At 37.2% G+C, this 72,089-nt stretch overlaps 1 protein-coding gene across 1 annotated transcript; it reads left to right on the top strand.

Moving 5' to 3' along the window:
- Window positions 1–30,757: 30,757 nt before the first annotated feature.
- LOC150079749 (uncharacterized) lies at window positions 30,758–54,654 on the top strand. The gene is made up of 5 exons (XM_090383214.1): window positions 30,758–31,048; window positions 36,363–37,719; window positions 46,913–47,268; window positions 47,478–47,811; window positions 53,603–54,654. Exons 2-5 carry the CDS (start codon window positions 36,648–36,650, stop codon window positions 54,652–54,654), a joined length of 2,814 nt encoding a protein of 937 aa, XP_090239340.1. The 5' UTR covers window positions 30,758–31,048; window positions 36,363–36,647.
- The last annotated feature ends 17,435 nt before the right edge of the window (window positions 54,655–72,089 follow it).

Below are 72,089 nucleotides of genomic sequence, written 5' to 3'. Positions count from 1 at the left end.
GCTTATTTTCTTTGCTGCCTCCTTTAATATAACTGGATAGTTCACATCCACTCCAGGTGCCTTTCTTATGTTTAACTTCAACATAAGAAAGGCATCTGGGGTGGATGGGATCTATCCAGTTATGTGAACGGAGGCAGCAAAGGAAGTAATTTGTCATATATGCATACATCTGATATATTGTTGGTAATGATTTTGCGATTAAACTTATTGTTGAGTCCTTATGGATAAAGGGTTTTTTATTTAAGCATGAAAAATTCTTCCTCTCTATTGCTACAGCAGGGGTCAGGTGCATGTTCTAGGATAGAAGTGTAGAGGTTGGTAAAGCAATGTGACTGGAAATGCTTGTATTCAGTTTTTTGCTCAGAGTTGCTGCAATTATTGATATCAGATCTATGGAGGTTGAGTCTAAGGTGCAATTTATTGCTTGTTTGGTCCACTTATTTCATGTTGCACGTAAGGCATGTAATGAGGTAAACCACATTGCTGCTTTTGCAGAATGTAGGTATATTAGTATTGTTAGTGCCATACTGAGGGTGCATGTAGGGACATGGAGGACAAAGTTTGTTGATGCATTTATTAAATTTTAAGAAGGAATGGAGATGGTTGAATAGGAGGCTGTTACCTCAATATTACTCAGGCTGGAAGCATTAGATGTTAGTTTGCTCTCTGTGGTTTCTGCTAAATGTGAATGTTCTGAATTTGAAGAATGTATCGAGGAGCTGTACAGAGCATAAGGCCCCGTGGTCAAATGTACACTACTCTGCCCATGAAGTATGTTACTTGAAGTTGACAATCCATAAAAAGCAACTAAACATAAAAAAAGAATAATAAATGAAATATGAAGCAGAAAACATAATAAATACAAATAATGTAAATAAATTCTAATTGAATTAAAATAAAGTAATAATAATAATGATAAAATGCAAAAAATGTAAATAATTAGCAAAGCCGACCAACATTAGATGATAATAAGACTAAAAGCAGAAGAGAATTATGAGCAGAGTATTATACAGTGGGGTATGCTAGAACGAACGTAATTGGTTCTATAACCTCATTCATTATAGCATCTGTTTGTTCTAGCATACATTGAAATATATGTATTTAGGGGTAATCCATTCCAGGCCCATAGTCTAGAGCAAAGTTACCATCCAATACAATGATTCAAAGGGCAGCGCTTCTGTAGCCAGGTGGGCAGGAGCAGCAGTGCGTAGCACACGCTTCTTGATTAGACCGGGTTTCGAGCCCATGACCACCAAATACGGAGGATGCAGAAAGGTCAGGGAATGACCACTGCATATCCCCAGAGCAATGTGGCCTTAGTTGCTAATGCTCCTAAAAACTAAATAAAACAAACAACAATTCGACCAGGAAAAATATAAGTGTAAATGTAATATACAATTAATTTATTTAAATTTTTTATACACTGAACATAAAATTTGAAAAGCATAAACAATATTCCCCCAGTTGTTGGGTGTTTGTCCACCTTTTTGAAGAATGAATCCAGACTTGACTGCTTTATCCTGGATTTTTGGACCCTCCAAAAGTGGGCCATCAAGGTGTCATTAAAATGATTACCGCCCATTTCCACAGCGACAGTATCTGGGTGATAATCTTTTATAAGTTTGGATCAGCAAGAGAACACCTCTTTAAGGTCCTGAGCTGGAATGCTATGACTTTTTTCCTTGTCCTCATCCTTCTCGTCCCCGAAAGTTTTCCTCTTCTTCAGCGCCTCTGCCTTTTCATTGTGAAGGTCTGCTAGCTCCTCAAATGATAACTCCTTCCTGTGGTCCTCCACGTCCTCCTCATTGATCTCCGGGCCCATGGAACTGTCCAGACAATTTCCTGCACAACAGAATCTTCCTCCAACTGTTGAACACTTTCAAATTCCCTTGGAGCCACAGTGTCAGGTCACAATGGCCTCCAAGCCAAATTCAAGCACCTAACAGAAACCTCTTTCCAAGCAACCACAATTAGGAAAACAGCATCTGCTATATTGAAGTGACTCTTCCAAAAGTCCTTCAGAGTCACATCACTGGAAGAAGTGGCCTCAAAACATTTCCTGAACAGTGCCTTAGTGTAGAATTTTTTTAAAATTTGTGATCACCTGCTGGTCCATAGGCTGGAGGAGAGGTGTCATATTAGGAGGCAAGAAATGAACCTTGATAAAACTGAACTCATCTGGTAATTAAAATTTAAAAGTTTTAAATTTTCTGTTTACTCCAGCACGACAACCAAGTCAGTAGAGGTTACAATAAATTGTCAATACAAATATTTATCGTATTTAGTAGTCACAGGCTTGAACCCCGGTCCATTCAAGAAACGTGTGCTATGCACTCTTGCTCCTGACCATCCGGCTAAGAGGGTGGGCTGGAGCATTGTCCATGACCAAAAGAACCTTCTCCCTAAGATAGTCACGGACAGTGGGACCAAACACCTCAGTCACCCATTCGGAGAAAAGACTCCTGGTCATTCAAGCCTTGTGGTTGGAATGCTACACAACTCCAAGCCGGTTTTTTCTGATGTATTTAAAAGCTCTGGGGTTCTCCGAATGGTACACAAGCAGTGGGTTGATCTTGCAGTCACATGAAGCATTGGCACAAAAGAGCAATGCAAGCCGGTCTTTCATTGGCTTGTGGCCAGGTATATGTGGTCCTTCGTGGTATATGTTCTGCGTGGAATTCTCTTCCAGAAAAGGCCAGTTTCATCGCAGTTAAACACCTGCTGTGAAAGAAAGCCTCCATCCTTATTTTCTTAAATTTCTCACAATGTTGCTCAGCAGCATCCCTATCTACACTGGCATCCTCACCATGCCTCACAACACTAATCCAGTCCTTTTCCTAAATCTGGTAAACCAGCATTGTGCCAAAAAACTCCTTCACAGAACCAGTACTTGTACTAGGAGCCTTAGCACCAAGTTCCTCAAACAATTGTTTGCCCTTTTCACAAATAATCGCCTCACTGACACTATCACCTGCCATTTGTTTTTCATTAATCCACACTAATAGAAGAGTTTTCATCTTTTCCGTGATATTACACCGTGAACTAAGTAACCTAGAGATTCCCTTCACGACCTGTGCGCTTTTTATTTCTTCCTTGTTTTTTTTTAAATTGTACTGATTGTTGATTTAGCCATACTGTATTCAGCACTTAGATCTCCTACACTTTTTCCACTTTCTCGCTTGGAAATTATTTCTTTCTTAATGTCTAAGTTAATTAGCTTTCTCACTCTATTTTGCTGGCTCATGGGCAAAATTATATAGCAGAATAATTAAAAAATATATTTTTACTGCTATAGGACAGATAACTGAACTAAAATAATAACTGGCGCTGTAGTCAAAGCGGGAAATTACAACGGGAAGCGCTCTGATCAATATGTTATGCACACGCACGTGATAAGTTGGCCGATAGTATTCTTTCGCATTCATTGTAGCATCTGTTCGTTGTAGCATACCCGACTATATATATACACATACACACAGTGTAAGGAACTCCCCAACTTATGTAATACTCGACTTACGCAAATTCAACTTTACGTAAGTTTTTGCCGGCCAGTGCAAACTTAACAAAATCATGGAAACGTATTTTGCATCCCGTAGAAATAAATAAATATCGTGAAAACATCGTAATGTGAACCCAATAACACTTTTTTTTTTTTTTTTTTTTTTGTAATTCGTTCCAAGTCCTTGGAAGTTAAAATTTTCGCTATATAACTAAACTATTTGTCTCTCTGAAAGGTCATTTTTATAATGGAAATTGCACTACTCTTTCATTGTTATCATATGTTCCCCGTTATGTGAATCAATTTTGAATGCCTTTATAATATTTTTCTTAAACACATTTCTGGACGTCACTACCATAAATAAAACAATTTGCACTTTCCAGTTTACTGGGCTTTTCTGTTAGCACAATCTATTATAAATGGGTAGTAAACTCAATCTTATTGCATTTGCAATAATCCCGCTAACTGGAATTGTGTGGGTTTTTAAGTTATGGTGAAATGTGTTCCCTTTCACTGAAATCTTCAATCATATAAAAAACATAAATACATTTTCAGAATCTTCTCTTCATTCCTATTTACTTATTACAACGATGAAGGGAAAGCAGCCAACGGAAAGTGCAAGTGCTGGCAGTGCTACGAAACGAAACAAAATTGATTTAGAAATGAAGATGAAAAATGATTAAGTACAGTCAGTCCTCGTATAGCACGATAGTTGTGTTCCTAGAAACCCTCATGCAATATAAACAACAGGCCCTATGGGAAAAATAGGATTAGGTGCCGACCACCCAAGATTGAACACACATTTATAACCAAAACATTACCAAACACAATAAATTATCGTAATAAAATACATAAGTATTTTATTATGACTATTACATAATAAAATATTGCTAATGCTTTCGCTTCTATCGTAAGCAGACTTGTTTTTTGTGTGATTTTCTATCCAAACAGATGACAGCCGTTCCATCTCTTCCAGTTCTTTGTGTCTTAATCTAATGGATTTTAATTACACTTTGAGTTGTTCCTGCTATGAAAGTTTTTATTTTCTCTGCATTCTTTGTAATTCTTGGCATTGCTTCATTTAAGCCTGTAGCATGTGCAATATCAAATGGTCTTTTATTTCGCTCAAAGCTTTTCACAATTTCATATTTTTTTTCTCTATCGACAGAGGTGGATTAGCCATTAACCTTACCGGAGGCCGGTGTAATTTTGGCCATAAACGCTAGTATGAGGCCACTACAAATTTTCCTGGGAAGAATTTTTGACCCATCCCGCCTCTATTTATCGATATTGCTTTTCTTTTTCTCTCTAAATCTGTAGTGTCTTCATCAGGATGCTTCCTTTTCACACCTTTTAAGTATTTTACTCATTTTTAGGGAATAAAGCACAATTACAAAATGAGGAGGCACGCTTGATACACAAACAAAGCTGCGCACGTCTAGCAACTGAATAAACAACACCGTAAAGGCAGAGACACACTATGAACACCTCACTGGCTCACATTTTACTAAAGCACATTTCTGGGGGTTACTGCCATTAAACAATAAAAACAATTTCCAGCTGTGTTTCTGTTAGTGGAATCTTACAAACTGGTAGTAAACTCTAATTGCATTTGCGATAATACCAATAGCTGAAATAGTGTGGGTTTTTACATTATTATGGTGAAATGTGTTTCCCCTTCACTGGTATAAAAACAAATACATTTTCTGAATCTTCTCTTCATTTCTATCGTGTTGCATTCAGTTGGGCTGATTCCGTGTTTGACTGCCATTTCTTCTAAACACAAAGGCGAATTGTGCATAAGCGAATTCGGTTCGTGTTATATACGATATCGTTCCCCTATTTATAAATCGTGTATGATCGAATTCGTGTAGTGTAAACACGTGTTATACGAGGACTGACTGTACAAAGCAGGACAAAGTTTGTCATCTGTTGCATGGAATTAGGTCTTGCTGAATACTATTTTAAGGACAGTGCGCGTATAAAAGAATATGTTCACGGGTCAACGTATTTCACACTGGGGGCCAGTCCACCCCAACAGTGATCACAAAACAACGTTCAGGTGCTATATCGAAGATGGAAAAGCTATTTAATAATATGGATGGAAATCAGATTCAGAAGAAAGTGCCCCTGAATCTAACGGCCATTCAAGCAAGAAGTATTTGTGAAGATAACGATAAGTACAGCAAACCCCAAGCCAAGTTCGTGGCAAGCAACGGGTGATTTAATAGGTTCAAGCATCGTGCTGGTTTCCAAAACATTAAAGTATGCAATGAAGATGCCAATTCTGCAGCTGCAGAGAAATTTTGTGATGCGTTGGTTAAAAACCCTTCTAAATCTCCACAGCCCTCAACTTCCGCAATGGCATGTTTATCAGCTGGACAGTTAATTCAGCAACGATGCTTCAAAGGTAAAACTTGCTGACGTTATGCCTGTCTCCTCTCTTTTTGTAATTTTATAATTTTGAAATTTTTGTAATTTTTCCTATGCATGAGAAAAAAATTTAATAATTCTATTTGCATGTTTGTCAAACATTCATTTTTTGCTTCTATCAAATTCAGCGCGCATAGTTGCAAGTGCGGAATTTCCCTAAATGCTTATTTAGGGAAACTCCAACTTAGCATTCTGCAGAATGCAACCCTTACGTAAGTCGGGGAGTTCGTGTATATGTATATGAGGTTGTTATTTGGTTTTTAGGATCATTAGCAACTAAGGCCATATTGCTCCAGGGATATGCAATGGTCATTCTCTGACCTTTCCGCACCCTCTGTATTTGGTTGTCACGGGCTCGAACCTCAGTCTAATCAAGAAGCATGTGCTACGCACTGCTGTACCTGGCTATGGAGGTGCCTATATATGAGGTAAAAGTAATAGATCTATTAAAAAGTATAAAGATGGAGGCACAAATTTACACAAATGCCAAACTAATAGAAGGATAGAAGAAATTGGAGATATTGAAGGCATGAGAGAGAAAAAGAATGTGAATATCTTATATGATATAATGAATTGAACAAAATTATATGCCACAAATATATAATGGAGTTAATATATGTATTATCTGTTTTTTTTTTTTTTTTTATTAATATTTGTATATTAATACAAATATATAATGGACCACAGCAATGTGATCCATTGCTGTGGCAATATACAGGGTGTCTCAAAAATATTGGTACAAACGTTTAGGGGAGGTAGGTAACATCTAAAGGAATGTGAATCGCATAGAAACCCATAACTGGAAACGTCACGGGAAAGTAGTAGCAGAGGCACAAGAAGCAGAAATGACACAAGACAGTAATTAGTGGCAAACATTTATTTGACATAATATTAACAATGGAGTACAAGATGGATGCATTTCATGATGTTACAACAGATGCTCGAAGGTTCCACCATGAGACGCAGTGCATGCGTGACACCGAGACAGCATGGATTGGCGGACACGGTCGAACACACGTGGAGTTTCTTTGACAGTAGCAGCATGGCAGACGAGTTTCACCACGAGACTCATTTCCATCTCCACAGGCGATTCATACACTATAGATTTGAGGGCCCCCACGCAGAAAGAAATCGAGGCTCGATAAATCAGGTGAGCGTGGGGGGCCAGGCAACGAGTCCACCACGGCCAATCCATCGACGCCCAAAATGCCTGTTTAAATGGTCACGAACACACCTTCCATAAAGAGCAGGTGCTGTCATGTTGAAACCAAATGTTGCATCTCACATTTGCTGGAACATCGTCAATTAACCCTGGTAGAACTTGTTCAAGAACGATCCGATATTTAGCAGAGTTCATGCGGGATGGTAACAGATATGGGCCGACTAAGCAGTCCCCGACCATACCTGCCCACACATTTATTGCAAAGCGATGTTGTGCCGCATGGGGGCGCACACCGTGTGGGTTGTCGTGAGCCCGCACATGAGCATTGTGCTGATTGAATAAGCCTTCCCGAGTGAAATAAGCCTCATCCATGAACAAAACATAGACTGGAAAGTTCAAGTCTTGAGCACTTTCTTGGAGAAACCACTGCGCAAAAGCCACATGTACAGGATGATCTTGAGAGAGCAGTAACTGAACCCTGTGGAGAGAAAGGGGTGTAAGGAATCGTCGTGCCAGACACGCTGTACACTGCAACGAGACACTCCTAAGGCAGAGGCAGCGGCACGTGTGCTGGTAGTAGGATTATTCTGGACGGCATTCAACACACTTTCTTCCATGGCGGGATTTTGCATCGAACGTGGTCTGCCTGCACTACTCCTGTTACCTCTAAATGACCCATAATTGCACAAATTTTGATGCACACGTGCAAACAAACAGTGGTACGGTACACGTCTGTCTGGGAAGCGTTCTCCATAAATTTGTTGAGCGGCTCGTCCATTGCCCTCTGCTAATCCATACACTAGGTGCATGTCTGCCAGTTCACAGTTCATATATTGATGCATGCTCTTTGTGTGGCAACTACTGCTTGAATGAGTAAACCAGAAATTTTCCCTCTCGCGAACTGATGAACAGTGCCGTCTACTGACTTACGGTGACGTTTCCAGTTATGGGTTCCTATGCAATTCACATTCCTTTAGATGTTACCTACCTCCCCTAAACGTTTGTACCAATATTTTTGAGACACCCTGTACAACTCAACCACAATGTAATATATAATATTAATTGTTATCATGTACATATCATATGGTGAAGATTAATCATAAAAAAAATTGCACAAAAAATGGCAATATCGTTTCTTTGTGTAATTCTGCTGGATGACACTTGAAGACACATCACCGTTGTTTGATATGCGACAGTATTCTTATGTATATATTTCTATCTTACATTTAAAATATATTATTTCTTATCTTTTATTATTATGTGTTTTACTTTTTCAATTTGTAACTATAATACCTTCTTTCATCTTTCCATTTTCTTTTCTTTTCCCTTCTCAACTTTTATCAATACGTAATATATATATATATAGAAGATATGATTGCTGGGAGAGTCTCAGTGCCCAACATTTGGGACGTGTGATGGCAGATCCCCCAACCAGCAGTGGAGTTCTCCGCTCCACTCCCAAGCTTCTTGCCCTTTCTTCAAAGCTACAGTTCAATCCCTGGATGCTGACTTGTGTAAAATCATAGATGACAAAAGTATAGACGGCTCATCCTAGATCTGCACGTGATCTCCACAACTATCAACTGATTTGAGATCATTATGGCTGGGCAATAATCTAACAGAAAGCGGAACTCAAGGAAACTATCTTTTGTTATCTTAATTTTGTGTTATTTTTTATTATTTATTGTTTTATGTTCATTTTCCTTCCAAGTGAATATTATGTGTTATGTTGTTTTTTATATATATATATGTATATACATAATTTGCCTGTAATTTAATCTTTGTTTCTGGCGAGGTAGTATCTCTGCCGCTTGTTAACCCCTGGCATGGTGCCATGAAGAATTTTCTTAAGTCATGGTACCTGCGTGTACCTGTGGACCTTACAATAAAGATTTTATTTATTTATGGCTTCTGAACACTTTGCCACTAATTTTTTTTTTTTTCTTTGATAAATTTAATGCACATTTCATTGAAATGTCCTGTGATGGGAATTAGTAAACCACCCACTCTCACTCTTTCCTCCATAATTGTTTATTTCTTGAAAAGTTTTCACGTGAAAATTACTGGACGTCTGCTTACTTGCAGGTGGGGTTGATCGGCAACTTGATGGTCAATTTTAGGATACCAGTTTATGTTTTATGGACCCCCACCTTTACCCTAATCTTCATTGGGGTAAGCTGTTATTGTGTGACCTGTGTGAATTTACTTCGACAGAGAGGTGAGAAAGCTACTATGGTTAACTGGAAGCAGACCGAGACACTAGTAACATTAGGGCAAGAAGAATTTTACTTCAATAAGACCTGAACACAAGAGACTGCTTTGATACAGAGAAAATTACTACTATTTTGTTTCATCTTTTTTGTTTTTATTGAGACAATCTTGGTAGTCAACCACCCCATATATTTAACGAGTGCAAGATATAAGAAGAATGCACCTCTGAAGAAAGGCATGCAGCAGAAAATCCAAGTTTGGAAGCCTATAGATTAATGTATTATTTTAAAAGATAAAAAAATGAATTTTTAAAACACGTCAGGTAATGTCATTCTTACATAGGCCTCGGTAACCGTTTTTTTTTTTTTTTTATTAATTACATTTGTTAATATTTGGTCCTGCGTAAAGAATGTCGATTTGTCAGCAGAGTACTGGAAAATGAGGACCAAACATTTTGCATTCTCACTCAACTCAGATTTCACCAAAACACTATATCTGATGTTACAGTTACCTCGAATGTTCTTGTCCAGCCTGGACAATGAAGATTTAAATTATAAAATCGAAAAGATGTAGATAAGAGTAATAAAATTCTCTTTAAGTCAAGATAGTATCTATAAGTCAAATAGTTCACTTTTTTATAAATATTTCTTCTATATATATATATATATTTTTTAATAGATTACCTCATAGCTCCAAAGGATGTCTTCTACTCTATACTCTCCATATATGACTGACTAAAAATTGGTTAATAACAACTTAAAATAAATTTTAATGTATTCCCTTTAGTGGACAGTTTTTTGACTCATCTTGTTCACAGGTTGCAAAAGTGATGCAAGGTGTGCATGCACTACAATACTAATAGGACATTACACTTGTTATTGCGCATGCGTGCAAACGAGGAAAGTAGTAGTAGCAGTGGCATGTGATGCAAGAAAGCAAGTGTATGAGCTTATGCAGCATCAGCCAAAAAAAAAATCACACCATTCCCTCCAAATGCCTGTCCAGTTCCTCCTTAAATTTATTCAACCTATCAACTTCCACAACGACAGATGGAAGTTTGTTCCAGCAATTAACCACCCGCTGGCTAAAGGCAAATTTCCGCACATCTATTCTACATCTGTCTTTTCTTAATTTGAATTTATGCCCCCTTAGGTTCGTAATCTGAACAAGTGGAAGGATCCCATCAGAATTCAGCGTGCTCAACCCATTCAAGGCCTTATATACCTCAATCAGATCACCGCGCAGGTGCTTAGTCTCCAGCCACTGCAATTTGCAGAACTTAGCCTCTCTTGGTAAGAGGATCCCTTCATTCCCCTCATCAATCTTGTTGCCCTTCTCTGTACACGCTCAAGTAAATCTACATCCTTCCTGAAATGAGGCCTCCAGACCTCATTTTAGGAAGGATGTAGATTTACTTGAGCGTGTACAGAGAAGGGCAAAGGACTTAACTTCTTTTCATGCGAATAATATGAGTACAGAAGACCAGAACGCCAACCAAAATTATATTCGCTCTCTGTCCACAATCGAAGTGCAACATGAACCGTTCTTCATATTTGTTATCAGAGCATCAAGTTTCTCTCTTAGAGAAGGGCTTCAATTATGATTTACCTCCACGCATATTTGAAATTTTGCCTTAGGAACATCCCGCAAAATATATTTATTGATTCAACATGTAACCGAGTTATAAACAGCTCAAACACTCGGGATTAAATAAAAATGAAACTGTAGCTTTACAGGAACTATGTGAGAACAATGATATCGTCACACAGGACTGATATGGGGGGTATGGTTGTTCCCCCCCCCCCCCCCAAGATAGGCTATATTAGTAAATTGGGTAACATTATATTGGACAGCTCTACGTACCAAGAGGTTGGTGCTACCACATTTAATAATTTAGTTAATACAATAAATCTCTTACCTGATATCGAAAAAGGGATTATATCTTGTGGTCCAATTGAAAATAAGAATTATGATCCCTTATTCGCTAATCTAAAAGATCGCAAGATCAAGCAAGACAAACTGTTTTCATTAGAAGATACTTCGTTATATACAAACATTAACGTAGAATACGCGTTAGATATAATTTGGGATCTATTGAATGATGACACAATAGTGTCATCATTCAATAGATCCTGAGCTTTTGTTAATTATTAATTTCAGGCATTAAACAGACCAGTTTACTAAAAAAAAAAAAGAAATTTCTGATTTAGTTAAGCTTTTGACCGAAGTGAATTACATTTTCTTTTAGGACAGAATTTGCAGGCCAATTTTCAGTTTGCCAATGGGTTTAAGCCTAAGTGGTGCAATAGCAGAGATTTATTTCGACAAAATTGAGCATGCACATTTAACATAATTTCTCCCCCGAATTACGTATTATGGGGGGATACCTAAATGATATACTTATCACAGATGATAATACTTTAAATGACATTTTACAGACATCTAGCATCCATAGGAGATTGGAATTCACACTGGAAAGTGAAAATTTAACGACTAAGGGCTATTAATTTCTTCAATTTTGCACTCATAAGGGGGGGATACAATTCAATATTTATTGCAAACCAACCAACCCCAGAATTTTCCTCCACCATATATGTTACAATCTGTTTTTTGCACTCATAAGGGTGCAAAATCTGTTTGTGTGTAAGAGATCCATTCTATTTAATCACTTTCTTAATGCCTAGAAATATTCCACTACACAGCCCGCCTTACAAACAGAAATCGATGAAGTTATATATAATACAGTATATAATAATTTTATTCTTTATATAGAGGTACTAAGTAAACATCAATTATAAATCACAAAATTAAAAAGATACTGTACACCGTTTTATAATGAAATAAACTAAACAAATAAAAAAATAAATGTTTAAGTAACTTAAATCCAAATTACGTGGCACCCCTGGAACGTTATTTCCGCACACTAAGGTGCCGCAGCACCTCGGTTGAAAACCACTGCGCTAGATTTTTGAGTAGAAGATACCCTATTACAAATATCAACCAAATCAAATTACAGGCTAAAGGCAGGGCAAATATCACTTGACATATAACAGAATTAAAAAATACTTTATTACAGTTTGTGCACAGAACATTGGTATTAGCAACTTAACAGTCTTCTCAGAGATGCTGAATTTAAAATAGTTACAAAACCACACAAAAATTTTATTCTGTATTAATTAAATCGCTTTGTTTTTTCTTTTCCAGCACAAACACATGACTTGGTATATAACATTTGTGTGGCGATTGTGACTCCACTTTTGTAGAGTCGACCAGGTGTAATTTGGACCTGAGATTAAAGCAACAAGCTGTGTCGGTCCATGCTATGGCATCTTAATTGGCTTTCTGTGCTATAAATGAAAGTCACACATTCCTAAGTCAAGATTTTAAACATCCAGCACAATTACACTAAATTGTTAATTGCTGAAAACTTGGAAATGAAATTACGTAGTAATTCTATCAACTTTCTTCTTCCGATTCATGGTCGTAGTAGTAGTAGTAGTAGTAGTAGTAGTGGCACATGATGCAAGAAAGCAAGTGTAGGAGCTTATGCAGCATCAGCCAAAAAAAAAAAAAAAAAAAAAAAAAATCATCACGCCATTCCCTCCAAATGCCTGTCCAGTTCCTCCTTAAATTTATTTAACCTATCAACTTCCACAACGACAGATGGAAGTTTGTTCCAGCAATTAACCACCCGCTGGCTAAAGGCAAATTTCCGCACATCTATTCTACATCTGTCCTTTCTTAATTTGAACTTATGTCCCCGTAGGTTCGTAATCTGAACAAGTGGAAGGATCCCATCAGAATTCAGCGCGCTCAACCCATTCAAGGCCTTATAGACCTCAATCAGATCACCGCGCAGGTGCCTAGTCTCCAGCCACTGCAATTTGCAGAACTTAAGCCTCTCTTGGTAAGAGAATCCCTTCATTCCCCTCACCAATCGTGTTGCTCTTCTCTGTACACGCTCAAGCAAATCTACATCCTTCCTAAAATGAGGCCTCCAGACCTGTACGCAGTACTCAAGGCGTGGCCTGACCATTGCCTTATACAGAGGGACAATCACCTCCTTTTCCCTGCTAGCAAAATTCCTATATATCATTGACAAAACCCCATGACCTGCCCTAGCAGCCTGTCTGCATTGCTCAGAAAACTTCATATCTGACTGCACAATTACTCCCAGGTCTTTTTCATTTTCTACCACCTTAAGTGTAGTACCACACAGTTGGTACGTTTCTCTGGGGTTACTTCTACCCATATGCAGTACTTTGCATTTGTCAAGGTTGAACTTCAGTTGCCACTTCTTAGCCCATCTGCCCAAATTATCTAGATCCTGTTGCAGTAGCACACTGCCATTACTGTCATTAACAACCCTGCCAACCTTTGTGTCATCTGCAAACTTCGACATTAAGCCTGATATACCTTCATCAATATCATTGATAAATACACAAAACAACAGTGGACCCAACACCGAACCCTGTGGGACTCCACTAATAACATTAGTCCATGAAGAGCAGCACCCATTGATTACCACCCTCTGTCTTCTCCCACTTAACCATCCTTTTATCCATTGTAGCAACTTACCCTTAATACCATTCTGCTCCAATTTGTACAGTAGTCTTCCATGCGCAACAGTGTCAAAAGCTTTCCTGAAATCCAAGTATATGATATCAAAATTATTTTTCGCATCCAGTTCCTATGTGACCACATCATAATAACCAATCAAATTTGTCAGACAAGACTTTCCCTTAACAAACCCATGCTGTGTTTGAATTATTGCTGCAGTCTTGTCTAGATGATCCTGCAATGCATCTTTAACCAGTGACTCCATTATTTTACCCGGAACAGAAGTTAAACTAACTGGTCTGTAATTACTCGTGTCACCCTTCGATCCACCTTTGTGAATTGGGGACACATTTGCACATCTCCAGTCCGTGGGAACCTCCCCTGAGTCCAAGGATGCTCTCATAATTATGGCTAAGGGTTTGCTTAGTTGCTTTGCCGCCTCCTTTAAAATAACTGGATAGATCCCATCCACCCCAGGTGCCTTTCTTATGTTTAACTTCAACAATTTCTCCTCCACTTTGCTCTCAGTTATTACAAAATCATTAAGCACACTGCTACAATTTGATAACCTTCTTCCATTTTCAAACTAATAATTCCTCACGTGTGAATGTAGATGCAAAATACTCATTCAGTTTGTTTGCTATCTGAGCAGGATCATCAACAGTCGAACCATCGATGTCAAGTGGACCAATCATATTCATCCCCTTCCTTTTAGAGTTTATATAAGTAAAGAAATCCTTGCTGTTTTTCTTAGCATCCTTTGCCAAAGATTTCTCGTAATCCGCCTTCGCCTGCCGAACCTCCTTTGTGACCTGATTACAGACTAGCTTATATCTGCCACAGGCTTCTGCGTCACCTGATAATTTATATGCATCCCATGCATTTTTCTTCTCTGTCACGAGTCTCATTAGTTCATTTGATAACCATTTAGGCCTAAACCTTGAACGATATTTCTTAATCGGTATATAAAGTCTAGTAGCTTCCACGATTAATTCCTTGAATGCTTCCCACTTAGAATTTACTGTTGGTAACATCGTCAGTTGATCCCACTGTACAGAATTTAAAAACTGTCTGAGACCACTGTACTCCCCTTTACGGAAGCAAAAACCCTTTCCTTTACCCCTGACGGTAGTTACCTCTTTGAGTAAATCCCACTTCAGCACACTGTGATCACTGCCACCTAGTGGTTCCTTTATCTGCAAATTCTTAATACACGAATGATCACTGCTGATAACCAGATCAAGAGTGTTACTTTCTCTGGTTGCCTCTCGAACATGCTGCTGCAGAAAACAATCATCCAATAAATCCACAAAAGTCTGACTGGTGTGTGAGTGACCAACCCACAAGTTCCAGTCAATATCTGGGAAGTTAAAATCCCCCATTATAAGACATTCAGATTTACTGGCCCACTCTATTTCTCTGTACAATTGTTCATTGTACTCATTCAAGTCATTAGGCCTATAACACACTCCTACCCTTATTTGTTTGCATAAACGCATAATAACAATCTCCTATTAGTATCATAGCACACATACCTCGTGTCAGTTTTCCAACCTGTGAACAAGACAATAGTCGAAAAGCCTAGTCCACTTAAGGGAGGAAATATCAGAAGTGACCGAAGACATTGTCTTCAGTCACTTCTAGTTTTGCGGAGGATCTGGTTAGGCCTTCAGCTGCAATCCCCAGGATGTTGGATCATTCATGAGCAGTTATATACTACAAAGTGTACTACTATATTGTGATGTTATTTTTTTATTTTGAATTGTAATTGTTTTTATCATAAATTTTTATATAATCTGTATAAATATTTAATCATATACAAATTCTTTTTTTGTTAGTATGCATTTGCATGTAAAAGGCACTCTAATTTTTCAAAGATATAAAATAAAAAGTGTTACTCATGTTTTTTTTACAAATATCATTATCCCTTAATAATTGTTTCTAATATTTCAAATCTTCAGCAATTAAGTTACCGCATTCGAAGCCGTGTTGACGTTTGGTTGAATATTTTCGAATAATGTACCCAGTTTTGCTATGAACAACGGAATTTAAGTTGTTAGCAAAGCCAGAAAATAAGGCGCTTCCGTAGCCAGGTGGGAAGGAGCAGCAGTGCGTAGTACACGCTTCTTGATTAGACCGGGGTTCGAGCCCGTCACCACCAAATACGGAGGATGCGAAAAGGTCAGGGAATGACCACCGCATATCCTGGAGAAATATGGCCTTAGTTGCTAATGCTCCCAAAAAACAAAAACAGCCAGAAAATAAGAGTCTTTGTGTGTGAATTGAGAATAAAAAACAAAATTTAAGTTGAAACATTTATGAAACAATGTTCTACCGTAGCACAATAATACATTGGATTCCGGTTATTTGGGACACATAGTGTGCATAGTGTTAGGGTCGGGCGCCACCTGTGGTTTCCCACATCTGCGCCATATGTACACTGTGAAGAAATACAGAACACTGTAAATGTTCTGTATTTCAGAACAAAATATATATATATATATTTTATTTTATTTATAAAAAATATTCACATACAAAATATAAATTAAAAACATGTACTTCTTGAACTAAACTTATAAAATGAAATATCACACTTCTTAAAAAAAAAAAAGGGAAATATAGCCTATATTTAGTGTTTTCTTCTCTTTTTTTTTTCACATATATTTGTTTTATTTCACAGAAATAAAACAAATATATGTGAAATATGACTGTATATAGATATTTCTGTGAAATAATAATAGTACATACTTCTTTTAACAATGAAAACAATAGAAATTAAATAATATAATTAAATATATTTTTCGCGGAGTGAATTTTTCTTAATACAGTAATTCTTCATTGCTATTTCTTCGTAAAATTCTTCACAAAAATTAGTAAAACTGTAGTATCGATTTCAGCGTTTCTACAATTAAAATTATGCAAAAACTGCAGCCAATAAACGATTAATCTAACCTTCTAATTTCAAACTTCAATCACAAATGACAGATATAAGATGACTTTATGTGGTCAGCCAGCGCCATTTATGAGACAAAAGTTGTCGCAAGGATGCAGAATAAATTGAAAAATGCAAAATCGTGATTCATGATATAAGTATGTGGGCTGCATGTCCAATCCGGCACATTTTCGGAGACAGTTTGCAATGCGGGACAAACGACTTAAATCCGGGACTGTCCCGCATAATGAGGGACATCTGGTCGCTTTAGTCAGACCTATGAGTCAATTGAAGCCTTCCTGGAAATTCACAAATGCTGTACTGTATATCTTTTATGATTATTTTATTTATTTATTTCTTCATTAAACAGCCCGCATTACTAGTACACCGATAGCACTGCACCTACACTGGTGTTCAAAGAAAGTGCATCACCTGAAAATGTCACATTTCTAACCCTTTTTCGCGATGGTATGTTACATTAATGATTAGCATCACAAACAGAAATATAAACAAAAGATATTTATTAATAGTCAAAGCAAAGCTAGTAATATTTGACAAGTGCTCTCAAAATATTCCAAAGTGAGCATTTGCAACCTTTATACAACAGTTTTGGTAAACACGACAATTATGGCTGAAATGTTATCAGCAGCCCTCAGTTTGCTTCAGTTTATCATTGTAAATGGAAAACAAAATGAAAACTTCACTAGGTGCAAACTAATATTTAGTTGAACCGCCTCTGATGACAGCAGCACACCGTCGAGGCATTGCCAAGATCAATTTCTGAAGATAATCAACTGATAGTTGGTGCTTCCAAACACGAATTATGGCTTCCTCAAGTTCTCGAAGGGCCTTTGGTTCCTTTCAGGAAACTGCAGTTTCCACACGATGTCAACAGTTCTCTATAGGATTCAGGTCCGACCGTGCTGTTTCCTGGCCAGCTAACAGTTGTAATGGACCGTTCTTCCAACCATTTTTTCACCTGTAACAAATGTAAACACATTACTGTCGAACCTCTGATGCAGAAATGAAGCTAAAGTAACTACAGAAGTGCCCACTTACACTTTTCGCCCGATGACAAGGAGCAGGGTGGTCCTGAAAGATGCAGTTACTTGGTAGGTTGAAATAATCTCTAATGGTTGGTAGCAATTTGCCTTCCAATATAGCCAGGTATCCATTGGCATTTACAGAACCTTTTATAAACTGCAGGTGATACGAAATGCAACCCCATATCATTAGCTGGGAGGGAATTTCACTGTAGACACCATACAGTCTGGGTGGCATTCTTCACCACGTCTACGGCGTTATCGTTTATCTTCCATCAGAGCCATGCAGGTTGAATTTCTTCTCATCTGAGAAAACAACTGACTTTCACTGCTCGGGGTCCATTTGACATGCTCCTAACACCAAATTAATCGGGCAAATTTCATATTTTGTGTGAGGAGGGGCTTCTTCTTAGCGCTACAAGTCCATTTTTGAAGAGGTGTCTTATGACTGTTATTGCGCTTGATACCATTCCTGTATGTTCTCCCATTCTCTTTTCAGATCAGACGAAGAAGCTTTACAGTTTTTAAGGCATAAGAGCTTCAAAACGCCGTCCTGTTTTGGCGTAGAGACTCGTTTGCGTCCGGTTCCTTTTTTCCTATCAGCAGAACCAGTATTCTTGAGTTTGGAAAGAAATCTACTCACTGTCGACTGATTACAAGACACTCTATAAGCAATATGACGGGAAGAACATCCTTCCTCAATTAAAACAACAAATGCACTCTTTCTTCGTGGCGTCAACTGCATGTAACTCGCCATCCTGACACAAGCAAGGAATGACTGCAACTCTTGCAAAGCTTGCTTATATAGCTGAAAGTAACATCTGATGCAATATCACTTCATCACCTACGCTTGTCAATCTTATCTGATGCAATCTCTGAGAAATATTGCCATATACTTACGTTATTCGGACGAAAATTGCAATTTTAAGGGGCGATGCACTTTCTTTGAACACCAGTGTATATATTCGTAAGCAGTTTTTTTACGATTAATTTCATAAAACTGTTTTTGAGATTGCTCTTGTGTTACTGCTTAAAAAATAAACCACATTTTTGAATAGGCTATGTTCTGTGTGCAGGCTGCCAACTTTTAGATAATCGGATCGGCAGGACCTATCTATTTCTAAGAAAGTATATTCAAATCTAAACATATCTGTGACAGGCGCCTTTTGTCCAGAAGCTACAACATTGCAATTTGTACCCTGTTTTAGAAAATATATTTTATTTTAAAATTTTATGAGGAACACGTGCGCTCGTAGTTATGCTACTGGATATTTTCGATTTCTGCTGTGTACCTTGCGATTTACAGGCCCCTCAAACTGCGGGCCCTAGGCATAAGATAGTAATTAATATATAGGCCCTGCAGATCACTTGTCTCACAGAAAAAAAAATTTGGACACCGAAGAATATTTACAATTATTTTTGTTTTGAGAATTTCAATTTCAGAAGGCAATTGTAAACAAGAAAACTTTGGATCCCTTCGGACAGATATGCCAGAGGGATGTATCTTCCCCTAGACTTTTTACTCTATCAATGGGTCTCGGCAAAGGAAATCACAAGGGTGGGATAAGAGGCATTTCTCATGGGCCACAAGTATAATGGAAAACTGCAATTAGTTGTGTATATTCCCTCAATAATTAGTGCGTTTGTCCTGAAAAAGCTAGGGGAAAAAAACATTCAAATTTTGCCTGAAATTTTTTGTACTCTGTTTTAGAAAAGAGTGTGGTCCTGTTGCAGAAAAATAGCTCTCTCCTCGGGCTTAATTTTATTTTCCTACATAATAATTTTTTGTACAGTTGATGACATATAGAGTGCACATTCTTTATAAGAAAAACAGCCATGAGTAATAAATTGGTTTCATTTCGACATACTTCAAAAAGGTAATACATTTTAGATTGAACAAGTCATATGACCTCTTGCACGATGTGTTTGAGCTGGTCCTGGTAATGAATCAATTGGGTCATTACATGAAATTGGATCATTACATGAACATCGAGATGTTGTTAGAAGCCCGGAAGATGTATCTGATAAGCGCGCGTATCTTGAAGGAAAATGGAAAAGCATAATTAAGAAATTAGAAAATGTTCGGACTCCGAAAGTGCACCGATGATACTCCAGCCAGCGAAGGCAGACCAACTCTGAAGAACCTTTCCCATAAATAGATGATCCATAAAGTCCCGATATAAAGATTTCAAACTTCGCAACGGAACTGGACAGTTTATATTTAATTTGAAATTACTGGAGAGAGGATGTTAAATGTCTAAGTTAAGGGAAATAATAATGGACACGATTAATGGGATTAGGGTAATTATGAATGTTAATATACAAAATGAAGAAAAATAAAACTGAACATTAGAATGTGTAAGTAAAGCAACAAGGAATTAAATGAAGTAAGAAATAACTGCACTAGAATTGGTGATTAGATGTCATAGGAAGCTCTAATTTAAATAGTTAAATTGGATTGCTTTGAATTGTGTGTGGAAAAGGGAAATTTTAATTGTTAGTATCAGTTAATGTGCTATAAGAGTATTATAAATAAGTAATTAATAGAAGTTGCCCCGAGAATGGGTATGATTGATGTATATTAAAAAAAAGCTGAGTTGCAGTGTAATGTAAATAAGAGAAGTATTTGTGGAAAAAAAGGTGCATGCATTATAAAAAGGAGAATATTTTAATGTAGGATGAAATTGATAATTTAATTGTAATGAATAACAGTCGTGTTGGGTCCGGACAAGCTTCCCCCCCCCCCGACAAAACCCCTCAATTAAAGTGCAAAATAGGACAAAACCCCCTCAGTTAAAACATGACAAAAGTCCCCTTTTTTTCGGTATTCAGACCTAATTTAAATTTTATATGTATTGTGTCTACTGTACGTAACTGTACATATACGAGGCGTACAGTACTTCAAGTGTAATTAATCTTAATCTTAAACGATTCATCCTTTAATTCCTTGGTGAATGGAAAACTACAGGGGCTCCAGAAATACCAGAATTTCCTCATTTTTGACAATGGACCTGAGTCGACAGAGAGAATAATAGTGTTTGCAACCAATCAGGCACTTGAACATTTAGCCCTCAGTACCACATAGTTTATGGATGGGACTTTTGCAACAGCTCCAAGACTGTTCCAGAAATTATACATCATTGCAGCTCTTCTTGGACTGTCTGCTGTAACATGTGTATATGGTTTTCTGTCTCAATTAACCAATGAAGGATTCCTCCAGACAATCTTGGATATTTATGATCATCTGGAATTCAGTCTAGATTCCACCACTGGGATTAACCGATTTTGAACATGCAATGGTAAATGCTATTTCTACAGTCCTAGGACCACATGTGTCATCTCGTGGCTGTTTCTATCATCTGACCCAAAGTACACGGAGAAAGGTGCAAAGTTAGGACTGACTGCTGCATACAGGAGTGATGATGAGTGAAACATTTTTGTGGAATGTTGGAAGGACTAGCTCTTTTTCTACCTATTGACGAAGTGGCCAATGGGATGGATTATCTGTTGGAGAATATACCTGATGTTGAAGGACTGGAAGGCTGAGTGGACTATTTTTAGTAGCACCTATGTGTTCGGCACTTGTCATCGCGTCCAGCCACCAGCTCTTCCTGGCGAAATATGTCGTCCAGTACGCATGAGAATGATTCTTCCCCTGTTTCCACCACAGTTATGGAATGTCCATCAGGAACCATTGATGAGGCGGATCGCATCAACAACCTATGCGAGAGTTGGAATCTTGCTTTCCATGAGTTTGTGAGGAATGACCACCTGACCATCTGGAAGGCCATTGAGAGTATTAGAAAGAATCAGGCTCTTGTATCAACAGCCCTGATTAAGGACTCTCGTGGTGAGCCTCCAAGAAAACGTGCCACAATGGAATATTAACAGCTTTTGAAGAACCTATGTAAATGAAAGGAAGACATTGTAGGAATTTCTGAATGTTGTAGATCACAGCATCAGGTGGAAGTAAATTAACTTTACCTTATTATAATATGAAACTTATTAATTAACTTAATGAACGTAAAACGAACCTTAATGTTTAATGAGATTTTAAATATTGTGCTAAAATGCTTTCTTTATTGCATGCTTATGATATAATGGATGTAAAATTTTACATCTCAAAGAAGTGTTTAGAAACTACAAATAATAAGATTAAATATTATGGTTTAAAATTTTCATATTATTTGTCCTAGGGAGTTTTGTCCTACACTCACAGTCGTGTATATATTTGTAAGGAGCATTGTATAATAAACGACTTTGTGTCGAAATTTTTTTGTCATTGCCCATGAAATACTGGCAGCTTACACACATAATATAAATTATATGGAGAAAATCCCTCTGTTCCTGGAAAACTGATAATTTGGATTCACTAAGATAGCTTGTGTACCTTAGTGCTCAAGGGGAGCTGTTGTAAGAAAGAACTAAAGAATGTATCTTCAGTTAAAGGTTTCTTTCCACAGTTCAGGAAAATGGACAACGGAAAAATTCGGTAACATGTTGGGAATACATAAGGGCCTCTCGGACGATATCTCATAAAAAGTTTATAATCTAAATAACATAATCTTTATTACAGAGGCTCTGATAGTATCTTACAGTATTTCACATGCAATAGCCAGTGCTTTGACAAATAGGATTGAAATTTGCTGCTCGCTTCAAAGAAATAAACAATTTTACTTTAAAACTACCCATTTAATCCTATAGAAAGTCCATTATCCATGGTAACAAATGCTTCACAAAGTTCGTTGCAAATTTTATATTGTATGTTGCTTCAATGAATGCGAAATTTTATATCATATATATTTCTTTTCCTCTTTTACAGGACGGTTCAATGAAAATTGGAGAATAGCTAGAAAATATAAACGTAAAAATATTTTACTATAAGGAAATAAGTTAAGAAACAGCACATCAATAAAAGAGACTTGGAATGATCCTGAAAACTGACTGATTTAAAAACAAGAAATAGTGAAGAATACACGTAGTACACTACACTGTCAGATCTGATTTAAAGTTTCAAATTTGCAAATGGAAATCTTTATACGTACCAGTACCGGAACAAATTTCTGTACAATAACTGAATTCTACGGTTAGAGCTATTGTGTCTGTCAACGTCTGCAAAGTATTCTCGAAGTAAAATAAATAATTACGAACTGTGCAACTCGGTTTCCCTATCAGGTAGTCTTATAATGCATATTACAGTTCATTCAGGAGACAAACCTTTCACCTGTCCAACCTGTGAGAAGAAGTTTTCCCATTCACACCATCTCGCACGACATTTCAGAGTTCATACAGGAGAGAGACCTTTCAGCTGTCAGAATTGCGAGAAGCAATTTAAAACATCAGAAAATTTGAAATCGCATACGCGAATGCACATAAATGAGAAACCTTTCAGCTGTCAGAAATGCGAGAAGCAATTTAAAACATTAGGAAATTTGAAATCACATATGCTAATACATACAAAGGAGAAGCGTTTCAGCTGTCAAATTTGTGGAAAGAAGTTTTCCCTTTTAGGAAATCTCAAAACGCATCTTAGAATTCATACAGGGGAGAAACCTTTCTCATGCCCCACCTGTGAGAAAAAGTTTTCCCGGTCACAATATCTTAAGCAGCATCTTACAGTTCATACGGGAAAGAAACCTTTCTCTTGTCCAACGTGACTGAAACAATTTTCCCATTCAAATTGCCTGAAACAATATCTCGCCGTTCATACAGGACAAAAGCCATTCGGCTGTCAGAAATGCGAGAAACGATTTAAAGCACCACGTGATTTGAAATTACATGCAGTAGTTCACCCAAAAGAGAAACCTGCCATCTGTCCAATTTGTGGAAAGAAACTTTCCTCTTCAGGATATCTCAAAAGGCATCTTAGAATTCATACATCAGAAAAACCGTTAAGGTGTCCCAACTGTGAGAAGCAGTTTTTCGAATCTGGTACTCTGAGGAAACATATGAGAGTGCATATTGAGAAAAACAATTCAGTTATTTAACTTAATAACATCCAGTTTTCACGTTGTAGTATTCTCAAACCATGAAATATCATCTAGAAATACATCTCAAATGGTGTTCTGTAAATACTTATTATTCGGGTTTCCTTACTGAGGAATGAAAGGAAATACTTCATGGGGCTATACTAAAGGTTTAGAACACTGTCACTGTTCAAACAGAGAGAAAAAAAAAAAAAGGTGAAGATACTATAGATTTAATTCTGCATTTTCAAGAGAGTTCTAAAAGTGTGAGGTGACAACAGTTACTTTGGAATTAATGGTAAAGGGCATGAGGGTTACATCGAAAATTTCAGTGGCGTACCATTATATACCGTTATGCCTTCTGGAAGAAGATTGTTTTACGTGAGTGTTTTCTATGTTCAAGTACGTATGAAGATACTGTTGGGAAGCAACTTGAAAAGCTTTTCCCGCATTGCTGATTCATATGAAAATATTATAAATGTATAAAGAGGTAAAAACAATAGAGTTAATAAAATATATTAAAAAAACAGTGCGTATACTAGACCTAAATTTTTGAATAATCATATTGTCAAAGGAACTCACTTATCGAGCTCTTGCTCACAGATATGCTTCTGACTGTTGTCTTCCATGGTCAGAGGATTACAATGCAAACCTGGTATCTTATCAAAAGTACTCTAACAGCGTCGTGTTTTGATAACCACCGCCTATCCATACTTATAACAATGTTGTTGATAAGTTCTTGCGGTAACGTCGTCCATTCCTCTGTCAGCGCCATCTTCTGCTGGTGAACATTTTCTGGTGGATGTGGACGTCCCCCGCTATGCGTCTCCCCAGAGCGTCCCATATGTGTTCGATGGGATTTAGATTGGCGGAAACTGGCAGACTAATCCCTACGAACAATGTCCTTACTTTCCAAAAGCATATCAACAGCTGCAGTGCGATGGGGTGTGGTGTTATCATCCATAAACACGAACTCGGGGCCAATGGCACCTCGGAACAGACGCACATGGGGAAAAATTATCTCAGTACAGTAGCGTACACTGGTTACAGTACCGCCTTCCAGTATCTGGAGTTGTGGACGTCCGTCCAAGATAACGCCTCCCCAGACGAAAACACCTCGAACTGCCATATCGATCCCTTTCAGTGATGTTTGGGGGGGGGGGGTGATACCTTGTGCCAACCTCTCGCCAGATTAGCTGACCTCCAGAATCGTTGCTGAGACTGAATCTACTCTCATCAGTAAAAAGTACCTTACCCGATTGCGCTGCTGTCCAGTCCTTGTGTTCGATGCACTACTGTAAACGATGTCTCCGATCGGTAGGTGTTAAAGGGACACAGCGTACTTGCCGTCGGACAAACGTTCCACCTTTGTGGAGTCGCCTGGCCAAAGTAAACTACGATATCCTGCGTCCTGTGCAGATGGTTTGCAATGGAGCCCGCTGTTTAGTGTCGGTCCCTCTTGGCCTGTAGGAGTATATAGCGGTCATCATTGGGCGTTGTTTTTCGTGAACGACCACCACTGGTCCTTCGAACAGCTGTACCTGTCGATCTGAAGGCTGACCACGCACGTCAGACGAAGCTATGGGTGATACTGAACTACCGAACTCTGCAGTCGCACTTCGACTTTCCTCGAGCTTCCCAATTATTCGACCACGGCTAAAGTCATCCAGATGTTGTCTACTGGCCATTTCGTTGTCTGTAGCACTGTATGAAACCAATCGAACGTCTGTAACAATCGTGCTCACCATTCGGTAATTTGCACATAACTGCTGAACTGCTGCTTTTATCTGTTTATGTGAGCCCTCTCATCACGATTCAAATTTTTGCATGTGCACCATCTTTCTACTGAACGACCACAGTTATGCAAATTGCCACAGGCTGTTTCGTTTGATTTCATGGTTGTAGCCTTTAGAAATAGCGTTGGTCCTTAAGTTTTGCACACCAGCGTAGGAGAAGAACCCAATAGCTGTTCCTGCGTGCAAGAATTTCGATTTGGGCTGGTGCCATTTCCCAAGATTTGTCCGCATTGAAAAATTTTAAAGGGATTTTAAAATTAATTCTTTCACCTGTACAACCTGCTTTATTCTCATATATTCCCTATAAACAACTAATGTAATTAATTGGATTGGCTGTTTTTATCATACAATGAGTATAATAAAAACTACTTTGTTATGATCACTTTAATTAAGAGATTTGTAATCAAGGCTTAGGATAGCCATCCCTTCTTGAAAATATGCATGCATAAGATGGAATATACTCTGTCCACTGGACAATATACAGACAACTCCCACACCCTTTCCTGCTCCTTCGATTGATTTCTTATTGTACATTACAGGGAAGTTTATTTTACAGAATTTAAAGAAAATGTGACAGCTTCTCAGTGTGATTTAGTTATATCGAACGGCGTTTTGAGCTTTAAATTCCCAAACTTCTTAACTGTATTATTTTTACTATATTCATGTTGTTCAGAATGTTCAGAGACTGAGAAAAAACGTTCTAATCCTTCTTGGGAAGCACACTGATTAGAAAGAAAAGTGTAGGTCATCAATAAGGTCCAACACGTGGAAACAAATTTAATTATGATTAATGATTCGTGCTTATACATGAACAGACTATCTCAGGAATTTGTTCGCAATACTCTAGTTAACCATGGAACACTTTCACTTAAAGCAAAGCTTTCGGGGACATAACAGCCGGCCTTTTATTGACAGAGGCCGAAATGGGGAAGCTCAGCTTGCGAGGTTCGCAATTTATAGGAAAAGTTACGATTGCTTGGTTTGCCATTTACAAGTAAGATTAAGAAAGGCCGGCCATTAGCTCCTCAATATTTCGAAATAATGAAAAACTTAAACTATTAATAACTCTTTATTATTTTTATATTATTACAATTTGTTAACAATTTACCGGACATTTTGATAATATAAACAAAACTAATCAGAAGAATATTTTTCTTGCCTTTTTGTAAATTCCTTGCTTCTTCACTTTCAATGGATAAAATTAAAAGACTGTTTAGTCTCTCTTGTAGCGTCGTCGACCTCAAATACGCTTTCATTAACTTTAACTGGGAAAAACTTCTTTCTCCTGATGTTACAGTCCTGGAATCTTTAAAAATATTCTTAGCGATATGAATGAATTCGGAAATCCAGTGGCTCTTTCATTGGTTGCGAGAAATTTTTAAATATTTAAAGGATTTTCGAAGGACGATTCTGGAAGAATTTGTTTCAGTGCTTTCATTTCCTCCACTAACATTTGGCCATCAATATCTGCTACCTTCACAGACTTGGTCATATCGTTGCACTTAATGATTTTGGCATTTGAAAGTGCGATTTTTTAATCTGCTCGTCCTTCGAATTCTTAGAAATTTAGCCAAGAAACCAAAAAGATTATTATATTTTACAGGGGGTATCCCGCAGTTACGATGATTTGAAAATTAAAGCTTTTTCCCTTGAGAAAATTGACCAAGCCCTTGAATATTTTTTGTAAGAATGATCTTCTTCGTGATCCTGCAACAAAAGTTAAGCGCGAAGTTAAACACATAACTAAATGCTACAACACAATTTTATCTGAAAAATATACTGCAAAAATAAAACACGAACAACTCCGGACTTAACCTGATATCGTGCAACATATTATAATAAAAAATGTCTAATAAAATAATTTTCTAAATTTTCAGTTCCTTCATCCATTTTTTTACTATGTACTATAAACATTACTATATAATATCGGTGTAGATAAACCACAGACAACTCTTAAAGAAAAAACTGCGATAGTACTGTGAAAGTCATCATTTCATTTGTATTTCATGTTGTGCTCATCTTTCACAACGAGTTACCATGTATTGCCCTATCTCGAATAAGTAACGCTTCACTAATAGAGAAAATTGTTGTTACTTATTCTCGGTGGACACTCACCCAGATGGCCATCAACTTCCTTCTGTATTTATTCAAAAGGATGGATCAGTAAGAGGAAATTGCCTTGCTAATTCTGGTCTGTGTGGTATATCAACCTTCTTTTTCATTCCCTCAAGAGGATAGAACCATGGAGATAACTTTAACTCTTACTGATCCTGACTGGAAGTGGTTGTAGGATAATTTTTCCCATGATTGCAGCTTGCTGAAGAACTTCGAATGCTACTGTTTCTATGTCGGGATGGGATTTCTCACGGAAAATTCTCCTGAAAGATGTGTTATTTTCCACTCCTTCATATGTCTTTAATCTATATTCTTCTATAACTTCCGTTTCGTTGGCTGATCCATCTGTTTAATCGTCCGTTTTTCTATACTTTTCTTCCCCTTTCATCCCACTGTATCCAATTTTTCTTTCATTCACTAAATTTGATCTATGCTGGGGTTTTACCCTGGTATGGATCAGCAAGATGGTAGTAGATCCTGGCCGCCTCCACGTGGCGGGGATGGGGGATGGAATGTAGTGACCAAGTGTTGACGCGTCCCACCTGCTAAGAGCCAGGTACCGGCCGAAAACATAACAACAGAACACATCATAACATTGACACACCCAACACACTACATACAAACGGACGGTTTTAGCGTAAGCTTCAACACAAGAAGTACAATAGCGGCTAATGGGGGGGGGGAACCCTGGGTCCGCCACAACAGCGCATGAATATCCCTGTGAAGGATGAGCACAATATGAAATACAGATGAAATGATGCCTTTCACACTACTACGGTAGTTTTTCTTTAAGAGTTGTCTGTGGTGTAGCTACACCGATATTATATAGATATAGAATCTTAAACTCTTAAAATATTATGCCTAGTTTCATTTATTTAAAATAATAAACATAAACGAAAAGTTGGTCTCCGTTTTAAGTGGAATATTCTGGAACCAATCATCCTCAGATAACGAGGATCCCCTGTACTAACTTTTCGAAACGTGGTTTCAGAGATTGCAAAGCCTTGTCTGCGATTTGATTAAAGCAGTTTACCTTGTAAGCTTCCTTCGGATTTGTTATAGGTTCATCAGCAGGCTCTCTTTCGTTTTTGTAATCTTTTCGTGCGAAATTCTAGAGAAACTTTTAATTCTGTTGGAAGTTCTGTGGCACTAACTAAGACTTGTTTAAACCAGTCTCTCTGTACTTTGACATCCAGCACAGAAGCTTTATAAATGAAGAAAGAGCTGTAGATCGTACAATCATTTGCAGTTCTTTACTAACAAAATTTACTTAAAACAACAAATAATGCCAAAATACTAATGATACAAGAAACTTGAATTCCTTCATCTGGTTAGCTAGTAATTCAGCTTCACTTCTTGCTTGGGCATCTTGTGACGTTTCTGCTATTTCCAAAAGGCATCATAAAATTCACCAACCTGATAATCTTAAAACCTTCACACTTTGCATTTGACACTCCCACCTTGTTTCACAGAGAGGCTTTGCAGAAGACCCTTCACATATTTTTTTGGAAAACTGATGCTGAAAGGAGCATCAACAAAGAAATGATGCTGAAAAGAGCATGTACTGACGTTGAAGTGTCCCAAAAAATGTCATTGCAGGAATACAGGTGTTGGCCATATCCCCTATAATTAGACTGTAATTGTGACAAGCACGTGGCTTAAAAATGCTCTTGAATTTTCCTCTAAAAGTCCTTCCTGAACACCTGAAAAAAGTTTTCCTCTCGTATTAGCTCCATTGTCTTAACCTTGACCTCTGATATTAGTTCATAAATTTTATGAACTGTCCGTACACACTGACTGGCGTGTTGGCCAATGTTCCATCGGAGACGTTTCTAATTGTCAGAAACATTTGTTCCTGATGGCTGAAAACGTGTGTACAACCAAGAATAACAGCAAAATAGTTGGTCGATTTTATTTGCCTAACAATATTGATTTGTACTGCATTTCCCTGATACCTAGGAGTTCATTTTGAATTCGTTTTCCGAGGTAGTGGTCCTGAATATCTTTATTAGAAACTCGTCGAAGATGCTCTTGAATAATGGAGTCTAAGTTCCAGTTCCATAAATTCTGCAGAACTGGAATCAGCTCCATCGAACGTCTTTCCCAAATATCTGTCTAGACTCTAGAGCACCATGTTGCTTTTCGGTAGTGGCATGCTTGAATTTATATAATTTTTTTTTTAAATTTCCACTCTGGTATTTTCTCCGAACGTCTCTTGCTCCTTTGGCCCCGGTATTGCACTGAAATTATTTTAAAAAGTAATAATAAATAAATCTACCAATATGGAATATAAGGAAACGCCCTTAACAAAACCAGTGTGACACCTCAAGTTTCACAGATAAAATTGAATTTGTTAGAGGCAAGAACTGTGGGAGCTGTAAAATAATATCAGCTAATATTTATTATTTTTTGTTTATTTTCACGACCATAAGCGTCTTTTAAAAAAGTTTTAATGGAGCAATTCTCCATATGGAATTTGGAGAAAGGCATTGGAGCCTGTACTGAGGATGATGGTACAGGTCAGAATGGCTTTCTGGTTCGTTAAACATCGGTAATGTCAAGTAAACAGAATCATTTAATTTGAGACAACCGCAGAAAGTAGTTCTGCATTGTAATGGGACCATAACAACATTTTATTTTAAAATTAAATTATTAAAAGCAAAAATCCCGATTTCGCGATTAAGATAACGCCTACCCTTCTTTCACCAAACAGCAAACGTTTAATTAAAGTATAAAATATTATGCAATAAATATTAAAATACCAAATTTTAAATTGAACCATTTACATTTTAAATACAGAGAACGTTACTGGAAACTTTTAAATGTTATTAAATATTAAATGAAATGTGTGATACCTGCATTTTTAAATAAGCAGAAAGGTTACCCTAATTTTTGTAATAGCTATACAGTTTCTGAATGGAATCACATGGCGGATGGATACAACGCCATGCTGACGCGTTGAATGGTAGCCATTGTCGGTCTGAAAAGGCGAGATACCGAGAAATACCTCGGTATCTCGCCTCCTCTTGGGCTCCAAGAGAACTTTGAGATATTTAGATCAAATTAAATTAAAATTAATATTTATTAAAATTATTCTAAGTATTTCATTCATACACATAAGTCGTGTATTGCGTTCTTTATGACTTCCAATTTTTGTGTTCTCTAAGGAAGGTTTTGTGTGATAAGGCGAACAACGTTACTTGGTGTATCTGCTCAAAGGTCAGGCGAATCGTTACCGGTTCCGCACGAAGCACGGCTAAAACGTAACGTAGTGATGTGATTGTGTTATGTTTGTATTACCTTTCTTTGAAAAACAGGAACTACGAACACTGTAAGTACCTAAAACCAAACGCCTATAGTTTAGAGAATATAACTATTGAAGGTGAATTATTTACATTCGGTAATTTGAAAATACATTAATGAGCTTACAATATGTACTTGTAAAACCTAACAATATGTATTTGTAAAATTATTAAAGGAGGCATGTAGGTAAAGCGATTTGTCCCTCTATGTTGCGTTTCAAATATTCATTAGTGTCCTTTTTTATTCTCCACTACCCTGAGTCAAAAACTATACTGTTGGTAAGCTACTCTGGGGTTACTCCTACCCATGTGCAATAAAAACTGCCATTTCTCAGCCCATCGACCCAATTTTCCTCGATAATGTTGCAGTAGCTCAGCCTGGAAACTGTCTCTTTAACCACCCTGTCAACCTTTGTATTAACTGCAAACTTAGACATTAAGCCTAATATATGTTCAGCAATATCATTATTAATGAAAACAACACTGGACCCAGCACTGAATCCTGTGGAATTCCAATAATAACATAAGTCCAAGAAGTGCAGTGCCCATTGATAACCATTCTCAGTCTTCTTCCACTTAACGATTCCTTTATCCATAACAGAATATCATCTAAACAACACTGAAGTGAGAATAAAGGAAAGTTTTTAGTTTAGTTTTACTTGTAGCTAATTACCATGAGTTACTTAAAAGTTATCTAGAAGGAATAACTGAAAAATCTCCAATAAGCAAGTCTGTTTACTAAAAACTTGAAAGTAGAGGCACAGGTAAATTGCTAACCTTTCTGAGGAATAATACTATTAATAAAATAATGGTAATTATTTGTAAGGAAATACCAAATAATATTGCAGAAGAAGTAAAACAAGCTGGTATTTTTAGTGTACAAAGAGATAGTACACATGATCTTTATGAAAAAAATATAGATGGCTGTACTTTTTATGATGCTGAAAATATATCTGGCCAGTAAACTCACATAAAGGAAGTTTCTCAACTGCCATATACAGTATAAATGTAGTTGTATGTGATATTACACAATCATATGTCAAAATAAAATAATCTTTCAGGTTAATTAATAGAATAGCATGCTTTTTTCTGAATTCAATAAAGATTTCTGTTTGGGAAAAAAATGCCCTAAAAAGGTAAAGAAAAAGAATTAAAAAAGATTGCTGAGACAAGATGGTGGAACAAAAGAAATGCAATTTGTACATTGTTTAGCAAATATTTTGTATGAAACTGTTTTCCTTTCTCTCACTTTAATACAATTGCCAATACCAGTGTCTAATTATTTACGGATGCAAGAAACAGACTTCATGAGAGTTTACCATATTGTAAAAACTTCAAAAAATCAAACAAAAAATATGTACAATAATTTTGAAAAAGTGAGAAAACGAACAGATGGTTTTATTAAATATCTAAGAGATCTTAAATTAATTAATGAAATTGAAACTGAACAGGACTGACATCAAGACAACGTTGATGTTGCATGAATTATCCCAACGGGAATACTTTATAATTCATAATTTATTCATACCGGGGACCCCTAAAGTTCGTTTTTCTAGGTGGGCCTTTTATCTTTAGTCCAACCCTGATGGTAACTTCCGGAAAATCTGTAATCAGCAGACATAGACTTCACATATGTTATTAATAAAAATAAGGTAACTTTTTAACCAGCTTTACGTTTCGAAAATTTTCAATTTTCATTCTATTTTAATAATCAGCGTAAGAGAAAAGAAATGTAACTAAGAGAAAAACTGCAAGATTATGTAACTAGAGTTATAATATAATATACTATTAGTTATAATACTGTATAATGCAAGTAGACTTCTGTTGCAGTTAATCAAAACACATTTTTCAGTCATAAGTAGGTTATTTCATCCATTCTGTATTGATATCAAGTCAATATTTTATGTAAGGAAATATATATGAGTGAATAAACGATTTCTTCAAGTTGAAGCTCTATTTCACCTTTGTCTGCCATTGCCGCGCAATTTTCAGTTTAATTTAAACTATCGGGATCCCAATTCGCCTAGTTTACATACTTGTCTCTAATTTATATCTTCATTAATGTTATTGAAAATGCCATAAGAACATATCTCGATGCTGGTGCAATTCTGCCGACGTAAAGAGAATCTTAGAAAATTGTATAAAATTATTGATGAACAAAAAAGAAGATAAAAAGTTGGTTCAGTAAATAGATTCTCTTCTGCCTCAATACATAAAGGTTTTCTAGCCATCCATAGATTATGTTCGATCGGATGTTGTCATGTTAATTAATCTTATTCACATGATCTCAATTTTATTCAATTCATGCCATTTCTTTAATCTCCATTTGCTTAATGTTCTGAGTAGGTGCATTCTTTGGCCCATTGATATTAATCAAGAATTCTAAAACCCGAAGCAGTTCGTTTTCCTTGTCATAGACTAATGTACTCTGGACACCAATCACTTAATCCCTCCGGTTTTGCCCTGAAGCCATGTCTCTGATGAACCATATACTCTCGACCCCAAAATATTTTTTATTGGTCATTTTATTGGCTGCCATTGGTCAAGGTGCCAGCATTGGTTCAAACCAACACACCTGACCAAGAGGACATTTATAAAAACGGGTACCACTCCTATCATTATCTTCGGTTTTCAGTTAATGCCAGCAACCCATACTTGTTTAGGTACGTCTCCCTATTTTTATCTTTTAATTTTGTCTTACATTATGATGTCACTTCTGATCCAAATTTATTCCAGTATAACTAGTTTTAACTTTATTACTTTATTTTTATGTTAACAAAGCTTTTGTTTGTAGTAAGTCTGAGTAGTCAGCCAATTTTAATTTAAATCAAGTGTGCTCTGGTAGGAATGGTTTTCATCAAATGCTAATCACATAAAAATATATCAGTTGTGTGTACCTATCATTTGTACTTTTTATATTAACAATGATTTATTTTATAATTTTCTTCTTGGGCTATGTAAATTCCACACAGGCCTGAAGACTGGATTTTTTAACCCAGACTTTTTGTCTTATTTGTTTGTCTTATCTCAAGACAATAAAATGTCGATAAGCATATTATATAATTTTTTTGAGATATATAAGTAAAGAACTTTATCTTTTTAAAATGAAATATTTTTCTTTATTTACATATCTGTGGTTATTTTTTTTTGTTTTAAATTGGTGACCAAATTGATCTTAATGGGCTAAGGAGCATTTAGGGCTAGAGCCTCAAGCTGCGAACAAATTTAGACTATGTATATAAAGTGCTTAGCATAGAAACAGTGCTGTCTGGGTGGTGGTACCTATCTGAGAATAAGTAACACTAGTCTTCTCCTTAGGTGAAGCGTTACTTATTCGAAGTAGTGCAATATCATGGCAACTCGTTGTGAAGGCATTCACAATATGAGATATAACCTAAAACGATGCCACCTTAAAAATTTTCTGTTTATTCAGAAATGGCTGTGTATTATGATGCTAAGCACTTTATATACATGGTTAGCAAATGTTACCAATTTTTCTTTAAATATGTTACCAAGTATCCTCGGGGTTGTAGTTGCAATATGGTAAAAGCTTTGTTATCTGGAACGTAGATTAGCAGGATATTTATAATTTAGAACAGCGACGGCCATCAGTGCCAATAATTTCTTCGAAATATGCAGTGTCGTCCGATTATTCTTACAATCCTTTTGCTTAATATGGAATGAGTAGGAAAATCAATATTTTCGTCAGTGCTACTTCTAACCTGGAGAGTTCGGGAAGAACTCCTCCTGTCAAGGTCGACGACATTGTCTTTTGAAGATCATAGTTCTTGGTGAATTTCCTAGAATGTAGGTTGATTTCTTGAATAATTTCTCTTGATAACATTTGATGAAAGGAGTAAATTTGACATGATCAGTGAGCTTCCTTCTTTTTCAAAGAAGAATTGTGAGATTGGGCTAACTTTCGGGATATTATTATCTTGATGGGTAGTTCTAATTGTATTTGTGGTCCTATGCAATCGTTTTTGATTAATTACTTTCCATAGCTTTCTAGAAAGGAATATGAGTGGGTGGTTGCAGACTGGTTTTCTACAGATCGCTTTATTACTTCATCAAATCTTAGTCGGGTGGAAGAAAGAATTTATCGAGTTTTTTTTTTGTTTGTTTTTTTGACAATTTAAAACTGAAAATATCATGATGTTCCTCCTTCTGCATTTTGGCTTATTTGTGGAAGAATATCCTGCAATCTCTGGAAAAGATTTGAATGTTTTGCTATCCTTCTCAACCTTTCGATATGACATTCGTGTCGAAAAACTAATAATGAAAATTCGAAATAAATAAAATAAAATAACATATAATTAGAGTCCATCCCCCGCTCTTTTCGTTCTGTTGTTTTGCCATTAGGGTATTAAACTTCCTTAAGAGGTGGTCTTTACCTGAATCCGGATACCTACAGTTTGGACCAAGTTTAATGAACTTTCACAGATATAATCTTCATTTCTTTACCTTTCAATTGGTTTTTGCGCCCGATTTATGCTCCTACAAAAGCATAGGATTCAACTGAGTAGGTATGTTAAAAAAATAATAAATAAACTTATCTGGATTAAACCTGTCTAACAAAGGATCAGTGGGAATTCTTTTATACAAAATAAATGGATTAAAATTATACCATTTTATATCCTACAACCAGATTAATTTACAGCTAACAGTATTTCTAAAGGCTTCTTCAATCGACCCTAAGTTAGATGATCTTAAGTGGATGGATTACAGGATTTTCCAGGCGAGTTATTTCAGCTTTATTTTTAAAAGAGAACAACAAGAAAAATACGGTCATGTAATAGATGAAAGTAAAGCTGATCCTGCAGTGGGTATAAGAAATTTTAAACATGGATCCCAAAAAAGGTCGATTTACATCGTAGAGTTTCCATTCCATATGAGCATCGTGATTTCAATATTATCCAATTTCTGTATTTTCAATTTTAGCTTGAAATATGATAAAATTTCGACAAAGATGGGAACCCCTGCGCACGTGTCTATTTGTTAATCTGTAACTGGAATAATTCCGGCACGTTTACCACATTGAATGCATTTCAGAAATCTTACTATCATTAATGGTCAAATTTCAATCGCTTGTGTGCGATTTCTTCGCAGTGGATGCCCACGAACTTGTTCACTGCTGAAATAAGAGTGCAAACTAGTATGATAATGTTGCGATGCGAAAGACTGCATTCCTATGCAGCCAGTAAATATCACTGAGATTTCTTAAAACCATTAGCTATTATAAAAAAATTAACTTTAGTGTTATTACATTCTGTTCTGAACTATTATATGTTTCTTCATTGAATCTACAGTTTTATATTGATTTTTCTCCATTTATATTTGCAGGGCCACTTTGGAGACGCTAATTCTCACAGTGATAGTTAAAAGGAAAACGGATTGAAGAAACGAACACTGACTTGGAAAAGTATCAAGACTATCTAATCCACGAGCAATAGAAAACGAAGTATTTTTCGTAGCTCAGACAAGCACTAAAGATACACATCAAGAAACAGGTACGATTTCAGAGACATAATTATCTACAGCAAATAAGCAAGCTAGCTTAAGAATTATACTTGTGAATCACAAACTTTAAGCAGCCAGTAGTTAAACTTCACAAGGAATGTACCGTATATGATCTATATAAAACTGCAATTACAGATTTGCATTATGAAGAAACATTGTAAGGCAATTTCCAAGAAGAAACCTCACGGTTGTCCAACTTGTGGGAGGAAGTTTACCTATCCTTCAAATCTCAGAATGCATAGGAATGTTCATACTCAGGAAAAGCCCTTCGCTTGTACAGTTTGTGGAAAGAGATGTAACTTCTCTTCAAATCTCAGAATGCACATGCGTGTTCATAATCAGGAGAGGTCCTTCGCTTGTGAAACTTGTGAAAAGAAGTTTACCTTAGCTTCAACTCTGAAAATGCATATGATTGTTCACACTCAGGAGAAGCCCTTTCCTTGTAAAACTTGTGGAAAGAAGTTTAAATTTGCTTCAACTCTCAAAACGCACATGCGCGTTCATAGCAAGGATAAGCCCTTCCCTTGTATAACCTGCGGAATGAAATTTAAATTAGTTACCACTCTCAAAACGCACATCAGAGTCCATACCCAGGAGAAACCATTCACGTGCGCCATCTGTGGGAAAGAGTTTTCGATTGGACAGACTCTCCAAATACACATCAGGAGTCACACCAAGGAGAAACCGTTTACCTGCGTCACCTGTAGCAAGACGTTTTCCCAAAGAGCGCATCTCAGAACCCACGAAAGAATTCACACCAATGAGAAACCTTTCACTTGTGAAATCTGCAGTAAGAAGTTTTCACAATCATCCCATCTCAAGCAACATTTCAGAGTCCATACCAAGGAGAAGCCATTCACCTGTGCCATCTGTGGTAATCGTTTCGCATTAAGCGAACATCTTAAAACACATCTCAGAGTTCACACCAATGAGAAACCTTATAGATGTATAACCTGTGATAAAGCATTTTCACAAAGTTCAGCTCTGAAAAGCCATCGCAATGTTCACGTCAAAGATAAACCTTTTCTTTGTGCATCTTGCGGTAAAAAGTTTGCTCGCTCAGAATATCTTAGAAAACATTTAAGAGTTCATGCTAATGAGAAGCATATCACTTGTTCAACTTGTGGAAAGAAATTTGCACACTCCTCGAGTCTGAAAAGGCATGTCAGAATTCATAACGGAGATTAACTGAGACTTGTGAAAAGACGTGTTTCCCCAAGATAACGTGTGAAATTTCATACGAACCTTGATATATGCACCCTGTGATAAATAGTTTTCCAAAGCGTGATGTCTGAACACGGAGTGGAGAGTTTTTACATTGAAGCTTTCACTGTATGGAATTTACCCGAGAAAAACATCTGACACGTTATTTTAAATACCATATCAAGAATTATTGTTTCTTCAACTTCATGATACTCAAAAGCATATTCAGAGTTCCTATGAAATCGGACATTTTCATGCATTCAACTTAGTTATTTCCTTATCCAGAACGTGTTTACATAGGATAAAAGATTTATGTGATATAAAACTATTTGTATCAGGACCTCTTTTAGGTTACAAACTGAAATTTCAATGTTCCATCTGAGAATGGAAGCATTTCTGAAACAGTACACCTTATAAAATCGAACCTATACATATTGAAACCTGCATTTAGAGATTACAAACAATGGATTTTCTTAAAGGCCACTTAGTGATTCGTGTCAAAAGACAGCAGTTTATCTGTCACCTGAAATGGACTATCTTAAAAAACACTTACCATTCTCCATACCAGTGAGAAATTCTTTGAATCAGTTTATGTTCAAAATGCTTCTGTTATGATTCTTGTATAATAATAAACTCTGCAATAATAAATTGCAACAAAAATCGATCGTCCGTTCTGAATTCTTGTAATTAAAATTTCTTCATTAATTTCATTGCCCCAAATATGAGCTAACCAACAGGGTTATCTCATATTTGGGTGTCAAAAGGGCAATTGGATTACAAGATGCACACGAATTCAATAAAATGCAATTTAGTAATATATTATGTTTATGTATAAAATCTTAAATTTAGTTCTTCAGGTTGCAAATTGTTGCGTAAAAGAGTCTCCAATTTAATGTAATTTGTAAATGATACTGCGTGGTCATTTCCCACGGATTAAATTTTGAAATGAACCATTGTTTTCCAAAGTGGATAATTCAAAATTAGTTTATTAATTATGTGCTTTGGCCGAATTCCCAAAGTTATTACATAGGTGACGTTTCAGAATCCTTGCTGGAACTCTGACGATGAGATACTGCAAGGATGCTGAAACACTACCTTTGAAATAACTCAATGCTCGGGTTTATCCATAGCAGACAAGTCTGGGTAAGGAGCTGCCGAACAGCGAATGGTAAAAACTAAATGATCAAAAAGGTTCTCCTCTTTTTAAGCACTGTTCATATTTCAACTTGAAGAAACTGTTGATATTAAAGCCAACTGATTTGCCCATAAGTAATACTTATATGTCCATAAATTGCATGTCTTCTCAGATGAAAATCCCGAAGTTTGTTTTTTTTTTTAACTTTAAGAAAAATATCTGTCCGTGTTAACGATCACATATTTAGCAGTTTCGAACTCGTAGCCTGAATTCACACCAAATTCAAAGGGCAGATTAACACCTGTCCTTTGAATAATTTTTTAGGATTCTGTAAGTTACTTTCAAATACAGGATCCCTGAAAGGTATTCTATTTTGTGTCACAAAATATGCGAAAGCTGTTCAATAAAGAATGATCATGATTTTTCATGAACAACCGTACTGCGTACTATTTCTAGCTGAGCTACGGAATTAAGAACTAAACCAAGCTGTATCACATAACAACTGCGTGTATGACTTGTGTGCACGGTGAAGTTCATGCCTGCTCAGTTTCTGCTACGTAACGATGGTTGCGACACGCGAGGAACTGTATTCTACTCTCAAATTTTGTTTCCCTCTCGAAAAAACATCAGCTGAAGCGCATGAATTAACGAAAGACACTTATGGAGAATCTACGCTTCCATATAGCATTGCTTATATGTGGTTCAGAATGTAGAGAGGTGGACGTTATTCAATCACAAAAATTGACGGATTTGCAGCTCCAGCCACTGCTTTCACTACAGAAACCATAAACACTACTTCTGTGAGGAAAGATCGTCGTCTAACATCTCTGTTCATACTTACTAATGCAACTGACAGAGATATTAGTATAAAGCACGCACAGTATTCTCTATTACCATTTGCATATGAAACGTGTTTGTGCATGCTGGTTCCAAGGTTACTGACACCTGAGGAAGATCGAGTTCATATGGAGGTTGGTTAGACGCTTCAACGGATGGTGAACTTCTGCACATAGTGTACAGTGTCATTTGACACTAGGCTCTCCCCAAGTTATTGTGTAGAGTGGTGTTGGTCTGTTGTTCTTCCGACCGTATATCCACATGGGCAACTGTAAGTACGCTCCTGGTCCTCCAGAAGGTACGCTGGGTGTTGACATATCCTCTGGCTGGGACGAACCCTCGGCGGTGCCTATTAAGAACAGGAAAAGATTTTTAGCATTAACATTAGCATTAGTAGAGGCATATGATGCAAGAAAGCAAGCTTATTCAGCATCAGCCAAAAAAAAAAAAAAAAAACACACAAACCTTACTCCCATTTCACCCCTGCGTTCGTTCGAAATAACTGTCCAGCTGAGCTTTAAATTTGTTTAGGCTATCAACTTCAACAACAAGTGATGGAAGTCTATTCCACAAACCAAATGCCCGCTGGCTAAAGGCAAATTTCCACACATCTATCCGACATCCGTTCTTCCTCAATTTGAATTTATGCCCTCTCAGGTGATTATTCTGAGCAAGAGGAAGAATCCCATCGGGATTGAGCATGCTCAAGCCATTCAAAGCCTTATACACCTCTATCAGATCACCTCCCCGATGCCTAGTCACCAGACTCTGTAATTTGCAAAACTTAAGCCTTTCTTCGTAAGAGCAACCCTTTGTTTCATTCACTAATCTTGTTGCCCTTCTTTGTACTCGTTCCAGCAGCTCTACATCCTTCTTGAAATGAAGCCTCCAGACCTGTATACAGTACTCAAGGTGTGGCCTGACCAATGCCTTATACAATGGAATTATCACATCCCTATCCCTGCTAGAAAAATTCCTATATATCATTGACAAGACACCATGAGCTACACTTGCAGCTCGTCTGCACTGCTCAGAGAACTTCATATCTGCCTGCACAATTACCCCCAGGTCCTTTTCATTCTCTACCACTGTCAGCGTAGTACCACAAAATTGATACGTTGATCCGGGGTTACTGTTTCCCATATGTAGTACTTTACATTTGTCAATGTTAAACTTCATTTGCCACCTGTCAGCCCATCTGCTAAACCTTTCCAGATCCTGTTGCAGCAGCATAGCATCAGTAGTGTCCTTAACAACCCTGCCAACCTTTGTATCGTCTGCAATCTTGGACATTAAGCTTGATATGCCATCATCAATATCATTTATAAATACAGAAAACAACAATGAACCCAACATTGAACGCTGAGGAACTCCACTAATATCATTAGTCCACGTTGAGCAGTGTCCATTGATTACCACTCTCTGTCTTCTGCCACTCAACCGTCCCTTTATCCATAGCAGCAATTTGCCTCCAGTGCCACAATGCTCCAATTTGTGCAGCAGTCTTCCATGCGCAACAGTATCAAAAGCCTTTCTAAGATCCAAATATATAATATCAAAGTTATTCCCTGCATCCAGTTCTTTTGTGACTACATCATAGTATCCAATCAAATTGGTCAGACAAGACCTGCCCTTAACAAAACCATGCTATGTCTGAGCTCTAACTGAATTCTTATCTAGATGATCCTGCAGTGCTTCTTTAACCAGTGCCTCCATTAATTTTCCTGGAACCGAAGTTAAACTCACAGGTCTATAATTACTTGTGTCAGCCTTTGATCCTCCTTTGTGAATTGGGGTTATATTTGCACATCTCCAGTCTATGGGTACCTCCCCTGTGTCCGAAGAAGCTCTCATAATTATGGCTAGGGGTTTGCTTACTTCCTTTGCTGCCTCCTTTAATATAACTGGATAGATCCCATCCACCCCAGGTGCCTTTCTTGTGTTTATCTTGAACAATTTCTCCTCCACTTTCCTCTCAGTTATTAGAAAATCATCTAGCTCAATGCCAATGTCTACTTCACCTACGACATTCCCCTTCCTGAATAACTCCTCATGTGTGAATGTAGATGCAAAATACTCGTTTAGATTGTTAGCCACCTGAGCAGGATCCTCAACTGTTGAACCATCAACATCCAGTGGACCAATCTGATTCATCCCTTTCCTTCTTGAGTTTAAATAGATAAAGAATTCTATTCTGTTTTTCTTTGCATCCTTTGCCAAGGATTTCTCATAATCTGCCTTTGCCTGCCTAATCTCCTTTGTGACTTGGTTACAGACCAACTTATATCTATCATAGGCTTCCATGTCACCCATTAATTTGTATGTATCCCATGCATTTTTCTTCTCTGCCATATGTCTCATTAGCTCATCTGACAACCATTTAGGCCTGAACCTTGAACAATATTTCTTGGTTGGTATGTAAAGCCTGGTAGTTTCCAAGATTAGTTCCTTGAATGTTTCCCATTTTGAATTTGCTGTTGGTAACAGCCTCAGTTGGTCCCACTGTATAGAATTTAAATACTGTCTCAGACCATCATAGTCGCATTTACGAAAGCAAAAACCCTTCCCTTTACCTCTGATGGTAGTTACCTCCTTGAGCAAATCCCACTTCAGCACACTGTGATCACTGTCACCTAGTGGTTCCTTTATCTGCAGATTCTTAATGCATGAAGAATCACTACTGATAATCAGATCAAGAGTATTACTCCGTCTAGTTTCCTCCCGAACATGCTGGTGTAGAAAACAATCATCCAATAAATCCACAAAAGCCTTGCTAGTGTGTGTGTGACCAAGCCACAAATTCCAGTCAATATCTGGGAAATAAAATTCCCCCATTATAAGACTCTCATTTACTGGCCCATTCTATTTACGGTGATAGGCCCCACCAGGCAAAAATTTGGTAATGGGAAGTAAAATCATAGTATATATTGTTTTCCTTTCTCTCACTTTAATACAGTTGCCAATACCAGTGTCTAATTATTTACGGATGCAAGAAACACACTTCATGAGAGCTTACCATATTGTAAAAACTTCAAAAAATCAAACAAAAAATATGTTCAATAATTTTGAAAAAGTGAGGGAACGAACGAATAGTTTTATTAAATATCTAAGAGATCTTAAATCAGTTAATGAAATTGAAACTGAACAGGACTGTCTCTCTGTTAGATCCAGAAGGGCAAAAACACAATCCATGCATAATTCATACATAAAGATATAGTCAACATCAAGACAACGTTGATGTTGCATTATCCTAATGGGAATACTTTGTAATTCATAATTTATTCATACGGGGCCCCTAAATTTCGTATTTCTAGGTGGGCCTTTTATCTTTATTCCAACCCTGATGGTAACTTCAGGAAATTCTGTAATCAGTAGAGATAGACTTCACATATGTTATTAATAAAAAGAAGGTAACTTTTTAGCCAGCTTTACGTTTCAGAAAATTTTCAATTTTCATTCTATTTTAATAAATCAGCGTAAGGAAAAACTGCAAGATTATGCAACTAGAGTTATAATATAATATACTATTAGTTATAATACTGTATTATGCAAGTAGACTTCTGTTGCAGTTAATCAAAACTCATTTTTCAGTTATAAATAGGTTATTTCATCCATTCTTTATTGATATAAAGTTAATTTTTTATATAAGAAAATATATATGAGTGAATAAACGTTTTCTTCTTGAAGTTGAAGCTCTATTTCATCTTTTTCTGCCATTGCCGCACAATTTTCACTTTAATTTAATCTATCGGGAGCCCAATTCGCGTAGTTTACATATTTGTCTATATATTATTTATAACATAAAGATATAGTCAACACCAAGACAAAGTTGATGTTATTACAATTTACTTAATTTTATTTAAAAATATGGAAGTAATTTATATCTTCATTAATGTTATTGAAAATGCCATAAGAACATATCTCGATGTTGGTGCAATTCCGCCGACGTAAAGCGAATCTTAAAAAATTATATAAAATTATTGATGAACAAAAAAGAAGATGAAAAGTTGGTTCAGTAAATAAACTCTCTTCTGCCTCAATACATGAAGTTTTTTTATCCATCCATAGATTATGTTCTATCGGATGTTGTCATGTTAATTAATCTTATTCACATGATCTTAATTTAATTCAATTCATGCCATTTCTGTAATCTCCATTTGCTTAATGTTCTGAGTAGGTGCATTCTTTGGCCAATTGATATTAATAAGGAATTCTAAAACCCGAAGTATTTCATTTTCTTTGTCATAAACTAATGTACTCTGGACACCAATCACTTAATCTCTCCGTTTTTTGCCCTGAAGCCATGTGTCTGATGAATCATGCACTCTCAACCCCAAAACATTTTTATTGGTCATTTTATTGGCTGCCATTGGTCAAGGTGCGAGCATTGGTTCAAACCAACACACGTGACCAAGAGGACCATGTTTAAAAACGGGTATCACTCCTATTATTATCTTCAGTATTCAGTTAATACCAGCAACCCATACTTGTTTAGGTAAGTCTCCCTATTTTTATCTTTTAATTTTGTCTTACATTATGATGTCACTTCCGATCTAAATTTATTCCAGTATAACTAGATTTTACAGGCTATTACTTTATTTTTATGTTAACGACGTTGTTTTTGCATGTAGTAAGTCTCAGTAGTCAGCCAATTTTAATTTAAATCAAGTGTGCACTGGTAGGAATGGTATTCATCACATCAAAATATATCAGTTGTGTGTACCTATCATTTGTACTTTTTATATTAACAATGATTTATTTTATAATTTTCTTCTTGCGCTATGTAACTTCCACACAGGCCTGAAGACTGGATTTTTTAACCCAGACGTTTGTCTTATCTCAAGACAATAAAATGTCGATAAGCATATTATATAATTTTTTTTGATATATAAAAGCAAAGAACTTTATCTTTTTAAAAGAAGATATCTCTCTTTTTTTACATATCTGTGGTTATTTTTTTATTTTAAATTGGTGATCAAATTGTTCTTAATGATTAGCAAATGGTACCAAATTTTCTCTAAATATGGTACCAAGTATCCTTGAGGTTGTTGTTGCAATATGGTAAAAGCTTTGTTATTTGGAACGTAGATTAGCAGCATATTTATAATTTAGAACAGCGACGGCCATCAATGCCAATAATTTCTTCGGAAATATGTAGTTCGTCCGATTATTCTTACAATCCTTTTGCTTAATATGGAATGAATAGGAAAATCAATATTTTCGTCAGTGCTACTTCTAACCTGGAGGGTTGGGGAAGAACTCCTCCTGTCAAGTTCGACGACATTGTCTTTTGAAGATCACAATTCTTCGTGAATTTCCTAAAATGTTGGTTTTCTTGAATATTTTCTCTTGATAACATTTGATGAAAGGTGTAAATTTAGGGTGATCAGTGAGCTTCCTTCTGTTGCAATAGAAGAATTCTGAGATTGGGCTAACTTCAGGGACATTATTATCTTGATGGGTAGTTCTAATTGTGTTTGTGATGTTCAAATTTGTCGTCCTATGCAATCGTTTTTGATTAATTACTTTCCATATCTTTCTAGAAAGGAATATGAGTGGGTGGTTGCACACTCTGGTTTTTCTACAGATCGCTTTAATACTTCATCAAATCTTAGTCGGGTGGATATGAAAGAACTTATCAAGTTTTCTTTGTTTGTTTTTTTGACAATTTTAAACTGAAAATATCATGATGTTCTTCTTTCTGCATTTTGGCTTATTTGGGGAAGAATATCCTGCAATTTATGGAAAAGATTTGAATGTTATGCTATCCTTCTCAACCTTTCGATATAACATTCGTGTCGAAAAACTAATAATGAAAATTCGAAAGAAATTAAATAAAATAAGATATAATTAGGGTCCACCTCCGCCCCCTTTCGTTCTGTTGTTTGCCATAAGGGTATTAAACTTCCTTAAAAGGTGGTCTATACCTGAATCCGGATACCTACAGTTTGGACCAAGTTTGAATGAACTTTCACAGATATTTGAATGATAGTTATCATTTCTTTACCTTTCACCTGGTTTTTGCGCCCGATTTATGCTCCTACAAAAGCATAGGATTCAACTGAGTAGGTATGTTAAAAAATTAATAAATAAACTTATCTGGATTAAACCTGCCTAAAAAAGGATCAGTGGAAATTCTTTTATACAAAATAATGGATAAAAATTATACCATTTTATATCCTACAACCAGATGAAATTACAGCTAACAGTATTTCTAAAGGCTTCTTCAATGGACGCTAAGTTAGATGATCACAAGTGGATGGATTACAGGGTTTTCCAGGCGAGTTATTTCAGCTTTATTTTTAAAACAGAACAACAAGAAAAATACGGCCATATAATAGATGAAACTAATGCTGATCGTGCAGTCGGTATAAGAAATTTTAAACATGGGTTCCAAAAAAGGTCGATTTACATCGTAGAGTTTCCATTCCATATCAGCATCGTGATTTCAATATTATGCAATTTCTGTATTTTCAATTTTAGCTTGAAATATGATAAAATTTCAACAACGATGGGAACCCTTGCGCACGTGCCTATTTGGTAATCTGTTACTGGAATAATTCCAGCACGTTACCCACATTGAATGCATTACAGAAATTTTACTATCATTTATGGTCAAATTCCAATCGCTTGTTTGCGATTTATTCGCAGTGGATGCCCACTAACCTGTCCACTGCTGCAATAAGAGTGCAAACTAGTATGATAACGTTGCGATGCACAATACTGCAGTCCTAATCAGCCGGTAAATATTACTGAGATTTCTTAAAACCATTAGCTATTATAAAAAAAATTAACTTTAGTGTTATTAAATTCTGTTTTGAACTCTTATATGTTTCTTCATTGAATCTACAGTTTTATATTGATTTTCTCCATTTATATTTGTAGGGCCACTTTGGAGACGCTAATTCTCACAGCGATAGTTAAAAAGAAAACGGATTGAAGAAACGAACACTGACTTGGAAAAGTATCAATCCTATCTAATCCACGAGCAATAGAAAACGAAGTAATTTTCGTAGCTCAGACAAGCACTAAAGATACACATGAAGAAACAGGTACGATTTCAGAGGGCATAATTATCTACGTCAAATAAGCAAGCTATCTTAAGAATTATACTTTTGAACGACAAACTTTAAGCAGCCAGTAGTTAAACTTCACAAGGAATGTACAGTATATGATCTATCTAAAACTGCAATTACAGATTTCATTATGAAGAAACATTGTAAGGTTTCCAAGAAGAATCACGCTTGTCCAACTTGTGGAAAGAAATTTACCTATCCTTCAAATCTCAGAATGCATAGGAATGTTCATACTCAGGAAAAGCCCTTCGCTTGTACAGTTTGTGGAAAGAGATGTAACTTCTCTTCAAATCTCAGAATGCACATGCGTGTTCATAATCAGGAGAGGTCCTTCGCTTGTGCAACTTGTGAAAAGAGGTTTACCTTAGCTTCAACTCTGAAAATCCATATGATTGTTCACACTCAGGAGAAGCCCTTTCCTTGTAAAACTTGTGGAAATAAGTTTAAATTTGCTTCAACTCTCAAAACGCACATGCGCGTTCATAGCAAGGATAAGCCCTTCCCTTGTATAACGTGCGGAATGAAATTTAAATTAGTTACCACTCTGAAAACGCACATCAGAGTCCATACCCAGGAGAAACCATTCACGTGCGCAATCTGTGGAAAAGAGTTTTCGATTGCACAGACTCTCCAAATACACATCAGGAGTCACACGAAGGAGAAACCGTTTACCTGCGTAACCTGTAGCAAGAAGTTTTCCCAAAGGCGCATCTCAGAACCCACGAAAGAATTCACACCAATGAGAAACCTTTCACTTGTGAAATCTGCAGTAAGAAGTTTTCACAATCATCACATCTCAAAGAGCATTTCAAAGTCCATACCAAGGAAAAGCCATTCACCTGTGCCATCTGTGGTAATCGTTTCGCATTAAGCGGACATCTTAAAACACATCTCAGAGTTCACACTAATGAGAAACCTTATAGATGTATAACCTGTGATAAAGCATTTTCACAAAGTTCAGCTCTTAAAAGCCATCGCAATGTTCACGTCAAAGATAAACCTTTCCTTTGTGCATCTTGCGGTAAAACGTTTGCTCGCTCAGAATATCTCAGAAAACATTTAAGAGTTCATGCTAATGAGAAGCATCTCACTTGTTCAACTTGTGGAAAGAAATTTGCATACTCCTCGAGTCTGAAAAGGCATGTCAGAATTCATAACGGAGATTAACTGATACCTGTGAAAAGACGTGTTTCCCCAAGATAACGTGTGAAATTTCATACGAACCTTGATATATGCACCCTGTGATAAATAGTTTTCCAAAGCGTGATGTCTGAACACGGAGTGGAGAGTTTTTACATTGGAGCTTTCACTGTATGGAATTTACCCGAGAAAAACATCTGAACACGTTATTTTAAATACCATATCAAGAATTATTGTTTCTTCGACTTCATGATACTCAAAACATATTCAGAGTTCCTATGAAATCGGACATTTTCATGCATTCAACTTAGTGATTTCCTTATCCAGAACGTGTTTACATAGGATAAAAGATATATGTGATATAAAACTATTTGTATCAGGACCTCTTTTAGGTTACAAACTGAAATTTCAATGTTCCATCTGAGAATGGAAGCATTTCTGAAACAGTACACCTTATAAAATCGAACCTATACATATTGAAACCTGCATTTAGAGATTAGAAACAATGGATTTTCTTAAAGGCCACTTAGTGATTCGTGTCAAAAGACAGCAGTTTATCTGTCACCTGAAATGGACTATCTTAAAAAACACTTACCATTCTCCATACCAGTGAGAAATTCTTTGAATCAGTTTATGTTCAAAATGCTTCTGTTATGATTCTTGTATAATAATAAACTCTGCAATAATAAATTGCAACAAAAATCAATTCGTCCGTTCTGAATTCTTGTAATTAAAATTTCTTCATTAATTTCATTGCCCCAAATATGAGCTAACCAACAGGGTTATCTCATATTTGAGTGTCAAAAGGGCAAATGGACTGCGAGATGTACACGAATTCAATAAAATGCAATTTAATAATAAATTATGTTTATGTATAAAATCTTAAATTTAGTTCTTCAGGTTGCAAATTGATGCGTAAAAGAGTCTCCGATTTAATGTAATTTGTAAATGATACTACGTGGTCATTTCCCACGGATTAAATTTTGAAATGAACCATTGTTTTCCAAAGTGGATAATTCAAAATTAGTTTATTAATTATGTGCTTTGGCCGAATTCCCAAAGTTATTACATAGGTGACGTTTCAGAATCCTTGCTGGAACTCTGACGATGAGATACTGCAAGGATGCTGAAACACTACCTTTGAAATAACTCAATGCTCGGGTTTATCCATAGCAGACAAGTCTGGGTAAGGAGCTGCCAAACAGCGAATGGTAAAAACTAAATGATCAAAAAGGTTCTCCTCTTTTTAAGCACTGTTCATATTTCAACTTGAAGAAACTGTTGATATTAAAGCCAACTGATTTGCCCATAAGTAATACTTATATGTCCATAAATTGCATGTCTTCTCGGATGAAAATCCCGAAGTTTGTTTTTTTTTAACTTTAAGAAATATATCTGTCCGTGTTAACGATCACATATTTAGCAGTTTCGAACTCGTAGCCTGAATTCACACCAAATTCAAAGGGCAGATTAACACCTGTCCTTTGAATAATTTTTTAGGATTCTGTAAGTTACTTTCAAATACAGGATCCCTGAAAGGTATTCTATTTTGTGTCACAAAATATGCGAAAGCTGTTCAATAAAGAATGATCATGATTTTTCATGAACAACCGTACTGCGTACTATTTCTAGCTGAGCTACGGAATTAAGAACTAAACCAAGTTGTATCACATAACAACTGCGTGTATGACTTGTGTGCACGGTGAAGTTCATGCCTGCTCAGTTTCTGCTACGTAACGATGGTTGCGACACGCGAGGAACTGTATTCTACTCTCAAATTTTGTTTCCCTCTCGAAAAAACATCAGCTGAAGCGCATGAATTAACGAAAGACACTTATGGAGAATCTACGCTTCCATATAGCATTGCTTATATGTGGTTCAGAATGTAGAGAGGTGGACGTTATTCAATCACAAAAATTGACGGACTTGCAGCTCCAGCCACTGCTTTCACTACAGAAACCATAAACACTACTTCTGTGAGGAAAGATCGTCGTCTAACATCTCTGTTCATACTAATGCAACTGACAGAGATATTGAGAATATTAGTATAAAGCACGCACAGTATTCTCTATTACCATTTGCATATGAAACGTGTTTGTGCATGCTGGTTCCAAGATTACTGACACCTGAGGAAGATCGAGTTCATATGGAGGTTGGTTGGACGCTGCAACGGATGGTGAACTTCTGCACATAGTGTACAGTGTCATTTGACACTAGGCTCTCCCCAACTTATTGTGTAGAGTGGTGTTGGTCTGTTGTTCTTCCGACCGTATATCCACATGGGCAACTGTAAGTACGCTCCTGGTCCTCCAGAAGGTACGCTGGGTGTTGACATATCCTCTGGCTGGGACGAACCCTCGGCGGTGCCTATTAAGAACAGGAAAAGATTTTTAGCATTAACATTAGCATTAGTAGAGGCATATGATGCAAGAAAGCAAGCTTATTCAGCATCAGCCAAAAAAAAAAAAAAACACAAACCTTACTCCCATTTCACCCCTGCGTTCGTTCGAAATAACTGTCCAGCTGAGCTTTAAATTTGTTTAGGCTATCAACTTCAACAACAAGTGATGGAAGTCTATTCCACAAACCAACTGCCCGCTGGCTAAAGGCAAATTTCCACACATCCATCCGACATCCGTCCTTCCTCAATTTGAATTTATGCCCTCTCAGGTGATTATTCTGAGCAAGAGGAAGAATCCCATCGGGATTGAGCATGCTCAAGCCATTCAAAGCCTTATACACCTCTATCAGATCACCTCGCCGATGCCTAGTCTCCAGACTCTGTAATTTGCAAAATTTTAGCCTTTTTTCGTAAGAGCAACCCTTTGTTTCACTAATAAAGTTTTTTTTTTTCATCCATAGATTATGTTCTATCGGATGTAGATTATGTTCTATCGGTTAACTTAATTCAATTCATGCCATTTCTGTAATCTCCATTTGCTTAATGTTTCTGTGTAGGTGCATTCTTTGGCCCATTGATATTAATAAGGAATTCTAAAACCCAAAGTAATTCAATTTCTTTGTTAAAACCTAATGTACTCTGGACACCAATCACTTAATCCCTCCGTTTTTTGCAATGAAGCCATGTGTCTGATGAATCATGCACTCTCAACACTAAAACATTTTTATTGGTCATTTTATTGGCTGCCATTGGTCAAGGTGCGAGCATTGGCAATGGCAGCCAATAAAACTGACCAATAAAAATGTTTAGTGTTGACGAGTGCATGATTCATCAGACACATGGCTTCATTGCAAAAAAGGCGGGTCTTAAGTTGATTGGTGTCCAGAGTACATTAGCTTTTAATTTTGTCTTACATTATGATGTCATTTCCGATCTAAATTTATTCAGTATAACTAGATTTTACAGGCTATTACTTTATTTTTATGTTAACAAAGTTTTTGTTTGTAGTAAGTCTCAGTAGTCAGCGAATTTTAATTAAAATCAAGTGTGCTCTGGTAGGAATGGTTTTCATCAAATGCTAATCACATCAAAATATATCAGTTGTGTGTACCTATCATTTGTACTTTTTATATTAACAATGATTTATTTTATAATTTTCTTCTTGCGCTATGTAACTTCCACACAGGCCTGAAGACTGGATTTTTTAACCCAGACGTTTGTCTTATCTCAAGACAATAAAATGTCGATAAGCATATTATATAATTTTTTTTGATATATAAAAGCAAAGAACTTTATCTTTTTAAAATGAGATATTTTTCTTGATTTACATATCTGTGGTTATTTTTTTTATTTTAAATTGGTGATCAAATTGATCTTAATGATTAGCAAATGGTACCAAATTTTCTCTAAATATGTTACAAAGAATCCTTGAGGTTGTTGTTGCAATATGGTAAAAGCTTTGTTATTTGGAACGTAGATTAGCAGCATATTTATAATTTAGAAGAGCGACGGCCATCAATGGCAATAATTTCTTCGGAAATATGTAGTTCGTCCGATTATTCTTATAATCCTTTTGCTTAATATGGAATGAATAGGAAAATCAATATTTTCGTCAGTGCTACTTCTAACCTGGAGGGTTGGGGAAGAACTCCTCCTGTCAAGTTCGACGACATTGTCTTTTGAAGATCATAATTCTTCGTGAATTTCCTAAAATGTAGGTTTTCTTGAATATTTTCTCTTGATAACATTTGATGAAAGGTGTAAATTTAGGATGATCAGTGAGCTTCCTTCGGTTGCAATAGAAGAATTCTGAGATTGGGCTAACTTCAGGGACATTATTATCTTGATGGGTAGTTCTAATTGTATTTGTGGTCCTATGCAATCGTTTTTGATTAATTACTTTCCATATCTTTCTAGAAAGGAATATGAGTGGGTGGTTGCACACTCTGGTTTTTCTACAGATCGCTTTAATACTTCATCAAATCTTAGTCGGGTGGATATGAAAGAACTTATCAAGTTTTCTTTGTTTGTTTTTTTGACAATTTTAAACTGAAAATATCATGATGTTCCTCGTTCTGCATTTTAGCTTGTTTGTGGAAGAATATCCTGCAATCTCTGGAAAAGATTTGAATGTTTTGCTACCCTTCTCAAACTTTCGATATAACATTTGTGTCGAAAAACTAATAATGAAAATTCGAAATAAATTAAATAAAATAAGATATAATTAGGGTCCACCCCCACCCCCTTTCGTTCTGTTGTTTGCCATAAGGGTATTAAACTTCCTTAATAGGTGGTCTATACCTGAATCCGGATACCTACAGTTTGGACCAAGTTTGAATGAACTTTCACAGATATTTGAATGATAATTATCATTTCTTTACCTTTCACCTGGTTTTTGCGCCCGATTTATGCTCCTACAAAATCATAGGATTCAACTGAGTAGGTATGTTAAAAAATAATAAATAAACTTAACTGGATTAAACCTGCGTAAAAAAGGATCAGTGGGAATTCTTTTAAACAAAATAAATGGACAAAAATTATACCATTTTATATCCTGCAACCAGATGAAATTACAGCTATTCCATTCCATATCAGCATCGTGATTTCAATATTATCCAATTTCTGTATTTTCAATTTTAGCTTGAAATATGATAATATTTCAACAACGATGGGAACCCCTGCGCACGTGTCTATTTGGTAATCTTTACTGGAATAATTCCGGCACGTTTACCACATTGAATGCATTACAGAAATCGCACTATCATTAATGGTCAAATTCCGATCGTTTGTGTGAGATTTCCTCGCAGTGGATGCGCACGAACTTGTCCACTGCTGAAATAACAGTGCAAACTAGTATGATAATGATGCGATGCGCAAGACTGCATTCTTATGCAGCCGGTAAATATTACTGAGATTTCATAAAACCATTAGCTATTATAAAAAAATTAACTTTGGTGTTATTAGATTCTGTTCTGAACTCTTATATGTTTCTTCATTGAATCTACAGTTTTATATTAATTTTTCTCCATTTAAATTTCAGGGCCGCTTTCGAGACGCTAATTCTCACAGCAATAGTTAAAAAGAAAACGGATTGAAGAAACGAACACTGACTTGGAAAAGTATCAATACGATTTCAGAGGACATAATTATCTACAGCAAATAAGCAAGCTATTTTAAGAATTATACTTTTGAACCACAAAATTTAAGCAGCCAGTACTTATATTTCACAAGGAATGTACAGTATATGATCTATCTAAAACTGCAATTACAGATTTCATTATGAAGAAACATTGTAAGGCAATTTCCAAGAAGAAACCTCACGCTTGTCCAACTTGTGGAAGGAAGTTTACCTACCCTTCAAATCTCCGAATGCATAGGAATGTTCATACTCAGGAAAAGCCCTTCGCTTGTACAGTTTGTGGAAAGAGATGTAACTTCTCTTTAAATCTCAGAATGCACATGCGTGTTCATAATCAGGAGAGGTCCTTCGCTTGTGCAACTTGTGAAAAGAGGTTTACCTTAGCTTCAACTCTGAAAATGCATATGATTGTTCACACTCAGGAGAAGCTCTTTCCTTGTAAGACTTGTGGAAAGAAGTTTAAATTTGCTTCAACTCTCAAAACGCACATGCGCGTTCATAGCAAGGATAAGCCCTTCCCTTGTATAACCTGCGGAATGAAATTTAAATTAGTTACCACTCTGAAAACGCACATCAGGGTCCATACCCAGGAGAAACCATTCACGTGTCCAATCTGTGGAAAAGAGTTTTCGATTGGACAGACTCTCCAAATACACATCAGGAGTCACACCAAGGAGAAACCGTTTACCTGCGTAACCTGTAGCAAGAAGTTTTCCCAAAGAGCGCATCTCAGAACCCACGAAAGAATTCACACCAATGAGAAACCTTTCACTTGCGAAATCTGCAGTAAGAAGTTTTCACAATCATCCCATCTCAAGCAACATTTCAGAGTCCATACCAAGGAGAAGCCATTCACCTGTGCCATCTGTGGTAATCGTTTCTCATTAAGCGGTCATCTTAAAACACATCTCAGAGTTCACACCAATGAGAAACCTTATAGATGTATAACCTGTGATAAAGCATTTTCACAAAGTTCAGCTCTGAAAAGCCATCGCAATGTTCACGTCAAAGATAAACCTTTCCTTTGTGCATCTTGCGGTAAAAGGTTTGCTCGCTCAGAATATCTTAGAAAACATTTAAGAGTTCATGCTAATGAGAAGCATATCACTTGTTCAACTTGTGGAAAGAAATTTGCACACTCCTCGAATCTGAAAAGGCATGTCAGAATTCATAACGGAGATTAACTGAGACTTGTGAAAAGACGTGTTTCCCCAAGATAACGTGTGAAATTTCATACGAACCTTGATATATGCACCCTGTGATAAATAGTTTTCCAAAGCGTGATGTCTGAACACGGAGTGGAGAGTTTTTACATTGAAGCTTTCACTGTATGGAATTTACCCGAGAAAAACATCTGACACGTTATTTTAAATACCATATCAAGAATTATTGTTTCTTCAACTTCATGATACTCAAAAACATATTCAGAGTTCCTATGAAATCGGACATTTTCATGCATTCAACTTAGTGATTTCCTTATCCAGAACGTGTTTACATAGGATAAAAGATTTATGTGATATAAAACTATTTGTATCAGGACCTCTTTTAGGTTACAAACTGAAATTTCAATGTTCCATCTGAGAATGGAAGCATTTCTGAAACAGTACACCTTATAAAATCGAACCTATACATATTGAAACCTGCATTTAGAGATTACAAACAATGGATTTTCTTAAAGGCCACTTAGTAATTCGTGTCAAAAGACAGCAGTTTATCTGTCACCTGAAATGGACTATCTTAAAAAACACTTACCATTCTCCATACCTGTGAGAAATTCTTTGAATCAGTTTATGTTCAAAATGCTTCTGTTATGATTCTTGTATTATAATAAATTGCAGCAAAAATCAATTCGTCCGTTCATAGTTCTTGAATTGTTATTTTTCTAATTAAAATTTCTTCATTAATTTCATTGCCCCAAATATGAGCTAATCAACAGGGTTATCTCATATTTGGGTGTCAAAAGGGCAATTGGATTACAAGATGCACACGAATTCAATAAAATGCAATTTAGTAATATATTATGTTTATGTATAAAATCTTAAATTTAGTTCTTCAGGTTGCAAATTGATGAGTGAAAGAACTTCCAATTTAATGTAATTTGTAAATGATACTGCGTGGTGATTTCACACGAATTAATTTTTGAAATAAACCACTGTTTTCCTAAGTGGATAATTCAAAATTAGTTTATTAAGTGCTTTGGCCTAATTCCCAAAGTTATTACATAGGTGACGTTTCAGAATCCTTGCTGGAACTCTGATGATGAGATACTGCAAGGATGCTGAACCACTACCTTTGTAATAACTCCATGCTCGGGTTTATCCATAGCTGACAAGTCTGGGTAGAAGCTGCAGAGCAGCGAATGGTAAAAACTAAATGACCGAAATGGTTCTTCTCTTTTTAAGCACCGTTCATATTTCAACTTGAAGAACCTATTGATATTAGAGTCACCAGACAGCCAACTCATTTGCCCATAAATTGCATTTCTTCTCGGATGAAAATCACGAAGTTTTTTTTTTTTTTTTTACCTTTAAGAAAAAAAAATATATATAAATATCTGTCTGTTCAAAACTGCTAAATAAGTTATGTCCACTTGTGTGCACGTAACCTATTTAGCAGTTTTGAACTCCTAGCTTGAATTCATTTCTTACTTTTTATAGCCGAGTCAATGGACAGATCAACACCTGTCCTTTGAATAATTTTTTAGGATTCTGTAAGTTACTTTCAAATACAGGATCCCTGAAATGTATTCTAATTTGTGTCACACAATATGCGAAAGCTGTTCAATAAAGAATGATCATGATTTTTCATGAACAACCATACTGCTTACTATTTCTAGCTGAGCTACGGGATTTAAGAACCAATCCAAGCTGTATCACATAACAATTGCGAATTTGACTTGTGTGCACGGTGAAGTTCATGCCTGCTCAGTTTCTGCTAGGTAAGGATGGTTGCAACACGCGAGGAACTGTATTCTACTCTCAAATTTTGTTTCCCTCTCGAAAAAACATCACCAGAAGCGCAAGAATTAACGAAAGACACTTATGGGGAATCTACGCTTCCATATAGCATTGCTTATATGTGGTTCGGAATGTAGAGAGGTGGACGTTATTCAATCACAAAAATTGACGGACTTGCAGCTCCAACCACTGCTTTCACTACAGAAACCATAAACACTACTTCTGTGAGGGAAGATCGTCGTGTAACACCTCTGTTCATACTTCCTAATGCAAGTGACAGAGATATTGAGAATATTAGTATAAAGCACGCACAGTATTCTCTATTACCATTTGCATATGAAACATGTTTGTGCATGCTGGTTCCAAGATTACTGACACCTGAGGAAGATCGAGTTCACATGGAGGTTGGTTAGACGCTGCAACGGATGGTGAAGTTCAGCACATAGTGTACAGTGTTATTTGACACTAGGCTCTCCCCAACTTATTGTGTAGAGTGGTGTTGGTCTGTTGTTCTTCCAACCATATATCCGCATGGGCAACTGGAGGTTCGCTTCTGGTCCTCCATTACCTCCAGATGGTACGCTGGGTGTTGACATATTCTCTGGCTGGGACGAACCCTCGTCGGTGGCTATTAAGAATAGGAATTTATTTCCGAAGAAATGTCCTTTTACAGCTATGCAGCTAGAGGACATGAGTTATATACAGAGAAAAAACATAAAATACAGACATATGCATTGCATACAGAGCCAGATACAATATACGGCCTTAAACAGCCACTGGTGAAGATACAAAAACATAAAGTTATAACAAATACAAAAACATAAAGCTACAACAAGTACAAAAACATAAAGTTACAACAAATAAAAGTGCATCCGGATACATCGAAGCGTGGGTATTGCGGTATCACAGAGAGTCCACCTAGAACATGACTAAGGCATACATGTCTGCAAGAATGGAAGATCTGTAGGTTCTGTCCTTGCAAAGTTTCTCAGCGTCTATGGCTAATCTGTTAAATATTTGGAAGGAGTTGTGTGGAAACATGTTGTCCAAGGAGGACATGCTACGCAGCTTCGATCTGTATGGGGAGGTGTTGGACTGGCATCTTCTCCTGTCGGACGGTCTGGCGATGATATCCCAAATATCGGGTGACCTCAGTTTTCCGGATAGAAGCTGAGAGAGGGTGAGAAGGTTCCTAGAGATGATGTGATACCTCCAAGGAAGCGTATTAAGATTGGTGACCAGAACAGATTTTGAGATTGTAGGTGTTAGCCCGGCAACCCTATTTAGCCATTTCAAGATCCAGAATTCCAGGGAGAGGAACCTGGCTTGGTATGATGAGGGTGCTGAGGACCATATAGTCGAGGCATATAATGGGATTGGGAAAATACAACGAAGAATGTATTTGATGATAAGGTCCGGGTTATGGAAGTTGGAGATCTCTTGTTTTACTGCCCATAAAGCCGAATATGTTTTCGTTCGAATGGCATTAAAGTGAGGCAAGAAGGTGAGGTCTTTGTCCCAGATGATACCCAAATCTTTATGTTGGGTGACTTTTTTAACTGGAGAATTCGCAATATTGATGTCCACATCGTTGGTATTTTTCTTCTTGGTGATAGAGAGTTGTGCAGTTTTCTCTTTATTAATGGAGAGCCCAATCGCATGAAGGTAGTTTACCAGTTCATGTAGCTGTCGGTTGGAGCTCACAGTAATAGACTGGAGAGACTGGGGGCATTTTGTGATGACGAAGAACTTAATATCATCTGCGTAGGTGATAAAATTAGTACGGTTTGATAGGAAGGGTTCTAAAGATGCGGCGAAGAGGGCGGCAGAGAGAACGCCCCCTTGGGGGAGCCCTCTGGAGCAGAGAATGTGGTGATTATGGTTTTGATTTCTGATCCATAGGATCCTGGACTGAAGGAGTTTCCTAAGGAGAACTAAGATGTTGCCAGAGATTTTGAAATAGTTGCACAGTATGGTACATAATGCATGGGTGGACAGATTGTCAAAGGCCGCCTTAATGTCGAGAAACACAATATCCAGTTGCTCTTTGTTGTTTAAGGTACTTTCAATTCTGAACAGTGTGTCCAAGAGGTTGGTGATCGTGGAACGTCCAGGTAGTACACTATGGAGGTATGGAGGTTTGTGGCCGAACATGTGATGGATGAGAGCAGGAAGTATGGCTTTTTCCAAGATTTTGAGAAAAGTGCATCCTACAGAAATTGGTCTGTAGTCATTAGGCAATTTTGGGTTAGACTTTTTTGGAACTGGAGAAACATAATATGTGTTCCAGATAGCAGGGTAAACTCCTGTTACGAGGACGGAATTGAATGCATCAAGCAAGAGATCAATGATATATACACTGCACAGTTTAACTATGAAAATTGGGAATCCATCCGGGCCAGTGGTAGCCTTGTTGGGAAGACTGTTGATGACCTCAGTAAGGCGTTCCTTTGTGATGGCTATTTTATCCAGTGATGTCTGGTTAGCTGGTGGATTAACCCGAATAAAGGGGTTTGGGGCAGATAGGGGCTTAGTTGCGAGCGAGTTAGCCCATGCAAGGAAGGTGTCAGTGGACATGGGGGACTGTTGATTCTTGTTGGTGAAGATTCTTTTCCCAAGTTTCATTCTGTGTGCAATCCAGTCATTCTGCGCCTTCCTCCGAATGCGTAGGAAGCGTGCCCGATGTGTTTTATAGAGTTGGTAGTCGGCTAGATCCCGTGTTTTTTGCCATTTCCTGTATAGTTTCTGTTTCATGGTGAAGGCGAGTTTTGCGTCGCTGGTAAACCAGTTCTTGGTCCTGGGAGACAGGCGTATAGATTTGGAGGCCCCTTCACAGGCGATGTCTTTTAACAAATTTGATAAATTGGTAAGCGTTTGATCAGGATGGCTAGCAGCAATTTTTTTCCAGTCTGTAGCTTTTAGTCTTTGTAGGATGATTTGAGGTTGCACATATTTTAATGAGAAGATCTTGAGTTGGGATTCTTTATGGTCATGTTGTTCAAGTTGTCGGGGAGAACATAGACATTCACTATCAAAGGAAATTGGGAGGCGATCTGATGCAAACTTAAAAATCGGCGTTGTGAGAGTAAGATTGTAGGGCCACTTTGGAGACGCTAATTCTCACAGCGATAGTTAAAAAGAAAACGGATTGAAGAAACGAACATTGACTTGGAAAAGTATCAATCCTATCTAATCCACGAGCAATAGAAAACGAAGTAATTTTCGTAGCTCAGACAAGCACTAAAGATACACATGAAGAAACAGGTACGATTTCAGAGGGCATAATTATCTACGGCAAATAAGCAAGCTATCTTAAGAATTATACTTTTGAACGACAAACTTTAAGCAGCCAGTAGTTAAACTTCATAAGGAATGTACAGTATATGATCTATCTAAAACTGCAATTACAGATTTCATTATGAAGAAACATTGTAAGGTTTCCAAGAAGAATCACGCTTGTCCAACTTGTGGAAAGAAATTTACCTATCCTTCAAATCTCAGAATGCATAGGAATGTTCATACTCAGGAGAAGCCCTTCGCTTGTACAGTTTGTGGAAAGAGATGTAACTTCTCTTCAAATCTCAGAATGCACATGCGTGTTCATAATCAGGAGAGGTCCTTCGCTTGTGCAACTTGTGAAAAGAGGTTTACCTTAGCTTCAACTCTGAAAATCCATATGATTGTTCACACTCAGGAGAAGCCCTTTCCTTGTAAAACTTGTGGAAATAAGTTTAAATTTGCTTCAACTCTCAAAACGCACATGCGCGTTCATAGCAAGGATAAGCCCTTCCCTTGTATAACGTGCGGAATGAAATTTAAATTAGTTACCACTCTGAAAACGCACATCAGAGTCCATACCCAGGAGAAACCATTCACGTGCGCAATCTGTGGAAAAGAGTTTTCGATTGCACAGACTCTCCAAATACACATCAGGAGTCACACGAAGGAGAAACCGTTTACCTGCGTAACCTGTAGCAAGAAGTTTTCCCAAAGAGCGCATCTCAGAACCCACGAAAGAATTCACACCAATGAGAAACCTTTCACTTGTGAAATCTGCAGTAAGAAGTTTTCACAATCATCACATCTCAAAGAGCATTTCAAAGTCCATACCAAGGAAAAGCCATTCACCTGTGGTAATCGTTTCGCATTAAGCGGACATCTTAAAACACATCTCAGAGTTCACACCAATGAGAAACCTTATAGATGTATAACCTGTGATAAAGCATTTTCACAAAGTTCAGCTCTTAAAAGCCATCGCAATGTTCACGTCAAAGATAAACCTTTCCTTTGTGCATCTTGCGGTAAAAAGTTTGCTCGCTCAGAATATCTCAGAAAACATTTAAGAGTTCATGCTAATGAGAAGCATCTCACTTGTTCAACTTGTGGAAAGAAATTTGCAAACTCCTCGAGTCTGAAAAGGCATGTCAGAATTCATAACGGAGATTAACTGATACCTGTGAAAAGACGTGTTTCCCCAAGATAACGTGTGAAATTTCATACGAACCTTGATATATGCACCCTGTGATAAATAGTTTTCCAAAGCGTGATGTCTTAACACGGAGTGGAGAGTTTTTACATTGGAGCTTTCACTGTATGGAATGTACCCGAGAAAAACATCTGAACACGTTATTTTAAATACCATATCAAGAATTATTGTTTCTTCGACTTCATGATACTCAAAACATATTCAGAGTTCCTATGAAATCGGACATTTTCATGCATTCAACTTAGTGATTTCCTTATCCAGAACGTGTTTACATAGGATAAAAGATTTATGTGATATAAAACTATTTGTATCAGGACCTCTTTTAGGTTACAAACTGAAATTTCAATGTTCCATTTGACGATGGAAGCATTTCTGAAACAGTACACCTTATAAAATCGAACCTATACACATTGAAACCTGCATTTAGAGATTACAAACAATGGATTTTCTTAAAGGCCACTTTGTAATTCGTGTAAAAAGACAGCAGTTTATCTGTCACCTGAAATGGACTATCTTAAAAAACACTTACCATTCTCCATACCAGTGAGAAATTCTTTGAATCAGTTTATGTTCAAAATGCTTCTGTTATGATTCTTGTATTATAATAAATTGCAGCAAAAATCAATTCGTCCGTTCATAGTTCTTGAATTGTTATTTTTCTAATTAAAATTTCTTCATTAATTTCATTGCCCCAAATATGAGCTAACCAACAGGGTTATCTCATATTTGGGTGTCAAAAGGGCAATTGGATTACAAGATGCACACGAATTCAATAAAATGCAATTTAGTAATATATTATGTTTATGTATAAAATCTTAAATTTAGTTCTTCAGGTTGCAAATTGATGAGTGAAAGAACTTCCAATTTAATGTAATTTGTAAATGATACTGCGTGGTGATTTCACACGAATTAATTTTTGAAATAAACCACTGTTTTCCTAAGTGGATAATTCAAAATTAGTTTATTAAGTGCTTTGGCCTAATTCCCAAAGTTATTACATAGGTGACGTTTCAGAATCCTTGCTGGAACTCTGATGATGAGATACTGCAAGGATGCTGAACCACTACCTTTGTAATAACTCCATGCTCGGGTTTATCCATAGCTGACAAGTCTGGGTAGAAGCTGCAGAGCAGCGAATGGTAAAAACTAAATGACCGAAATGGTTCTTCTCTTTTTAAGCACCGTTCATATTTCAACTTGAAGAACCTATTGATATTAGAGTCACCAGACAGCCAACTCATTTGCCCATAAATTGCATTTCTTCTCGGATGAAAATCACGAAGTTTTTTTTTTTTTTTTACCTTTAAGAAAAAAAAAATATATATAAATATCTGTCTGTTCAAAACTGCTAAATAAGTTATGTCCACTTGTGTGCACGTAACCTATTTAGCAGTTTTGAACTCCTAGCTTGAATTCATTTCTTACTTTTTATAGCCGAGTCAATGGACAGATCAACACCTGTCCTTTGAATAATTTTTTAGGATTCTGTAAGTTACTTTCAAATACAGGATCCCTGAAATGTATTCTAATTTGTGTCACACAATATGCGAAAGCTGTTCAATAAAGAATGATCATGATTTTTCATGAACAACCATGCTGCTTACTATTTCTAGCTGAGCTACGGGATTTAAGAACCAATCCAAGCTGTATCACATAACAATTGCGAATTTGACTTGTGTGCACGGTGAAGTTCATGCCTGCTCAGTTTCTGCTAGGTAAGGATGGTTGCAACACGCGAGGAACTGTATTCTACTCTCAAATTTTGTTTCCCTCTCGAAAAAACATCACCAGAAGCGCAAGAATTAACGAAAGACACTTATGGGGAATCTACGCTTCCATATAGCATTGCTTATATGTGGTTCGGAATGTAGAGAGGTGGACGTTATTCAATCACAAAAATTGACGGACTTGCAGCTCCAACCACTGCTTTCACTACAGAAACCATAAACACTACTTCTGTGAGGGAAGATCGTCGTGTAACACCTCTGTTCATACTTCCTAATGCAAGTGACAGAGATATTGAGAATATTAGTATAAAGCACGCACAGTATTCTCTATTACCATTTGCATATGAAACATGTTTGTGCATGCTGGTTCCAAGATTACTGACACCTGAGGAAGATCGAGTTCACATGGAGGTTGGTTAGACGCTGCAACGGATGGTGAAGTTCAGCACATAGTGTACAGTGTTATTTGACACTAGGCTCTCCCCAACTTATTGTGTAGAGTGGTGTTGGTCTGTTGTTCTTCCAACCATATATCCGCATGGGCAACTGGAGGTTCGCTTCTGGTCCTCCATTACCTCCAGATGGTACGCTGGGTGTTGACATATTCTCTGGCTGGGACGAACCCTCGTCGGTGGCTATTAAGAATAGGAATTTATTTCCGAAGAAATGTCCTTTTACAGCTATGCAGCTAGAGGACATGAGTTATATACAGAGAAAAAACATAAAATACAGACATATGCATTGCATACAGAGCCAGATACAATATACGGCCTTAAACAGCCACTGGTGAAGATACAAAAACATAAAGTTATAACAAATACAAAAACATAAAGCTACAACAAGTACAAAAACATAAAGTTACAACAAATAAAAGTGCATCCGGATACATCGAAGCGTGGGTATTGCGGTATCACAGAGAGTCCACCTAGAACATGACTAAGGCATACATGTCTGCAAGAATGGAAGATCTGTAGGTTCTGTCCTTGCAAAGTTTCTCAGCGTCTATGGCTAATCTGTTAAATATTTGGAAGGAGTTGTGTGGAAACATGTTGTCCAAGGAGGACATGCTACGCAGCTTCGATCTGTATGGGGAGGTGTTGGACTGGCATCTTCTCCTGTCGGACGGTCTGGCGATGATATCCCAAATATCGGGTGACCTCAGTTTTCCGGATAGAAGCTGAGAGAGGGTGAGAAGGTTCCTAGAGATGATGTGATACCTCCAAGGAAGCGTATTAAGATTGGTGACCAGAACAGATTTTGAGATTGTAGGTGTTAGCCCGGCAACCCTATTTAGCCATTTCAAGATCCAGAATTCCAGGGAGAGGAACCTGGCTTGGTATGATGAGGGTGCTGAGGACCATATAGTCGAGGCATATAATGGGATTGGGAAAATACAACGAAGAATGTATTTGATGATAAGGTCCGGGTTATGGAAGTTGGAGATCTCTTGTTTTACTGCCCATAAAGCCGAATATGTTTTCGTTCGAATGGCATTAAAGTGAGGCAAGAAGGTGAGGTCTTTGTCCCAGATGATACCCAAATCTTTATGTTGGGTGACTTTTTTAACTGGAGAATTCGCAATATTGATGTCCACATCGTTGGTATTTTTCTTCTTGGTGATAGAGAGTTGTGCAGTTTTCTCTTTATTAATGGAGAGCCCAATCGCATGAAGGTAGTTTACCAGTTCATGTAGCTGTCGGTTGGAGCTCACAGTAATAGACTGGAGAGACTGGGGGCATTTTGTGATGACGAAGAACTTAATATCATCTGCGTAGGTGATAAAATTAGTACGGTTTGATAGGAAGGGTTCTAAAGATGCGGCGAAGAGGGCGGCAGAGAGAACGCCCCCTTGGGGGAGCCCTCTGGAGCAGAGAATGTGGTGATTATGGTTTTGATTTCTGATCCATAGGATCCTGGACTGAAGGAGTTTCCTAAGGAGAACTAAGATGTTGCCAGAGATTTTGAAATAGTTGCACAGTATGGTACATAATGCATGGGTGGACAGATTGTCAAAGGCCGCCTTAATGTCGAGAAACACAATATCCAGTTGCTCTTTGTTGTTTAAGGTACTTTCAATTCTGAACAGTGTGTCCAAGAGGTTGGTGATCGTGGAACGTCCAGGTAGTACACTATGGAGGTATGGAGGTTTGTGGCCGAACATGTGATGGATGAGAGCAGGAAGTATGGCTTTTTCCAAGATTTTGAGAAAAGTGCATCCTACAGAAATTGGAATGTAGTCATTAGGCAATTTTGGGTTAGACTTTTTTGGAACTGGAGAAACATAATATGTGTTCCAGATAGCAGGGTAAACTCCTGTTACGAGGACGGAATTGAATGCATCAAGCAAGAGATCAATGATATATACACTGCACAGTTTAACTATGAAAATTGGGAATCCATCCGGGCCAGTGGTAGCCTTGTTGGGAAGACTGTTGATGACCTCAGTAAGGCGTTCCTTTGTGATGGCTATTTTATCCAGTGATGTCTGGTTAGCTGGTGGATTAACCCGAATAAAGGGGTTTGGGGCAGATAGGGGCTTAGTTGCGAGCGAGTTAGCCCATGCAAGGAAGGTGTCAGTGGACATGGGGGACTGTTGATTCTTGTTGGTGAAGATTCTTTTCCCAAGTTTCATTCTGTGTGCAATCCAGTCATTCTGCGCCTTCCTCCGAATGCGTAGGAAGCGTGCCCGATGTGTTTTATAGAGTTGGTAGTCGGCTAGATCCCGTGTTTTTTGCCATTTCCTGTATAGTTTCTGTTTCATGGTGAAGGCGAGTTTTGCGTCGCTGGTAAACCAGTTCTTGGTCCTGGGAGACAGGCGTATAGATTTGGAGGCCCCTTCACAGGCGATGTCTTTTAACAAATTTGATAAATTGGTAAGCGTTTGATCAGGATGGCTAGCAGCAATTTTTTCCAGTCTGTAGCTTTTAGTCTTTGTAGGATGATTTGAGGTTGCACATATTTTAATGAGAAGATCTTGAGTTGGGATTCTTTATGGTCATGTTGTTCAAGTTGTCGGGGAGAACATAGACATTCACTATCAAAGGAAATTGGGAGGCGATCTGATGCAAACTTAAAAATCGGCGTTGTGAGAGTAAGATTGTAGGGCCACTTTGGAGACGCTAATTCTCACAGCGATAGTTAAAAAGAAAACGGATTGAAGAAACGAACATTGACTTGGAAAAGTATCAATCCTATCTAATCCACGAGCAATAGAAAACGAAGTAATTTTCGTAGCTCAGACAAGCACTAAAGATACACATGAAGAAACAGGTACGATTTCAGAGGGCATAATTATCTACGGCAAATAAGCAAGCTATCTTAAGAATTATACTTTTGAACGACAAACTTTAAGCAGCCAGTAGTTAAACTTCATAAGGAATGTACAGTATATGATCTATCTAAAACTGCAATTACAGATTTCATTATGAAGAAACATTGTAAGGTTTCCAAGAAGAATCACGCTTGTCCAACTTGTGGAAAGAAATTTACCTATCCTTCAAATCTCAGAATGCATAGGAATGTTCATACTCAGGAGAAGCCCTTCGCTTGTACAGTTTGTGGAAAGAGATGTAACTTCTCTTCAAATCTCAGAATGCACATGCGTGTTCATAATCAGGAGAGGTCCTTCGCTTGTGCAACTTGTGAAAAGAGGTTTACCTTAGCTTCAACTCTGAAAATCCATATGATTGTTCACACTCAGGAGAAGCCCTTTCCTTGTAAAACTTGTGGAAATAAGTTTAAATTTGCTTCAACTCTCAAAACGCACATGCGCGTTCATAGCAAGGATAAGCCCTTCCCTTGTATAACGTGCGGAATGAAATTTAAATTAGTTACCACTCTGAAAACGCACATCAGAGTCCATACCCAGGAGAAACCATTCACGTGCGCAATCTGTGGAAAAGAGTTTTCGATTGCACAGACTCTCCAAATACACATCAGGAGTCACACGAAGGAGAAACCGTTTACCTGCGTAACCTGTAGCAAGAAGTTTTCCCAAAGAGCGCATCTCAGAACCCACGAAAGAATTCACACCAATGAGAAACCTTTCACTTGTGAAATCTGCAGTAAGAAGTTTTCACAATCATCACATCTCAAAGAGCATTTCAAAGTCCATACCAAGGAAAAGCCATTCACCTGTGGTAATCGTTTCGCATTAAGCGGACATCTTAAAACACATCTCAGAGTTCACACCAATGAGAAACCTTATAGATGTATAACCTGTGATAAAGCATTTTCACAAAGTTCAGCTCTTAAAAGCCATCGCAATGTTCACGTCAAAGATAAACCTTTCCTTTGTGCATCTTGCGGTAAAAAGTTTGCTCGCTCAGAATATCTCAGAAAACATTTAAGAGTTCATGCTAATGAGAAGCATCTCACTTGTTCAACTTGTGGAAAGAAATTTGCAAACTCCTCGAGTCTGAAAAGGCATGTCAGAATTCATAACGGAGATTAACTGATACCTGTGAAAAGACGTGTTTCCCCAAGATAACGTGTGAAATTTCATACGAACCTTGATATATGCACCCTGTGATAAATAGTTTTCCAAAGCGTGATGTCTTAACACGGAGTGGAGAGTTTTTACATTGGAGCTTTCACTGTATGGAATGTACCCGAGAAAAACATCTGAACACGTTATTTTAAATACCATATCAAGAATTATTGTTTCTTCGACTTCATGATACTCAAAACATATTCAGAGTTCCTATGAAATCGGACATTTTCATGCATTCAACTTAGTGATTTCCTTATCCAGAACGTGTTTACATAGGATAAAAGATTTATGTGATATAAAACTATTTGTATCAGGACCTCTTTTAGGTTACAAACTGAAATTTCAATGTTCCATTTGACGATGGAAGCATTTCTGAAACAGTACACCTTATAAAATCGAACCTATACACATTGAAACCTGCATTTAGAGATTACAAACAATGGATTTTCTTAAAGGCCACTTAGTGATTCGTGTCAAAAGACAGCAGTTTATCTGTCACCTGAAATGGACTATCTTAAAAAACACTTACCATTCTCCATACCAGTGAGAAATTCTTTGAATCAGTTTATGTTCAAAATGCTTCTGTTATGATTCTTGTATAATAATAAACTCTGCAATAATAAATTGCAACAAAAATCAATTCGTCCGTTCTGAATTCTTGTAATTAAAATTTCTTCATTAATTTCATTGCCCCAAATATGAGCTAACCAACAGGGTTATCTCATATTTGAGTGTCAAAAGGGCAAATGGACTGCGAGATGTACACGAATTCAATAAAATGCAATTTAATAATAAATTATGTTTATGTATAAAATCTTAAATTTAGTTCTTCAGGTTGCAAATTGATGCGTAAAAGAGTCTCCGATTTAATGTAATTTGTAAATGATACTGCGTGGTCATTTCCCACGGATTAAATTTTGAAATGAACCATTGTTTTCCAAAGTGGATAATTCAAAATTAGTTTATTAATTATGTGCTTTGGCCGAATTCCCAAAGTTATTACATAGGTGACGTTTCAGAATCCTTGCTGGAACTCTGACGATGAGATACTGCAAGGATGCTGAAACACTACCTTTGAAATAACTCAATGCTCGGGTTTATCCATAGCAGACAAGTCTGGGTAAGGCGCTGCCGAACAGCGAATGGTAAAAACTAAATGATCAAAAAGGTTCTCCTCTTTTTAAGCACTGTTCATATTTCAACTTGAAGAAACTGTTGATATTAAAGCCAACTGATTTGCCCATAAGTAATACTTATATGTCCATAAATTGCATGTCTTCTCGGATGAAAATCCCGAAGTTTGTTTTTTTTAACTTTAAGAAAAATATCTGTCCGTGTTAACGATCACATATTTAGCAGTTTCGAACTCGTAGCCTGAATTCACACCAAATTCAAAGGGCAGATTAACACCTGTCCTTTGAATAATTTTTTAGGATTCTGTAAGTTACTTTCAAATACAGGATCCCTGAAAGGTATTCTATTTTGTGTCACAAAATATGCGAAAGCTGTTCAATAAAGAATGATCATGATTTTTCATGAACAACCGTACTGCGTACTATTTCTAGCTGAGCTACGGAATTAAGAACTAAACCAAGCTGTATCACATAACAACTGCGTGTATGACTTGTGTGCACGGTGAAGTTCATGCATGCTCAGTTTCTGCTAGGTAAGGATGGTTGCGACACGCGAGGAACTGTATTCTACCCTCAAATTTTGTTTCCCTCTCGAAAAAACATCAGCTGAAGCGCATGAATTAACGAAAGACACTTATGGAGAATCTACGCTTCCATATAGCATTGCTTATATGTGGTTCAGAATGTAGAGAGGTGGACGTTATTCAATCACAAAAATTGACGGACTTGCAGCTCCAGCCACTGCTTTCAGTACAGAAACCATAAACATTACTTCTGTGAGAAAGATCGTCGTGTAACATCTCTGTTCATACTTACTAATGCAACTGACAGAGATATTAGTATAAAGCACGCACAGTATTCTCTATTACCATTTGCATATGAAACGTGTTTGTGCATGCTGGTTCCAAGATTACTGACACCTGAGGAAGATCGAGTTCACATGCAGGTTGGTTAGACGCTGCAACGGATGGTGAACTTCTGCACATAGTGTACAGTGTCATTTGACACTAGGCTCTCCCCAACTTATTGTGTAGAGTGGTGTTGGTCTGTTGTTCTTCCGACCGTATATCCACATGGGCAACTGTAAGTACGCTCCTGGTCCTCCAGAAGGTACGCTGGGTGTTGACATATTCTCTGGCTGGGACGAACCCTCGGCGGTGCCTATTAAGAACAGGAAAAGATTTTTAGCATTAACATTAGCATTAGTAGAGGCATATGATGCAAGAAAACAAGCTTATTCAGCATCAGCCAAAAAAAAAAAAAAACACAAACCTTACTCCCATTTCACCCCTGCGTTCGTTCGAAATAACTGTCCAGCTGAGCTTTAAATTTGTTTAGGCTATCAACTTCAACAACAAGTGATGGAAGTCTATTCCACAAACCAACTGCCCGCTGGCTAAAGGCAAATTTCCACACATCCATCCGACATCCGTCCTTCCTCAATTTGAATTTATGCCCTCTCAGGTGATTATTCTGAGCAAGAGGAAGAATCCCATCGGGATTGAGCATGCTCAAGCCATTCAAAGCCTTATACACCTCTATCAGATCACCTCGCCGATGCCTAGTCTCCAGACTCTGTAATTTGCAAAACTTTAGCCTTTTTTCGTAAGAGCAACCCTTTGTTTCATTCACTAATCTTGTTGCCCTTCTTTGTACTCGTTCCAGCAGCTCTACATCCTTCTTGAAATGAAGCCTCCAGACCTGTATACAGTACTCGAGGTGTGGCCTGACCAATGCCTTATACAATGGAATTATCACATCCCTATCCCTGCTAGAAAAATTCCTATATATCATTGACAAGACACCATGAGCTACACTTGCAGCTCGTCTGCACTGCTCAGAGAACTTCATATCTGCCTGCACAATTACCCCCAGGTCCTTTTCATTCTCTACCACTGTCAGCGTAGTACCACAAAATTGATACGTTGATCCGGGGTTACTGTTTCCCATATGTGGTACTTTACATTTGTCAATGTTAAACTTCATTTGCCACCTGTCAGCCCATCTGCTCAACCTTTCCAGATCCTGTTGCAGCAGCATAGCATCAGTAGTGTCCTTAACAACCCTGCCAACCTTTGTATCGTCTGCAAACTTGGACATTAAGCTTCATATACCATCATCAATATCATTTATAAACACAGAAAACAACAATGGTCCCAACACTGAACCCTGAGGAATTCCACTAATAACATTAGTCCACGTTGACCAGTGTCCATTGATTACCACTCTCTGTCTTCTGCCACTCAACCGTCCCTTTATCCATAGCAGCAATTTGCCTCCAATGCCACAATGCTCCAATTTTCGCAACAGTCTTCCATGCGCAACAGTATCAAAAGCCTTTCTAAGATTCAAATATATAATATCAAAGTTATTCCCTGCATCCATTTCTTTTGTGACTACATCATAGTATCCAATCAAATTGGTCAGACAAGACCTGCCCTTAACAAAACCATGCTGTGTCTGAGCTATAACTGAATTCTTGTCTAGATGATCCTGCAGTGCTTCTTTAACCAGTGCCTCCATTAATTTTCCTGGAACCGAAGTTAAACTAACAGGTCTATAATTACTTGTGTCAGCCTTTGATCCTCCTTTGTGAATTGGGGTTATATTTGCACATCTCCAGTCTATGGGTACCTCCCCTGAGTCCGAAGAAGCTCTCATAATTAGTATTAGTATTAGTATTAATAACGGCCGTATGGTGCAAGAAAGCCTATGGCTTATGCTGCACCAGCCAAAAAAAAAAAAAAAAAAAAAAAAAATCCGAACAAAACAATGATAAAAACAAAAATTAAATAAATAAATAATAATAATTAATAAATAAATAAAAATAATAAAATGAAATTAAAAATTAAATAAAAAGGAAATTAATCCTATCATCCTATGCGCTTCCCTTACCCGAAAGTACTATCCAGATGACCTTTGAATTTCCCCAAACTGTCGGCCTCCACCACCCATGAAGGCAACTTATTCCAATAATTTATAACTCGCTGGCTAAAATAAAACTTCCTGCAGTCCAATCTAAACATTTCCCTGCGTAACTTGAATTTATGTCCCCTAGTTCTAGCATCATTTATAATCTTGAAAATTTTGTCCTCATTCATTTTACTGATGCCTCTCAGAGCCTTAAACACCTCAATCAAATCTCTTCTAAGGTGTCTAGTTTCCAAACTCTGCAACCCACATATTCGAAGTCTTTCTTCATAAGGACGCCCTTTTGCCGATCTCACCAGGCGAGTTACCCTTCTTTGCACCCTTTCAAGAAGCTCGATGTCTTTCTTTAGGTGCGGTCTCCATACTTGAACACAGTATTCCAAGTGGGGTCTAACATAGGCCTTATATAATGGGATTATCACGTCCCTATCTGTACTTGCAAAAGTTCGATAGATCATCGATAGGACACCATGGGCCTTCCTTGCAACCTGTTTACAATGCTCAGAGAATTTCATGTCTCACCGTATCGAAACACCCAAGTCCCTTTCCTCCAGTACTGGGTTTAGTTGAACTCCACCAAGTGAATAAGTTATTTTGGGATTACTGTTTCCCAGGTGTAATACCTTACACTTTGTTGGATTAAAGCACAGCTGCCATTTTTCTGACCATTCTTGAAGTCTATCTAGGTCTCTCTGAAGAAGCTCAGCTTGACAGTGATCATTAACTACTCTACCAATTTTAACATCATCTGCAAATTTAGACATCACGCCCTCTATCCCTTCATCAATGTCGTTTATGAAAATTAAAAACAACAGTGGTCCTAATACTGATCCTTGGGGAATCCCACTTCTTACATCAACCCAATCTGAGGAATAGCCATTTATCACAACCCT

This window comes from Mastigoproctus giganteus, chromosome 10 (genome assembly GCF_048544385.1).
Source record: "Mastigoproctus giganteus isolate SK-2022 chromosome 10, ASM4854438v1, whole genome shotgun sequence".
Classification (NCBI taxonomy): Eukaryota; Metazoa; Arthropoda; class Arachnida; order Uropygi; family Thelyphonidae; genus Mastigoproctus; species Mastigoproctus giganteus.
Note: the sequence above shows the minus strand (reverse complement) of the source record. Positions and strands in the feature narration are given on the sequence as shown.

Coding starts and splice junctions, on each gene's coding strand:
- LOC150079749 (XM_090383214.1), top strand. CDS start 36,648: ATGATCTATATAAAACTGCAATTACAGATTTGCATTATGAAGAAACAT. Junction 37,720..46,912: donor GCATGTCAGAATTCATAACG/GAGATTAACTGA, acceptor CTGCAATTACAG/ATTTCATTATGAAGAAACAT. Junction 47,812..53,602: donor TTTCCTTTGTGCATCTTGCG/GTAAAACGTTTG, acceptor CTGCAATTACAG/ATTTCATTATGAAGAAACAT.